This window comes from Rana temporaria, chromosome 5 (genome assembly GCF_905171775.1).
Source record: "Rana temporaria chromosome 5, aRanTem1.1, whole genome shotgun sequence".
Classification (NCBI taxonomy): Eukaryota; Metazoa; Chordata; class Amphibia; order Anura; family Ranidae; genus Rana; species Rana temporaria.
Window position 1 is genome coordinate 417,694,779 of NC_053493.1, and position 72,089 is coordinate 417,766,867.

Here is a 72,089-nt window from a genome sequence, read left to right on the forward strand (position 1 = left end):
CATACGGCTGTGTGTGTAATCTGAGCTTCATACGGCTGTGTGTGTAATATGAGCTTCATACAGCTGTGTGTGTAATCTGAGCTTCATACGGCTGTGTGTGTAATCTGAGCTTCATACAGCTGTGTGTGTAATCTCAGCTTCATACAGCTGTGTGTGTAATCTCAGCTTCATACAGCTGTGTGTGTAATCTGAGCTTCATACAGCTGTGTGTGTAATCTGAGCTCCATACAGCTGTGTGTGTAATCTGAGCTCCATACAGCTGTGTGTGTGTAATCTGAGCTTCTTACGGCTGTGTGTGTGTAATCTGAGCTTTAGCTATTGAGCCCTGTATACAGTAGTCGTTTTTCAGCAAAGCAGCTAAGAGCCGGGTACACACAGTGAGGGGCGGTAATCACTGAAATATTGCCTGAGCTCAGCCAGCAATTCTCTCCCCTTCACACCGCTGACAGGCGGAACTAATGTCTCCACTCACTGTTCCCGGACGGAGAAGGATCGATGGCGAACAGGGAGGGGCGGAGAGAACATGTAAAATATAGTCAAAGTGGGAGGGGCTAAGAACACTAGGACGAGTAGAGTAAACAGAGAGGCGGAGTACATTTTGACAAGGGGCGGGACGGTCTCCATGGTGACGGTGCGGCCTGTCCTAGCGATGTCCTGCTGGCCTGTACTGCGGGCTCTCCGCCTGCCCCGTCTCCCCGCCCCCCGCTGGGTGAGCTATGTGCAGGGACAGAGCCCGGGGCCACGACTGAGGGAATATTTCTATTACATCGACCACCAGGGCCAGGTGAGAGGCCGGAGACGATATTAGGGGCCACTTTGTGATTGGAGGAGATCAGGGGCCCCTCTGTGATTGGAGGAGATCAGGGGCTCCTCTGTGATTGGAGGAGATCAGGGGCTCCTCTGTGATTGGAGAGGATCAGGGGCCCCTATGTGATTGGAGAGGATCAGGGGCCACTTTGTGATTGGAGGAGCTTGGGGGTCCCTCTGTTAATCGAGAAGCTCAGGGGCCCCTCTGGTATTAAAGAAAATTAGGGGCCCCTGTGTGGTTAAAAGTTCTCAGAAGCCCTCATTATTCTTTAAAGAGAACCCGTCACGTGTGCAGCTCTTCTGCATTTTGCTCGCTGTGTTCGTCCAATGAGCGGCGAGCGGGACGCACGGTCTTCGCGGGATTCTTGAAGCCCCCAAGTTGTGATGTAACCTTTCCAACTTCCTGGTTTTCAGAGACTTTGGGGGTATAACCAGCGCCTTCCAGGGGGCTTTTTCTGTAACCTTCCAGACTTCCTGTTTTTCTGAGGCTCTGGTGATGTAACCAGGACCTCCCAGCTGCCCCCTGGGAAGGCTACAGAACCAGCACCAGTCCATCACCAGTGCCTTCCTTTTGTGTAACCCTGTTCACTTCCTGGCTTTTTCGGAGGCTCTGGTGATGGAGCCAGGGCCTTCCGGCACCCCCCCCCCCTGGAAGGTTACATCCCCAGTACTCGTCTGTCACCAGTACCTTCCAACCCCCCCCCCCCCCGAACGTAATATCACAAGTATCTTTTTCACTTCCTGTTTTTCTGAGGCTCTGGTGATGGAGCCAGGACCTTCCAGCGCACCCCCCATGGGAAGGCCACAGCACCAGTCTGTCACCAGTACCTTCCTTTTCTGTAACCTTCTTCACTTCCTGGTTTTCTGAGGCTCTGGTGACATAGCCAGGATCTTCCAGCTGCCTCCTGGGAAGGTTACATCCCCAGTACCTTCCAGGAAGTTCTCTCGGTAACCTTTCTGACTTCCTGGTTTTCTGAGGTTCTGGTGATGTAGCCTGGACTCTCAAGCTACCCCCCTGGGGCGGCTCCATCACCATTATCAATAGATCACCAGTACCAGTTTAATGGAGTTCTGTAAACTTCCTGGTTTTCTTAATTCTCTGGACCTTCCAGCTGTCTACTGGGAAGGTTACAACACCAGTACCTTCCAGGGAGCTTTTTCAGTAACCTTTCGGACCTTCCAACCCCCCCTCAAACGTAATATCACAAGTATCTCCCAAGGATCCTTTCCTGTAACCTTTTTCACTTCCTGTTTTTCTGAGGCTCTGGTGATGGAGCCAGGACCTTCCAGCGCACCCCCCCCCCCCCTGGGAATGTTACGTCCCCAAAACTCTTCAGGAAGCTCTTTCTATAACATTTCAGACTTCCTGGTTTTCTGAGGTTCAGGACTTCCTGGTTTTCTGGTACTCTCTAGCTGCCCCCTGGGAAGGCCACATCACCAGTACCAATAGATCACCAGTACCTTCCAATGAGTACATCCATTCTATAACCTTTCTAGTTTTCTTAATTCTCTGGTGGTGAAGCCAGGACCCTCCAGCTGCCTACTGGAAAGGTTACAACACCAGAACTAGTCCGTCACCAGTACCTTCCAGGGAGCTTTTTCTGTAATCTTTCAGACCTTCCATCCCCCGCCCGGAAGGTAATATCACCAGTATCTCCCAACAATCCTTTTCTGTAACCTTTTGGACTTCCTGTTTTTTTTTTTTGGAGGCTCTGGGGATGAAGCCAGGACCTTCTAACTGCTCTCTGGGAAGGCTACATAACCAGCACCAGTCTGCCAATAGTACCTTTTTTTTTGTAACCTTTCTAACTTCCTGGTTTTCCGAGGCTCTGGGGATGTAGCCAGGACCTTCCAGCTGCCCCACGAGAGGGTTACATGACTAGTTCTTTGCAGGGAGCTCTTTCTATAACCTTTCAGACTTCCTGGTTTTCCAAGGCTCTGGGGATGTAGCCAGGACCTTCCTGCTGTCCACTGGGAAATTTACTTCACCAGTACAGTACCTTCCTGGGAGTTCTTTCTGTAACCTTTTTACATTTCTGGTTTTCTGAGCTTCTGGTGATGTATCCAAGACTCTCAAGCTACCACCCTGGGGAGGCTTCATCACCAGTATCAATAGATCACCAGTACCTTCCATGGAGTTCTGTGAACTTTCTGTTTTTCTTAATTCTCTGGTGATGAAGCCAGGACCTTCCAGCCCCTCCGGAAAGGTTGCTTCACTAGTATCTCTAAAGGAACCCTTTCTGTAAGCTTTTGGGCTTCCAGTTTTTGGAGGCTCTGGTGATGAAGCCAGGACCCTCCAGTGGCCCCCTGGGAAGGCCACAGAACCAGCACCAGTCTTTCACTAGTACCTTCCTTACCTGTAACCTTCCTCACTTCCTGGTTTTCGGAGGCTCTGGTGATGAAGCCAGGACCTTCCAGTGACCCCCCTGGGAAGGCCACAGCACCAGTCTGTCACCAGTACCTTCCTTTTCTGTAACCTTCTTCACTTCCTGGTTTTCTGAGGTTCTGGTGATGTAGCCAGGATCTTTCAGCTGCCTCCTGGGAAGGTTACGTCCCCAGTACCTTCCAGGAATTTCTTTCTGTAACCTTTCTGACTTCCTGGTTTTCTAAAGTTCTGGTGATGTAGCCAGGACCTTCCAGCTGCACCCTGGGAAGGTTATGTCCCCAGTACCTTCCAGGGAGTTCTTTCCGTAACCTTTCTGACTTCCTGTTTTTTTGAGGCTCTGGTGATGTAGCCAGGACCTTCCAGTGACCCCCCTGGGAAGGCCACAGCACCAGTCTGTCACCAGTACCTTCCTTTTCTGTAACCTTCTTCACTTCCTGGTTTTCTGAGGTTCTGGTGATGTAGCCAGGACCTTCCAGCTGCCTCCTGTGAAGGTTACGTCCCCAGTACCTTCCAGGGAGTTATTTCTGTAACCTTTCTGACTTCCTGGTTTTCTGAGGTTCTGGTGATGTAGCCAGGACCTTCCAGCTGCCTCCTGTGAAGGTTACGTCCCCAGTACCTTCCAGGGAGTTCTTTCTGTAACCTTTCTGACTTCCTGGATTTCTGAGGTTCTGGTGATGTAGCCTGGACTCTCAAGCTACCACCCTGGGGAGGCTCTATCACCAGTATCAATAGATCACCAGTACCTTCCATGGAGTTCTGTAAACTTTCTGGTTTTCTTAATTCTCTGGTGATGAAGCCAGGACCTTCCAGCCCCTCCGGAAAGGTTACTTCACTAGTATCTCCAAAGGAACCCTTTCTGTAAGCTTTTGGACTTCCAGTTTTTGGAGGCTCTGGTGATGAAGCCAGGACCTTCCAGTGGCCCCCTGGGAAGGCCACAGAACCAGCACCAGTCTGTCACTAGTACCTTCCTTATCTGTAACCTTCTTCACTTCCTGGTTTTCTGAGGTTCTGGTGATGTAGCCAGGACCTTCCAGTGACACCCCTGGGAAGGCCACAGCACCAGTCTGTCACCAGTACCTTCCTTTTCTGTAACCTTCTTCACTTCCTGGTTTTCTGAAGTTCTGGTGGTGTAGCCAGGACCTTCCAGCTGCCTCCTGGGAAGGTTACGTCCCCAGTACCTTCCAGGGAGTTCTTTCTGTAACCTTTCTGACTTCCTGGTTTTCTGAGGTTCTGGTGGTGTAGCCAGGACCTTCCAGCTGCCTCCTGGGAAGGTTACGTCCCCAGTACCTTCCAGGGAGTTCTTTCCGTAACCTTTCTGACTTCTTCCTGGTTTTCTGAGGCTCTGGTGATGTAGCCAGGACCTTCCAGTGACCCCCCTGGGAAGGCCACAGCACCAGTCTGTCATCAGTACCTTCCTTTTCTGTAACCTTCTTCACTTTCTGGTTTTCTGAGGTTCTGGTGATGTAGCCAGGACTGTCCAGCTGCCTCCTGGGAAGGTTACGTCCCCAGTACCTTCCAGGGAGTTATTTCTGTAACCCTTCTGACTTCCTGGTTTTCTGAGGTTCTGGTGATGTAGCCTGGACTCTCAAGCTACCCCCCTGGGGAGGCTCCATCACCAGTATCAATAGATCACCAGTACTTTTTAATGGAGTTCTGTAAACTTCCTGGTTTTCCTAATTCTCTGGTGATGAAGCCAGGACCTTCCAGCTGTCTACTGGGAAGGTTACAACACGAGTACCTTCCAGGGAGCTTGTCATTGTGTCCATAGGCCTCCCCTCCCCCATAGTCCAGTCAAGTTTCCCACCTGCCATTCCTTCGCGTATCTCCCCCTAGCTTGCAAGAACCCAGAAGCAGCAAGGATTTTGCGACTTCTATTATTTGCTGTCGCTTTCTCCAAGGTGCGATCTGCACTTTTTTTAGCTTCAGTGGAGTGCAGGAAACCTCAGGGGTCTACTTAAAGAGAACCTGTAACAGTAAAAATGCTATCGCATGGGGGCTGTTTGTCTGCTATGTGGTGGCAATAAAGTTAAGTGAAAAGTGTAAAAAAATTAATAAAAATGACCGGTACACCCAAGCACTTAAGACCTCCCATAACATTTTGAGCCCCCCCATCCCCAACATACATCCAGCATGAATATAAATTCACATCGGGGGCGACCTAAAAAAAAATTGTTGCTTGCGACGTGCATGTTACATAGGCCGCACATGCTGGCGTCAGAACAAAAATGCAGGCCCCACTATTCGTGGGTCACTCTAATCCTATGGAGAATATAGAGGGCTGAACAGAGGCGTAACTAGAACCTTCAGGGCCCTGGTTCAAGAAAGCATGAAGGGCCCCCCTGACCCCCAGCCAAGAAGGGCCCCCCCTCTGGACCCGGGGGCCTTAATTCCTGTTGCAAGGCCCTTTATTGCTGTCCCATAGCGGGACCCTTTCACATGTTCTGCAGTGGGCCCCCTTTCTGCTGTCCTGGGGCCGCCCCACTGTGGGAGAACGCTAGGGCCCAGGTGCAAGGGCGACCTTTTCTACCCTGACAGTTTCAGTAGTTATCATTTTTATTTTATCTAGGGACAGCAGGACCTAGGCTAGTCATAGTAGGTGGTCGGGTGTTATACTTTGCTGACCCTCATGGGTTCCTCTGCCCCCCCCTCTTCTGGGACTTGTAGTTTGTCCTTCTCTGGATCCCCTTCCCCAGGATCCCAGCAGCTCCTATAGATGACATGATGTAGGAAACCCCCGGTCACACAGGATCCTGGCAGCTCCTATAGATGACATGATGTAGGAAATCCCCGGTCACACAGGATCCCGGCAGCTTTTATAGATGACATAATAATGTAGGAAATCCCCGGTCACACAGGTTCCCGGCAGCTCCTATAAATTACATAATCATGTAGGAAATCCCCAGTCACACAGGATCCCGGCAGCTCCTATAAATTACATAATTATGTAGGAAATCCCCGGTCATACAGGATCCCGGCAGCTCCTATAAATTACATAATGTAGGAAATCCCCGGTCACACAGGATCCCGGCAGCTCCTATAGATGACATAATGATGTAGGAATTTCCCAGTCACACAGGATCCCGGCAGCTCCTATAGATGACATAATGATGTAGGAATTTCCCGGTCACACAGGATCCCGGCAGCTCCTATAGATGACATAATAATAATGATCAGGTCAGGGTCTGCTCTGTCTGATTTCTGCCATTTTCTTTTTCAGCTTTTCCTGGATGACACCAAAGTGAAGAATTTCATCACCTGCTTCAAAGGTAAGTTACAAACTCAACGTCACTCTGGGGTATCAGTAGGAGAGCTCCGCCCATATCACTCTGGGGTTTCGGTAAGAGAACTCCGCCCATATCACTCTGGGGTTTCGGTAAGAGAGCTCCACCCATATCACTCTGATGGATTAATAAGAGAGCTCCGCCCATATCCCTCTGAAAGATTAGTACAAGAGCTCCACCCATATCACTCGGGTTTCAGTAAGAGAGCTCCGCCCATATCACTCTGGTGGATTAGTAAGAGAGCTCCGCCCATATCCCTCTGATAGATTAGCACAAGAGCTCCACCCATATCACTCTGATAGATAAGTAGGAAAGCTCTGCCCATATCAGTCTGATGAATTAATAAGAGGGCTCCACCCATATCACTCTGATAGATTAGTACAATAGCTCCACCAATATCGCTCTGGGGTATCGATAAGAGAGCTCCACCCATATCACTCTGATGGCTCAGTAGGAGAGCTCCGCCCATTTCCCTCTGATAGATTGGTACAAGAGCTCCGCCCATATCACTCTGGGGTATCGATAAGAGAGCTCCACCCATATCACTCTGCTAGATAAGTAGAAGAGCTCCGCCCATATCAGTCTGATGAATTAATAATAGAGCTCCGCCCATATCCCTCTGGGGTATCGATAAGAGAGCTCCACCAATATCGCTCTGGGGTATCGATAAGAGAGCTCCACCCATATCCCTCTGGGGTATCGATAAGAGAGCTCCGCCCATATCCCTCTGGGGTATCGATAAGAGAGCTCCGCCCATATCCCTCTGAAAGATTAGTACAAGAGCTCCGCCCATATCCCTCTGGGGTATCGATAAGAGAGCTCCACCCATATCACTCTGATGGCTCAGTAGGAGAGCTCCGCCCATTTCCCTCTGATAGATTAGTACGAGAGCTCCGCCCATATCACTCTGGGGTATCGATAAGAGAGCTCCGCCCATATCACTCTGGGGTATCGATAAGAGAGCTCCGCCCATATCACTCTGGGGTATCGATAAGAGAGCTCCGCCCATATCACTCTGGGGTATCGATAAGAGAGCTCCACCCATATCACTCTGATGGCTCAGTAGGAGAGCTCCGCCCATTTCCCTCTGATAGATTAGTACGAGAGCTCCACCCATATCACTCTGGGGTTTCGGTAAGAGAGCTCCGCCCCTATCACCTAATGTAAAAATGGAAGTTTCAAATAAAAACGTAATTGGCGTGTTGCTGAGAACAGAATGGAGGAACCAAAATTTAAGCGTCACCTATGGAGATTTTAAGTACCATAGTTTGGCGCCATTCCACGAGTGTGCACTATTTTAAAGCGTGACATGTTCGGTGTCTATTTGCTCGGCGTAACATCATCTTTTCACATTGGTGTCAGTGGGAGGAATAGTGTCCCAAAAACATTGGGTAATATGTTGTGCTTTTCTCCTACCTCTCATCCAAAAAAAATACGGACAGTTTTAAAAAAAATATATATATATATATTTTTTTTTTTTACTTTCTGCTATAAAACATTTCCAATAAAAAAATGTAAAAAAAAAACAAATTTCTTCATCGGTTTAGCCCAATATGTATTCTACTACATATTTTTGGTAAAAAAAAATCCCAAAAAGCGTATAATGTTGTTATTATTATACATGATATATATATATTTAACCACTTCCATACCAGGTACTTACGCAGCTTCCCGCCCAAGCCAATTTTCAGCTTTCAGCACTGTCGCACTTTGAATGGCAATTGCGCGGTCATGCTACACTGTACCCAAACAAAATTGGCGTCCTTTTTTCCCCACAAATAGAGCTTTCTTTTGGGGGTATCTGATCACCTCTGCGATTTTTTTTTTTTTGCGCAACAACTAAAAAAAGGCTGAAAATTTGGAAAAAAAATTACGTTTTTATTTTTTTCTGTTAATTTTTTTGTAAATAAGTTTTCTCTTTCAATTACGGGCACTGATATGGCGGCACTAATGGGCACCGATGAGATGGCACTGATGGACATCGATGAGGTAGTACTAACGGGCACAGATGAGGTGGCACTGATTGGCGGCGCTGGTATGCGGCACTGATGGGCACACATAGGCGGCACTGATGGGCACACATAGGCGGCACTGATGGGCACACATAGGCGGCACTGATGGGCACACATAGGCGGCTTTGATGGGCACACATAGGCGGCACTGATGGGCACTCATGGGCGGCACTGGGCACTCATAGGCCGCACAGATGGGCACTCATGGGCGGCACTGATGGATACTTATGGGTGGCACAGATGGGCACTGCTAGGTGGGCACTGGGCATGGATGGGCACTGTGGGGTGGCGCTGATGGACACTGGGGTGGCGCTGATGGACACTGGGGTGGCGCTGATGGACACTGGGGTGGCGCTGATGGACACTGGGGTGGCAGCACTGATTGTTGCCAGTCAGTGCCCATTTGTGGGCACTGACTGGCATCTTTTTTCTTTATGTTTTTTTTTTTATTTATTTTTTAGACTTTTTTTTTTTTTTTCTGGCTTTTTTTTTTTTTTTGCCCACCCTGGTGCTCCAGGGTGGGCATCCCTGGTGGTCCAGTGTGGCGATCCGAGGGGGGGCTGCGCTGTTAAACAATCAGCGCTAACCCCCCCTGTCAGGAGAGCCGCCGATCGGCTATCCTCTACTCGCGTCTGTCAGACGCGAGTGAGGAAGAGCCATCGGCGGCTCTTCCTGTTTACATCGTGATCAGCCGTGATTGGACACGGCTGATCACGTGGTAAAGAGTCTCCGCCGGAGGCTCTTTACCGAGATCGGAGATGCAGGGTGTCAGACTGACACCCCGCATCACCGATCGCCGCGATGCGCGCCCCCACGGGCGCGCGCGGCATGAAATCCTGCAGGACGTTCTAGAACGTCCTGTCAGGATTTCATAACCACTTCCCGGACGTAAATCGGCCATAGGCCGGGCGGGAAGTGTGTGTGTGTATATATATATATATGTATATGTATATATATATATATATATATATATATATATATATATATATATATATATATATATATATATATATATATATATATATACAATATGGGCCAGATTCAGGTAGGGAGCGCGTATTTGTGTGCGGGCGTAGTGTATCCTATTTACTCTACGCCTCCGCAACTTGGACAGGCAAGTGCCGTATTCGCAAAGGAAAGTTGCGGCGGCGTAGCGTAAATAGGCCGGCGTAAGCCCGCCTAATTCAAATGTGGAAGATGTGGGCGTATTTTATGTAAATTTATTGTGACCCCACATAAATAACGCTTTTTCCGAATGGCGCATGCGCCGTCCGTGAAAGTATCCCAGTGCGCATGCTTCAAATTAACCCGCAAAAAGCCAATGCTTTCGACGACGTGAACGTAAATTACGCACAGCCCTATTCGTGAACGACTTACGCAAACAACGTAATCGACGAAAAATTTGACGCTGGCCCGACGTCCATACTTAACATTGGCTGCGCCTCATATAGCAGGGGTAACTTTACGCCGGAAAAAGCCTTACGTAAACGGCGTATCTGTACTGCGACGGCCGGGCGTACATTCGTGAATAGGCGTATCTTGCTGATTTACATATTCTAGGCGTAAATCGGCGTACACGCCCCTAGCGGCCAGCGTAAATATGCAGTTAAGATACGACGGCGTAGGAGACTTACGCTGGTCGTATCTTAGCAACATTTAAGCGTATCTCAGTTTGAGCATACGATTAAAGTTGCGACGGCGCAGATTCGGACTTACGATGGCGTATCTACTGATACGCCCGTCGTAAGTCTTTCTGAATCTGGGCCTATATATTTTTTTTATATTGATTTGCGCAAAAGTTATAGCGTGTTCAAACCATTGGATAGATTTAGGGACTTTTTTTATTTTTTTTGCTAGTAATGGCAGCGATCAGTTTTTTTTTTTTCTTTGCGGGACTGCGACATTGCGGTGAACAAATCAGACACTAAATGACACATTTTGGGGACCAGTGCTAACAAAAAATGCACTGTCACTGTATAAATGACACTGGCAGAGAAGGGATAACATCAGGGGCAATCAAAAGGTTAACCGTGTTCCCTGGGGGGGTGTTTTCTTACCGTGTGGGGGATGGACTGACTCGAGGAAGAGGCACATCTGTGTTCCTGATTAGCAGAACGACGGTCTGCCTTGTTTACATTGCGTCCGCCGGACCCGCTGTGTCCAATCACAGGGGGAGCGCAGCCCCGGCGATTAAAGACGGCCCTGCGTTAAAGACGGTCCTGATGGACTTTATATATAAAGGAGAAACTTTCTGCTTCTAGATTAGATGCAGTACTAGATAATGGCCACTAGATGTCAGCACAATACTACTATAGAGCTGTGAGTGTTTGCAGAGTCTCGTGTGATGTTCCAGATAAATAATACAGAATATCTTCTCCTCTCTGTCATTAAAGCGGTAATAAACCCATTGGCATTGTCCCCTTTTGTCCTACTTTTTTTTATTTTTATGTAGAAATAAAGATTAAACCAAAAACAAACGGAAGCAAACATTTTTTATATTACACCTTACCAATTCTTATTTTTTTTTTATAAATTCTTTATTTTTTTCCCATTTTTTTTTTTTCCAACACTTCACATTGCCTCAAACAAAGGTTAGTATCACATCCTACACATCAGTCAACTTCATAGTTTACATAGGACATTTTTCAATCTCTTGTCAAAACCAACTCTTAAAGGAGTTCTCTGACCTAAAAGTTTTAACCCCCGCTGTGCCCGGGCTGTAAAAAAATAGAAAATAAACTGTCACTTACCTGCCTACGATCCCCCGTTGTTCCGATATCGCCGTCCCGTTGTCCGGTCCCGGGCCCCTTCCGCTTCCTGTGTGTCGGTGACTCATAGTGCGCTCAGCCTATCAGCGGCCGCAGCAATGTCCCGTCGCGGCCACTGATAGGCTGAGCGCACTATGAGTCACCGACACACAGGAAGCGGAAGAGACCGGGACCGGAGAACGGGACGGCGATATCGGAACAACGGGGGATCGTAGGCAGGTAAGTGACAGTTTATTTTCTATTTTTTTACAGCCCGGGCACAGCGGGGGTTAAAACTTTTAGGTCAGAGAACTCCTTTAATCCTATACATCTTTACCTTTATTTACAGTCCTCAGAGTCAATGCTAATGGATCTAGACTTTCTTCCTTTTTAAATCCCACGAAATGGACGTGTGCTCTTTTCCTTTGAGACATTAATACCCCAGTTATTCCTCAAATCCCTCTCTTTCATTCCCACCCTCCCAACTTTCCATCCTGCTATTAAAAACAGCATCCAAAAAAAAAAACTTACCAATTCTTAGATGTAAAGGTTGCATTATTATTATTTTTTTTTTTTTAAGGCCCCCTTTTCACACGGGCGTCTGAAACGGAATCCGCTTGCTCAGAGGGGGTCGCTCCGCTGAGCAGCAGAATGACGGGTCCTGTCTGCTCCACTATGCAGAACAGACACGGACACAGTCCTGTTTCCTCTATGGCAAGGGTCTCCAAACTTTCTAAACAAGGGGCCGGTTTACTGTCCTTCGGACTTTAGGGGGGCCGGACTGAGTAGAAATTGTCGTGGTGGCAGTAAACAGTATTATATTAGGGGGAGGAATAGCACCCCGTCATTGGTGTCAGTGAGAGGAATAGTGTCCCATCATTGGTGTCAGTGGGAGGAATAGTGTCCCATCATTGGTGTCAGTGGGAGGAATAGTGTCCCATCATTGGTGTCAGTGGGAGGAATAGTGTCCCATCATTGGTGTCAGTGGGAGGAATAGTGTCCCATCATTGGTGTCAGTGGGAGGAATAGTGTCCCATCATTGGTGTCAGTGGGAGGAATAGTGTCCCATCATTGGTGTCAGTGGGAGGAATAGTGTCCCATCATTGGTGTCAGTGGGAGGAATAGTGTCCCATCATTGGTGTCAGTGGGAGAAATAGTGTTCCATCATTGGTATCAGTGGAAGGAATAGTGTCCCATCACTGGTGTCAGTGGAAGGAATAGTGTCCCATCATTGGTGTCAGTGGGAGAAATAGTGTTCCATCATTGGTATCAGTGGAAGGAATAGTGTCCCATCATTGGTATCAGTGGAAGCAATAGTGTCCCATCATTGGTATCAGTGGGAGGAATAGTGTCCCATCATTGGTGTCAGTGGAAGGAATAGTGTCCCATCATTGGTATCAGTGGGAGGAATAGTGTCCCATCATTGGTATCAGTGGGAAGAATAGTGTCCCATCATTGGTGTCAGTGGAAGGAATAGTGTCCCATCGTTGGTATCAGTGGGAGGAATAGTGTCCCATCATTGGTATCAGTGGGAGGAATAGTGTCCCATCATTTGGTATCAGTAGGAGGAATAGTGTCCCATCATTGGTGTCAGTGGAAGGAATAGTGTCCCATCATTGGTATCAGTGGGAGGAATAGTGTCCCATCATTGGTATCAGTAGGAGGAATAGTGTCTCATCATTGGTGTCACTGGGAGGAATAGTGTCTCATCATTGGTGTCAGTGGAAGGAATAGTGTCCCCTCATTGGTGTCAGTAGGAGAAATAGTACCCCATCATTTTTATCAATAGGGGGAATAGTGCGCCATAATTGATATCAATGAAAGGAATGGTGTCCCATTGTTGATGTCGGTGGCAGTCATCAGGAACAGTGGAAGTTAAAGCAAGATCTGGAAGACCAAGAAAAATATCAGACAGAACAGCTCGCAGGATTGTGAGAAAAGCAATTCAAAACCCACGTGTGACTGCACGATTCCTCCAGAAAGATCTGGCAGACACTGGAGTTGTGGTACACTATTCCACTATAAAGAGATACTTGTACAAATATGGTCTTCATGGAAGAGTCATCAGAAGAAAACCTCTTCTACGTCCTCACCACAAAAATCAGCGTTTGAACTTTGCAAATGAACATATAGACAAGCCTGATGCATTTTGGAAACAAGTTCTGTGGACCGATGAGGTTAAATTATATATTTTTGGCCGGAATGAGCAAAGGTACGTTTGGAGAAGAAAGGGCACAGAATTTAATGAAAAGAACCTCTGTCCAACTGTGAAGCATGGGGGTGGATCAATCATGCTTTGGGGTTGTATTGCAGCCAGTGGCACAGGGAACATTTCACGAGTAGAAGGAAAAATGGATTCAATAAAATTTCAAATACAAATTTTTACCTGGGGTTCCAAAACTTTCGATCCCCACTGTAGATAGCCGCAGAATCTGCGGGTATCTACGCCACTTCCCGATCCAACCCCCCCCCCCCCCAGCTGTGTTCTGGGAAACACACAGTTCCCATAACACAGCGGACCAGTAAAGATGTGCAGCGCGACTCGCGCATGCGCAGTAGGGAACGGGGCAGTGAGGCCGCAACGCTTCACTTCCCGATTCCCTCATGAGGTTGGCGGCCGAGAAACGAGCGATTGCTGCCGATATCATGGGCACCCTGGACAGGTAAGTGTCCATGTTTTCGTACAACTCTGCGGGTTGCTCGGAAAAAAACTGACCGCTTATGTCGGGAGCCGCTGTACTAACCATGCACGGTTAGTTCAGTGATCTCCCACGCTGAGCTCTTATGCACATGGGCAGAATGTAAGCCGCGAATCTCTCCCGACATTCTGCCCGTGTGTACGGGGCTTTACTATGTGATCTCTGTTTGGCAACACGACACGCTTAGGGTGACCACGTGTCCCGGATTGCCCGGGACAGTCCCGCATTATGTGGGTCTGTCCCGGGCACCTTCATTCCAGGACAATACAGTGTCCCAGAATGAAACTGACACAGCCACCCCCGAGGCCAATCTGATGCCCCCAAAAAAGGCCTCCACAGGTCTCGACCGGCCAGGACAAGTGCTGTCAGTGAGTGAAGTGGTGATGCGGCGGCCTTCTTCGGGGGGCGTGATCAGTGTATTTGTGTAGAGCGTGCGCACCCGCCGCACCAGCTGCGCTGTGATTTGGCACATCACAAGATGATTTTTGGGAGGGGGGGTCCCTGAATAGCAGTTTGGTCACCCTGCACCCTTCTCATACAGTGACCTCCAGGATTTTGGGGTGAGAGATCTCGGTAGGACGGGCGTGCTCTCTGGTACCTTCCATCGTCCTTTATCTCCCATTTATTTCAGTCTTTTTCTGTATTTTCTCCTGCAATGTTCCCTTTTTAATCATCCGCAGTATTTGATTTGCTTGAATCCTAGCGGCTCGGAGATTACAATCGCGTCCTCCCGCTGTCAGTGTCAGTACAATGTACTGGAGTCTATTAGCCGGGCTCCGTGTTCCGGCTTTGTACGCCTTTGCGTTCTTGACATTTCAGCTGGAGATGATAGACTATGAGGACAATGGCAGCTGTCATTGTGAGATCTGTAAGTGCCCGCAGCCTCCATAGAGCACATATCCCTCTTATACAATCACCAGGCGTCTTCCATCGACCCCTCATGTGTAATGAGAGATGAAACGCAGGATCTGCCCTATACCCGCCTGCAGAGGGTCAGGACTGCTGACCTACGAGGACTGTGAGGACTGACCTATCATACGCACTGAGGATGTCTCTGGAATAAAGAGTCCGAGCCAATCATTGTCAACTTATGAGCTAAACGGGGGCTCGGATGTGGCCCCTGCCCCCGAGACAATCATGTCACACTTGCTTGCTCTGTTTTTTTTTTTTTTTGGGCTTTTTTAAACCTGTTTGCTGTGCCTGCGGTTGGCTGCCGCGTCTCTCTCTCACATCACCCGATCAGCGGTGCTGCCGCCGAAAGAGAGAGACTCGTCTTGTAGTTTCTCGGCGGCAGCGCACTGTCAATGATGATACCAGGAGCGGACGAGGAGGTGGGTGGAGCCTCTTCCCTTCCCTGCACTCGTTGCTAACGCCTGGGCCGCGTGTCATCTAGCATCGAGTGACGTCACGGTCAGTGAGTCCAGTCGGACTCAGTCTCAGGAAGGAAACCGGGAAATCGCCCCTCCCCCCTAGAAATTTGTTGCGGTGAGTGTGCCGGCGGGCAAGTGACTGTGTGGGCGGCGCGGTTGATGAGCCGTCGAGCTGCTCGTCCGGTTGGCGCTCGCCTCACACTGACTGTGCGAGTGGATGCAGCTAGGCGGCTTGGCGGGCGAGTGAGAGATAGGAAGCTGGGAGACTTGATGGATGGACTGGCCAATCAGCGGGTGGCGGAGCAGAGAGATGACATCTCTCACCGCCCAGTGCCCGCCCTGCATCCCAGCAGTTCCTCCCTCACTCACTGTGCAGGCAGCAGAGAGATTACATCATCTCTCTGCTGCCTGACTACGGGACACAGGAAGTGACAATCCCCATTCTGCACCTAAGCAGGAAAGTGACAATCCGCAAGGTGTGGCAGGTATTGACGTCCTTTTTTCCCCACAAATAGATCTTTCTTTTGGTGGTATTTGATCACCTCTGCGGTTTTTATTTTTTGCGCTATAAACAAAAATAGAGCGACAATTTTGAAAAAAATTCTATATTTTTTACGTTTTGCTATAATAAATATCCCCCAAAAACATATATAAATTTTTTTTCCCACAGTTTAGGCCGATACGTATTCTTCTACCTATTTTTGGTTAAAAAAAAATCGCAATAATCGTTATCGGTTGGTTTGCGCAAAATTTATAGCGTTTACAAAATAGGGGATAGTTGTATTGCATTTTTATTAATTTTTTTTTTTTACTACTAATGGCGGCGATCAGCGATTTTTTTTCGTGACTGCGACATTATGGCGGACACTTCGGACAATTTTTACACATTTTTGGGACCATTGTAATTTTCACAGCAAAAAATGCATTTAAATTGCATTGTTTGTTGTGAAAATGACAGTTGCAGTTTGGGAGTTAACCACAGGGGGCGCTGTAGGAGTTAGTGTTCACCTAGTGTGTGTTTACAACTGTAGGGGGGTGTGGCTGTAGGAATGACGTCATCGATCGAGTCTCCCTATATAAGGAATGACTCGATCGATGCAGCGCCATAGTGAAGCACGGGGAAGCCGTGTTTACATACGGCTCTCCCCGTTCTTCAGCTCCGGGGAGCGATCGCGACGGAGCGGCTATAAACAAATAGCCGCGCCGTCGTTCCGGATCGCTCCCCGAGGGAACCCGACCGCCGCATGTAGCGGGGTGGGGGTCCCGATCGGACCCCTGACCCACGTCTAGGCAGGCACGTACAGGTACACCAATGTGCCTGTACGTGCCATTCTGCCGACGTATATGTACATGTGGCGGTCGGGAAGTGGTTAAAAAAAGTGTATTTTTCCCCCAAAAAGTGCGCTTGTAAGACCGCTGCGCAAATACGGTGTGGCAGCGACCGCCATTTTATTCTCTAGGGCAGTGATGGCGAACCTTGGCACCCCACATGTTTGGAACTACATTTCCCATGATGCTCATGCACTCTGCAGTGTAGGTGAGCATCATGGGAAATGTAGTTCCAAAACATCTGGGGTGCCAAGTTTCGCCATCACTGTGTTAGAATAAAAAAATATATATAATGTTTGGGGGTTCTAATTAGAGGGAAGGAGATGGCAGTGAAAACAGACAGGGGAAGTTCCATTAGCATTGCTGGTTGTCTTGTCATACCAACGGCCACCACAAGATGGCGCCAGATCACAGAAGGAAGCATAGGCCTGCAGAAGCTGCAAAGCCGCAGCCTCAATTACCGGCCAGCCTGACGCAATCGCGTGGTGGGGGAGGTGGGGACGCACGGAGACACAGGATACCCCAGGTGTGCCACGCCAGGTCGCTAATTCTAGTAGCAATTGCGACCTGGCGCCCGGGGTTTGTCGAACCCTGCAATATAATGTATGTAATGCTGGAGAGGACTGTCAGAGACTACAGACCTAATAGAGAAAATGAGGGTCAGAGAGTGAGGACAGGATACATTTGGTGGCGGGGGATATGCTTCAGAAGACAATACATAATTGGGAACATGTTACATAGTAGAGATCAGTGTTATTGCCCTAATCAATGTTTCATAGTTGCTGACATTCTCAAAAATATTTTAGGGAATCTCTTTTCTTTAGGTGGAGTATTATTTTAATTAGGAGTGTGGCATTTATTTGTAGGCGTGGCCTAGTAGGAGCGGAAAAATGTTATACAGCGGCAGGTCGGCGCGAGTCGTCGTAGCTGTATGTCGGCTCCTTTAAGCGGGATAGTGGGCGCACATAGCAGGGGTGCTGATGCTCGTGACCGGCGGTCGCGATGACCGCCGGCCATGAGCGATCGTGGGCACGAGAAGAAGTCTGCTCTGAGAGCAGAGGAAATGAGGATCGTGAGTTCCTACAAGCCGGGAACCACGATCTCTCATCTCCATAGGGGGAGGCCTACCCCCCTTCGGTTAGAACACCCTATACTATTAGGGAATACAGTTAACCCCTTGATCGCCCCCTAGTGTTAACCCTTTCCCTGCCAGTGACATTTTTACAGTAATCTGTGCATTCTTATAGCACTAATCACTGTATAAATGACAATGGTCCCAAAAATGTGTCAAAAGTGTCTGCCGCAATGTCGCAGTCATGATAAAAATCGCAGATTGCCATTACTAGTAAAAAATAAAATCAAAATGCCATGAATCTATCCCCTATTTTGTAGACGCTATAACTTTTGTTCCCGCTCCCAATAGTCCCAAATCTCTAACCCTAAACCTTAAACTATTGGGTGCGGGATTAGGGTTAGAGATTTGGGACTATTGGGAGCGGGGTTAGGGATTTGGGACAAGTGGGAGTGGGGTTAGAGTTAGTCATTTGGGACTAATGGAAGTGGGATTAGGGTTAGGGATTTGGGACTATTGGGAGCGGGGTTAGGGTTATGGATTTGGGACTAGTGGAAATGGGATTAGGGACTATTGGGAGCAGGGTTATGGTTAGGGATTTGGGACTAGTGGAAATGGGATTAGGGACTATTGGGAGCAGGGTTATGGTTTTGGGACTAGTGGAATTGGGATTAGGGTTAGGGATTTGGGACTTGTGGGATTAGGGTTAGGATTTGGGACTATTGGGAGTGATATTAGGGTTAGGGATTTGGAACTAGTGGAAGTGGGGTTAGGGACTATTGGGAGCGGGATTAGGGTATAGATACTTACATTGCAATGCTCATCGGAGTGTAATTTCTGAACTTGTCTGGATGGTCTCAAGTCCTCAATTGTCCACTTGAGGTGTGTGCTCGGGGGATGGGATGAACCCGATAGCGACGTTGCTGCCTCTCGATATTCTCCCAATAGAGGAGCACAAACCACAAAAAAATCTCCATAAACTCCTCCTCCTCCTCTTCTTTCTGTACCTTCTTCTCCCCTCCACGAGATAACAGGAAGTGATGTAGGGGGGCGGGGTTGTTCTTTGACGCCCATGCTTCAATAACGCTTCTAAAACACTGTTTAAAGGCCTGCAGCGTTGCGGTAATTTTACCACTATTTTAGCGCTCCGCTATCGGCGTTACCAGTGTGAAAGGGCTCTAAATAATGGCTAAATATTGTGCGTGTCTTAAAGGGGGTGTGGTTAAATAAATTCTGAGATGATTTGCATAGTGGAGATTGTGGTAATATAATATTAGGAAAGAAAAGAGAGCGAGAAAAAGAGGGAGGGAGAGAGAAATAAACATGAAGGAAAAGAGAAAGCGAGAAGAAAAGAAAAAGAAGGAAAGAAAGAGGGATGAAGGGAGAGAGAACTTAAAAGAGAAAGAGGGAAAGAAAAAGAGAAGGAAAGAAAGAGGGACGGGGGGCGAGAAAGGAAAAAGGAGGGATGGAGAAAAAGGGATGAAGGCAGAGAGAAGGAAAGAGGGATGCAGGGAGAGAGAGAGAGGGATGGAGGAAGAAAGAAAGTGAGAGAAAAAGAAAGGGATAAAAAGGATGGAGGGAGAGAGAAAAAGGGATGAAGAGAGAAAGAAAGAGGAATGGAGAGAGAGAGAGAAAAGGGGATGCAGGGAGGTAGAGAGAAAGAAAAATAAGACTGATGTAGGAAGAGAGAAAAAGGAAGGAGAGACTTTTCCCAGGACATCCTAGTTTCCGGGATTCTGCCCAGGACAGGCTCATAATGGGACACCAGTCTGATTTCTGTGAATGTGCAAATTGGGACTGATGGCAACTATAAAGTTCCCACTACAGACTGCTGAGGGCCAAAGGGCCACATGCAGCCCCAGAACCCGCTCCCGTCTGGCACCAGAACCCGCTCCCGCTGGGCACCAGAACCCACTCCCGCTGGGCACCAAAACCCGCTCCCGCCTGGCACCAGAACCCACTCCCGCTGGGCACCAGAACCCACTCCCGCCGGGCACCAGAACCCACTCCCGCTGGGCACCAGAACCCGCTCCCGTCTGGCACCAGAACCCGCTTCCGCTAGAACATGCTCTCGCCTGGCAGCAGAAACGCTCCCGCTCTGCACCAAAAACGCTCCTGCTGGGCTCTAGAACCCGCTCCCGCTGGGCACCAGAACCCGCTCCCGCTGGGCACCAGAACCCGCTCCCGCTGGGCACCAGAACCTGCTCCTGCTGGGCACCAGAACCTGCTCCTGCTGGGCACCAAAACCCACTCCTGCTGGGCACCAGAACCCGCTCCCGTCTGGCACCAGAACCCGCTTCCGCTAGAACATGCTCTCGCCTGGCAGCAGAAACGCTCCTGCTGGGCCCTAGAACGCTCCTGCTGGGCCCTAGAACCCACTCTCGCTGGTCCCTAGAACCCGCTCCCGCTGGGCCCTAGAACCCGCTCTCGCCTGGCACCAGAACCCGCTCCCGCTGGGCACCAGAACCCGCTCCCGCTGGGCACCAGAACCCGCTCCCGCTGGGCACCAGAACCCGCTTCCGCTAGAACATGCTCTCGCCTGGCAGCAGAAACGCTCCCGCTCTGCACCAAAAACGCTCCTGCTGGGCCCTAGAACCCGCTCCCGCTGGGTCCTAGAACCCGCTCTCGCCTGGCACCAGAACACGCTCTCGCCTGGCCCCAAAACATGCTCCCGCTGGGCCCTAGAACACGCTCTCCGCTGGGCACCAGAACACGCTCTCGCCTGGGACCAGAACACGCTCTCGCCTGGGACCAGAACACGCTCTCGCCTGGCACCAGAACACGCTCTCGCCTGGCACCAGAACACGCTCCCGCCTGGCACCAGAACACGCTTCCACTGGGCTCTAGAACACGCTCCCACTGGGCCCTAGAACATGCTCTCCGCTGGGCATGAGGAACGTTCCCGCTGTGCACCAGAACACGCTCTCGCCTGGCACCAGAACACGCTCTCCGCTGGGCACTAGGAACACTCCCGCTGGGCACCAGAACACGCTCTCGCCTGGCACCAGAACACGCTCTCCGCTGGGCACTAGGAACGCTCCCGCTGGGCACCAGAACACGCTCTCCGCTGGGCACTAGGAACGCTCCCGCTGGGCACCAGAACACGCTCTCGTCTGGCACCAGAACACGCTCTCCGCTGGGCACTAGAACACGCTCTCCGCTGGGCACTAGAACACGGTCTCCCGCTGGGCACCAGAACATGCTCTCCGCTGGGCACCAGGAACGCTCCCGCTGGGCACTAGAACACGCTCTCTGCTGGGCACGAGGAACGCTCCCGCTGGGCACCAGAACATGCTCTTGCCTGGCACCAGAACACGCTCTCCGCTGGGCACTAGAACACGCTCTCCGCTGGGCACTAGAACACGGTCTCCCGCTGGGCACCAGAACATGCTCTCCGCTGGGCACCAGGAACGCTCCCGCTGGGCACCAGAACACGCTCTCTGCTGGGCACGAGGAACGCTCCCGCTGGGCACCAGAACACGCTCTCGCTTGGCACTAGAACACGGTCTCCCGCTGGGCACCTCAATCATTTTTATTGAGTAACATATTTAATTCTGAGATACGTGGAGCAGCTGACTGTCTCCTTCATGAAAATCATAAGTATGCTCAGCGATCCGCGGCAGATGAAAAAACAAAATCCTTTTTTATTGCCAAGCATCTGGAGATGGATGAGGGATGAAAGAGGAAAAGAATTGTCAGGGGAAGGAGGGGGAGGGGAATAAACTCCACAGACACAGAAAATAGGAGCTGCAACATAATACAAAATCTCATTCAAGATTTTCACTTGTTTTTGTGATTTTTAAATCTTTTTCGGGGCCATTCACTCTGCAAAGTGTACTTTAACCCCTTGCTGACCAGCCGCCGTCATTATACAGCGACAAGGTGGCTCGTTCTCGCAAATCGCCGTAGGTGTACGTCGGCTCGGGAACTTGCTTTTGTGGGCGCGCTCCCATTGGCCAGCGGGGGAGCCAATTGAGCGGGTCTGGTGGACTTGATGTCCACCAGCCACCCGCGATCGTTCCCTGCAGTGACAGAACGGGGATCTGCCTTTGTAAACAAGGCAGATCTCCGTTCTGACGGGAGAGATCACACAGATCCTGTCTGTGTTTTTCCCCAGTTAGGAGGAGTTTAGGCGTGTTCAGAACCCGTCAGGAAGTCGGCATTGCGCTGCGCTAATCACAGGCAGTGAGACATTTCCCAATCTCTGCAGCAACAGATCGGGACCGTGGGGTGGATTCAGCAAGCAATTACGCCTGCGTATCCATAGATACGCAGCGTAATTGCTAAGTAGCGCCGGCGTATCGACTTTTCTGTATTCAGAAAGCTCGATACGCCGACTGTAGCCTAAGATATGACTGGCATAAGGCTCTTATGCCGTCGTATCTTAGGCTGCATTTTTACACTGGCCGCTAGGTGGCGTTCCCGTAGTGGTCAGCGTAGAGTATGCAAATTGCATACTCACGCCGATTCACAAACGTACGCGCGCCCGGCGTTTGAGTTTTACGTTGTTTGCGTACGGCGCTTTCTGCGTAAGGCTGCTCCTGCTATTAGGAGGCGCAGCCAATGGTAGGTATACACGTTGTTCCCGCGTCGCGATTTTCGAAATTTACGTCGTTTGCGTAAGTGAATTGCGCTGGACGCCATTTACGTTCACGTCGAAGCAAATGACGTCCTTGCGACGTCATTTACCGCAATGCACGTCGGGAAATTTTCCCGACGGAGCATGCGCAGTACGTTCGGCGCTGGAACGCCGGCCACTTTTACGAAACGCCGCCGCAAATTACGGAGCAAATGCTTCGTGAATGAAGCGTAGCTCAAGTAATTTACGGAGGCGTAGCGTAAAAATGGTACGCTGCGCCGCCGTAGTAGTGCGCTCCCCTACTTGAATCTACCCCAATGTCTCCCTGCCTGTGATTAGCGCAGCACAGTGCCAACTTCCTGGCGGGCTCTGCACGTGCGGGTTCCGAACAAGCCTGAGCTCATCCTTATTCCCCAGTCACACAGTCCCCCATATAGTTAGAAAACACCTGCATGGAACCCAGTTAACCTCTGATCACCCCTGATGTTAACCCCTTCCCTGTCAGTGTCATTAGTACAGTGACAGTGCATATTTTTAGCACTGGTCACTTTAAAGCGGAGTTCCAGCTTTTTACTGTTTATTAAAAGACAAAAAGTGTAGCTGCTGACTTTTAATAAACAGACACGAACGCCTCCGCGGTTGGGGGGGGCCCTCTCCCACCACAGATAAAAGTGATCTAGCGGCGACTCCGCTGCAGAGACCACTATTATCAGAAACCGGACCGCCCGCTGAAGAAGAGGACACCGGGGTTATGGCAGCTAGCTGCTGCCATAACAAAGATATACTTCTTCATAATGTCCCGGTATATCGGCGTGCGGCGCTCCGGCAGTGGTAAATGCTTTATTTACCCCCAATAGGTCCAGACTGCAGCTAATTGGACTAGATCAGTGATGGAGAACCTCGGCACCCCAGATGTTTTGGAACTACATTTCCCATGATGCCCCATGCACTTTGCGGTGTAGTTGAGCATCATGGGAAATGTAGTTCCAAAACATCTGGGGGTGCCGAGGTTCACCATCACTGGACTAGGTCATTGATTGCTCAGCAGCCTCTCAGGACCGTACTCTGGCAGAACATTTACAAATACTGCCCTGATTTTCTGTGCCGATGCCCTAGAACAGTGGTCCTGGACCACGAAAAAATGTTGGCAGTCCCCAGGGGTTCTGCCACAAATCAACATTGTGGCAAATTTGGAACTAGTGGCTTTAAAGCGGAGCTCCACCCACAGGGAAAAGCTCCGCTTATCTGTCTCCCCCCCCCCCCCCCCCATTGGTACTGACTGGAGAACAATATTGGAAACAACATTGGGCGGTAACACTTCCCCCGACTTGTTCATTCCCTGACTTAGTTGGGGTAGGCGGCACACTTTGGTGGAGGTGGGTCAGCCATGCTCCCTTGACCTTTGACCTCTTGAAAACCCGCCCCCTGACCTTTGACCTCTGGGGGGAGGTCCCTGTTCTAGTTCCTGAGTCTTAGCCTTATTCTTCAATGGGAAACCCTAACCCTAGCCCTAACACTAACCCCTACCGGTGGGGTGGAGGAGCAGATACGTGGAGCTTTCCCTTTGTGGGTGGAGCTCCGCTTTAAGACCACTAGTTGGAGATGAGAATCTTAGGAAATAAATAGAGTTTAGGAGGAATAGGTACAATGCAACATTTCAGGAGAATGTTAGAGGAGCTCTACAACCCTCAGTGCCATCTAGTGGCCATTCTAAGGTATTTTCCTGATTTGCTTTATGTTTAGTATGCATGAACCTATCTTTGCTCCTGCCCAAAATATTTGCAGAACATTTAACAAGAAAAGAAAATGGCCTGAGAACAGTCTCTTTTTTTTTTTTTGCACATTCTCTCAACATCTGGTCGGTGCGCACAGAATGAATGTACATGGATGTTTTCTTTATAAATAGACCCTTGTTAGGGCTCTAAGGAAAAATATAACCATTGTCAGATATCAGAGCCGCATAATACTTCAAAGGCTGATATCCAAGTGATGTGCCCGGAGGGAGAAGAGAGGAGCGGGAAGGCTGTATTAATTGCTCAACGCGTTTCATAGACCAAAGATCCACGTCTTCAGGAGATAGAAGTACGTCTGAAATTGGACAAATAAATCCATTACTAGGTTATAAAATCATATAAAAAGGAAGTTCTCTAATACATTCACTGAAGTACTTACCTATGTTACCATGGTTACCAGAGTGCATTAGACTCAACACATGTCCATTGCAAAGCCACCACACCGCGCTCAGAGCAGTCTACTATCCCTTAAAGAGCAACTCCACTGTTATTGAGAGAAAACCTCTCCCCCTCTGGGTGATCTATGTACATTGCAGGGAGTTTAACCCCCTCAATACCAGACACTTTCACCCCCTTCCTGCCCAGGCCGAATTTCAGCTTTCAGCGCTGTCAGGCTTTGAATGACAATAACGCGGTCGTGTAACGCTGTACCCAAATGAATTCTTGATAATTTTCTTCACACAATCAGAGCTTTCTTTTGGTGGTATTTAACCGCTTAAGGACCGCCTCCTGCACATATACGTCGGCAGAATGGCACGGCTGGGCACAAGCACGTACAGGTACGTCCTCTTTAAGTGCCCAGAGCTTCCCGTTCTTCACTGTGGCGCCGTCATCGTTCGTGTGTTCCCTTATATAGGGATCAATGACGTCACACCTACAGCCACACCCCCCTACAGTTAGGAACACAGATGAGGTCATACATAACCCCTTCAGCGCCCCCTTGTGGTTAACTCCCATACTGCAATTGTCATTTTCACAGTAAACAGTGCATTTTAAATGCATTTTTTGCTGTGAAAATGACAATGGTCCCAAAAATGTGTCAAAATTGTCCGCCGTAATGTCGCAGTCACGAAAAAAATCGCTGATCGCCGCCATTAGTAGTAAAAAAAATAAAATAATAAAAACGCAATAAAACTATCCCCTATTTTGTAAACGCTATAAATTTTGCGCAAACCATCCGATAAACGCTTATTGCGATTTTTTTTTTTTTTTTTTTCTTTTTTTTTTTTTTTTTACCAACAATATGTAAAAGAATACGTATCGGCCTAAACTGAGGGAAAACATTTTTTTTATATATTTTTGGGGATATTTATTATAGCAAAAAGTAAAAAATATTGAATTTTTTTCAAAATTGTTGCTCTATTTTTGTTTATAGCGCAAAAAATAAAAACCGCAGAGGTGATCAAATACCACCAAAATAAAGCTCTATTTGTGGGGAAAAAAGGATGCCAATTTTGTTTGGGAGCCACGTCGCACGACCGCGCAATTGTCAGTTAAAGCGACGCAGTGCTGAATCGCAAAAACTGTCCGGGTCCTTTAGCTGCCTAAAGGTCCGGATCTTAAGTGGTTTATCACTGCTGGGGTTTTTATTTTATTTATAAAACAAAAAAAAAAGGGGGAAAAAACTTTTTTCTGGCAGTAAATTTGGTACATTTTTCTCCTTCACTGATGTGCTCTGATGGGGTGGCCCTGATGGGCACTGATGAGACTGCACTTTATGGGCACCGATTAGGTGGCAGTGATGAGGAGGCACTAATATGCCGCACTTATGGGCACTGATAGGCGGCATTGATAGACGGCACTGATGGACATTGATGGGGAGCACTGATAAGCAGGCAATGATGGCCACTGAAAGGCAGCACTGACTGGCATTACTAATGGGCACTGATTGGTGTCACTGATGCTTTACTGTAATCAGGGCACTTGTGATCAGATGAACTGGGGTGAAGATGAACTTCACCCCAGTCTGAGGTCCAGAGTGATCTGGAGCAGGTTTTCATCAACAATGTCTCTGTACATTGCTGCGTTCATCTTTCCCTCGATCCTGACTAGTCTCCCAGCTCCTGCCACTGAAAAACATCTCCACATCATGATGCTGCCACCATCATGCTTCACAGTAGGGATGGTATTGGCCAGGTGATGAGATGTGCCTGGTTTCCTCCAGATATGACGCTTGCCATTCATTTTGTTTCTCATGGTGCCTTTTCGTAAACTCCAGGCGGCTGTCATGTGCCTTTTGCTGAGGAGTGCCTTCCGTCTGGCCACTCCCCCATACAGGCCTGATTGGTGGAGTGCTGCAGAGATGGTTGTTCTTCTGGAAGGTTCTCCTCTCTCCATAGAGAAATGCTGGAGATCTGTCAGAGTGACCATCGGGTACTTGGGTCACCTCCCTGACAAAGGCCCCTCTCCTCGATCACTCAGTTTGGCTGGGCGGCCCGCTCTACAAAGAGTCCTGGTGGTTACAAACTTCTTCCATTCACGGATGATGGAGGCCACTGTGCTCATTGGGACCTTCAATGCTGCAGAAAGTTTTCTGTAACCTTCCCTCGATTTTTGCCTCCATACAATCCTGTCTCGGAGATCTACAGACAATTCCTTGGACTTCATGGCTTGGTTTGTGCTCTGACATGCACTGTTACCCGTGGGACCTTCTATAGACAGGTGTGTGCCTTTCCAAATCATGTCCATTCAACTGAATTTACCACAGGTGGACTCCAATCAAGTTGTAGAAACATCTGAAGGATGATCAGTGGAAACAGGAGGCACCTGAGCTCAATTGTGAGTGTCATGGCAAAGACTGTGATACCTATGTACATGGGAGGAGCCTGTGATACTTATGTACATGGGAGGAGCCTGTGATACTTATGTACATGGGAGGAGCCTGTGATACTTATGTACATGGGAGGAGCGTGTGATACTTATGTATATGGGAGGAGCCTGTGATACCTATGTACATGGGAGGAGCCTGTGATGCTTATGTATAGGGGAGGAGCCTGTGATGCTTATGTACATGGGAGGAGCCTGTGATACTTATGTACATGGGAGGAGCCTGTGATACTTATGTACATGGAAGGAGCCTGTGATACTTATGTACATGGGAGGAGACTGTGATGCTTATGTATATGGGAGGAGCCTGTGATGCTTATGTATATGGGAGGAGCCTGTGATGCTTATGTACATGGGAGGAGCCTGTGATACTTATGTACATGGAAGGAGCCTGTGATGCTTATGTACATGGGAGGAGCCTGTGATACTTATGTACATGGGAGGAGCCTGTGATGCTTATGTATATGGGAGGAGCCTGTGATGCTTATGTATATGGGAGGAGCCTGTGATGCTTATGTATATGGGAGGAGCCTGTGATACTTATGTACATGGGAGGAGCCTGTGATACTTGTACATGGGATTTTTTTTCATTTTTTATTTTTAATACATTTGTAAAGATTTCAAACAAAATTCTTTCACGTTGTCATTATGGGGGATTGTTTGTAGAATTTTGGAGGAAAATCATGAATTGAATCCATTTTGGAAAAAGGCCGTAACAACAAAATGTGGAAAAAGTGAAGTGCTGTGAATACTTTCCCATAAGCACTGTATGTTTTCAGTCAAATCTTATGTGGTAGCTGAGTTAAATAAGCAAGTAACCAATAGATTTAGCCTTCTGTAGCCTTACATATACTAAATGTGTCTGGACTTTTGATGTCTAAGTACCTCTTTACTTCATTAGTTGACCACCGCTATTCTACACCAAGGTTGGTGAATGTAGGACAAATGGCGGCTGGTGCACCAAATTTTTTTTTGGGGGGCGCAAATTCTGAAAAAAAAAACCACCCATGAATTGCAGCCTCACTGTACCATCAAACGCAGCCACTGTGCCCATCAAACGCAGCCTCTGCGCAATCAAACGCAGCCACTGTACCCATAAATTGCCACTGTAACAGCACCCCAAATGTGAAAGGGGTTAAAGCCGTTTAGGATATTCCCTTTCCGAACACAAGGCAGCTACCGACACTCCACAGTCAGGCGAACGAGACCCATAAGAATAATTCCCCCCATTTAACGAGACACAGCTCTGTTTGAGGTTCAAGCAGGACTGACAATCTTTATTGAGAAAGCAGCCTCTTATATACACCAAAAGAATACTGCAGTACCCAAATGAACAATGACCCAACTCCACCCACATCATCACACAATGGTTACATAACGAGCCCCCCAATACACATCATCCTCAAAGCATCTCTTAGCAGACACACTGACTCCGGGACCTGACCTAATTTACATGAGCTAATTAACTACAGCTGATGACTCATACACATGACCTTTAGACTAGCCTTGCTGTCTCCTAAACTACAATACACATTATCACAGGACTCCTTCACACAATTACAGGGTCAATTAGCACAAGCCATAATTAGATGCAGAGCAGTCGCACTAGAATGAGTCACTCCTGGGAGATATTGGGGATTACAGACCCATGTTAAAGCAATCCAAGACATATTCTGAATGTCCATTATTTTCTGGCTCATACTTTCGAAGAGCTTCTGGGTTCCACGGGCTCTCCCGTTACAGCCACCACTGTGCCAAACGCAGCTACTGTGCCCCATCAATTACCGCCAATTTTCCCCTATCAATTGCCGCCAGTTTGCCCCATCAATTGCCGCCAGTTTGCCCCATCAATTGCCGCCAGTTTGCCCCATCAATTGCCGCCAGTTTGCCCCATCAATTGCTGCCAGTTTGCCCCATCAAATGCTGCCAGTGTGCCCCCCCTGCCCGGCACTTACCTGTCTCGGGTCAGCAATGTCCTCCACGCTCCCTCCGAGTCCTCGATGTCTTCTTCCGTCCTCTTCTGCTATGATTGGACGCCTGACAAGACCCGGTGCACCTGATTGGCTGAGAGGCGGGTCAGTGTTAGGGAAGAGATTTATTCGATTCCCCAACACAGCACTGTGTAAACAGCGAACGCACAGCAGTGTGCCCGCTGTTTAACAATTTGGAAGCATGTTAGAGCCCATGGGTTTTAAGCAGGATGCCTATTAGAGCCGACGGCTCTAATCGGGCACTTCAAAATACACCTCCGCCGCTGTAATTCAGATGCCCAGCACCCGACAAGGGGCCGGACACATTAATAGGGAGCGACAGCGGCGACAATAGATAGATTATATCTATTGCTGATTGACGGGTGCAGGAAAGAGGGGACGGCACTCCTGCGCCCTCTTTAGACGCACCACCATTGCCCATGAGATGGAGATTGAAGATCCAGGCAACCCAAGAATGATTCTCTATATTGTCCAGCCTGTTTGATGAAGAATCTAATATCGCGCCCTTCATCTCCCGCTCCTCCTCTGGGTATTGCAGCCTTTTTCAATTTGTAATTGCAGATCCACAGTGAGAATAATGTCATCATTCATCATTTCTGGGAACCAAAACCTTAGTGCTGTATGTGATAATTTGTTCATATTTTAGCTTTATGATATTGGTTTGTTTTAAACCTGATTAAGGTCCTTAGGCTGGTCATATATTGTCCGTGTTCTGGATCGGGGGACAGTTGGTAGTACATGTATAATCACTGCTCATTACTTTCTGCTCCACCAGACAGCAAGGAAGCAATACACGGGCCTGTAAAATCCAAGCAGAGAAATGTAGCTTGTCCTGGATACTCGGCATGGATTAAATCGCACTCGGGAGCCCGCCATGTGCTGGACACCGCTGGGATTCCAATATATTGATGTTCTAATTCTACACAACTGGTTCATTTTCTTTCCAGTAAATCAATTGTGTTAGGTCCCAGCAGTTTAGATGGCAATTTTCCTTTCATGATGTAGAACATTTGTGTTAAAGCTTTCAAAAATCCGGGCAATTCCAACTGCCAAAGCCATATGCAAGTTTTGACAAAGTCCAGTCCTATCCCCCCTCCATCTCTCAATCTTTCCTGTTGATTATTTATTGTGATTGTAGACTCTCATGAAGATGAATGAAGTGAACTCATATGAGCGGGTAACATGGCGTCCCCCAGGGAGTGGAGTCTAAGGGATAACCGGTGTTTCGCCAGGGAATCTCTGATGGAGGTTCAGCCTTTAGCCTGATGGAGGTTTGGACTTGGCTGCATGCTGTCCAGAGACCCCTGATGAAGGTTTGGACTTGGCTGCATGCTGGCCCTGGGTCACGACCAGAGACCCCCTGATGGAGATTTGGACTTGGCTGTATGCTGTTCCCAGGTCACAACCAGAGACCCCCTGATGGAGGTTTGGACTTGGCTGCATGCTGGCCCTGGTTCACGACCGGAGACCCCCTAATGGCGGTTTGGACTTAGCTACATGTTGGGTTGGCCCCAGGTCACAACCAGTGACCCCCTGATGGGGTTTTAGACTTATCTGCATGCTGGCCCTGGGTCGTAACCAGAGACCCCCCCTAATGGTGGTTTGGACTTGGCTACATGTTGGGTTTGCCCCAGTTCACGACCAGGGACCCCCTGATGGAGGTTTGGACTTGGCTGCATGCTGACCCTGGGTCACGACCAGAGACCCCCTGATAGAGGTTTGGACTTGGCTGCATGCTGGCCCTGGGTCACGACCAGAGACCCCCTGATAGAGGTTTGGACTTGGCTGAATGCTGTCCCCAGGTCACAACCAGCGACCCCCTGATGGAGGTTTGGACTTGGCTGCATGCTGGCCCTGGGTCACAACCAGAGACCCCTTGATGGAGGTTTGGAATTGGCTGCATGCTGGCCCTGGGTCACAACCGGAGACCCCCTAATGGCGGTTTGGACTCGGCTGAATGTTGTCCCCAGGTCACAACCAGAGACCCCCTGATGGAGGTTTGGACTTGGCTGTATGCTGGCCCTGGGTCACGACCGGGGACTACCTGATGGAGGTTTGGACATGGCTGCATGCTGGCCCTGGGTCACGACCAGAGACCCCCTGATGGAGATTTGGACTTTGCTAAATGTCGTCCCCAGGTCACAACCGGAGACCCCCTAATGGCGGTTTGGACTTGGCTGAATGTCGTCCCCAGGTCACAACCGGAGACCCCCTAATGGCGGTTTGGACTTGGCTACATGTTGGGTTGGCCCCAGGTCACAACCAGTGACCCCCTGATGGGGCTTTAGACTGAGCTGCATGCTGGCCCTGGGTCGTAACCAGAGACCCCCCTAATGGTGGTTTGGACTTAGCTACATGTTGGGTTTTCCCCAGTTCACGACTAGGGACCCCCTGATGGAGGTTTGGACTTAGCTGCATGCTGACTCTGGGTCACAACAGGGGACCCCCTGATGGAGGTTTATACTTAGCTGCATGCTGGTACCAGGTCACGACTCCTAAGCTGCACACCGGAGCAGGCTGGGACATGGAACAGTAGCGTACAGGGGGAAAGAGCTAATCAGGCCAGGCAGCAAGACAGCAGACACCAGCACAGGAGCGTATTGGATGAGCAGAAGATCCTGCTAGGCGGCAGGACCATGGACCTCAGTGAAACATGACTGAGACAAAGAAGAGCCAGAATACAGCCCAGGGGTTACAGCAGGTGGCAGAATTGCACATCTAAGAGACATCCAATGTCATTTCATCCACTAAAGAAACGGGCAAGAAAAAAATGGACAGGGAGGAGCTTGGAAGGGAAGGGCAAGCATTGCTCTGGCACTAGACATGTGGAGGCTAATGCTTTAAATTGGTGAGGTCAATTTATTGATATGTGCCTATGACAGGGGAAACCCAAAAATGCCACTGGGTGCTGGAGAGGGGGAGCCTTGGCAGGGTGGGAATTGGGAAGGTGGCACAGACCATTAAACAACATTGAAGATCGGGCAGGAGGAGACCAACGTCAGCTTTTCAAGGACGTGCTTTGCAAATGGCATCAGCGGCCTTTTATCTCTGGATCTGCTGAATCGTGGCATATGGTTTCTAAGATTTGTTGTTCTTTTTAAACCTGCATGAAGCGTAGCTGCTGATATTTTTATTTATGTTGCTATATTTTCTCCAATCTGCTCAGCTTAACATCAAACCCGTCCAACTTTCGATCGATGCTTTCGTAAATTAGAGCCACAACAACATGGTGTCTTGATGTCCCAATAGCTTAAAGGGGCGGTAAAGCTTTGTGTTTTTTCCCCTTAATGCAACCTTTGCATTAAGGTGAAAAAACACCTTCAGTCACCAGCCCCCCGTTTTACTTACCTGAGCCCCGAATCTCCGTGGGCACGTTGCTTTCCCCCAAGTCTTAACGGCTCTTCATTGGATGATTGATAGCAGCACAGCCATTGGCTCCCGCTGCTGTCAATTAAATTCAATGACGCGTCCGCTGGGGGGGCGGGGCCAAGTCATACAATTGGTGTCTATGGACGCCGATTGTATGGCATGGGCATGGGAGCGCGCCCGCAAGGTAACCCCCTCTGGAGAGAGCTTTCCAGAGGGGGTTAGCTCCTTTCCTGGAGGAGCCGCCGTGAGACCCCAGAAGAGGACGATCAGGGCCACTCGCAAAACGAACTGCACAGTAATGGAAAGTATGGTATGTTTGTTGTGTTTTGTTGTTTTTTAACCTTTACAACCCCTTTAAACCACCAGATGTCCGGTCATCAGCAAGGCATTGAAAGGTAGAGAACGTCCTCCCATAGTGAAATAGGTAGTGTTTATTTAAAAAAAATAGCACTACAATAGCACTTGGATCAAGTACAATGTTAAAATGGGTAAAAGTGGAATCAGGGACACTGGCTGCTTTCCACTGGGTGGAAGTGACGTATCGCGCTCGATCATACACAACACGTTTCGTCAGCACGTCTGACGTCCTCAGGGGTCACGTGACCGGACACGTTGCTTCCATACATATATACCACCGTCCATCGGATTGGAGAATATCCAATCCGATTGAATCCTGCAGACATCCCATCACTGCTTGACCAGGGTGACACTTGGGCCTTCTGCAATGGGTGAGCCTGCATTACCTGCCAGTACTGTCGCCTATTCCAGGGCCCACTCTAACCTGTAACAGACTACTGGCATGCATGTTGTACCTGACATTGACAATACAGGCTGGTATCCTGTCCTCACACTCCGCACATTACCTTGACCTAGAACATTCAGCAACTTTGGAAATGTCGCCAGCAATCTCCCGGCGTATAATATACAATCTGCAAGCTCCAAGCCGGAGCTGAAAACAGCTGCTCTCCATTAGGAAGACATTAGCTGTGAGTATTAGGCAGGAACGGTTTATGAGGACACATTAACAGAGCGGTTTCATGACTGCTGGGAGGAACGCTCTAAATTGTGTTTACTAAGGTGGTAACTGCTAATCACACAAGTCATGCTTCCCCACAACTCTCCCCATTATACCGGCCTAATGAGCGCAAACACAGCAAAATCTGTCGGCCTGCCAGATACATCGACGATCTAATGTTATCATTGATTTGTCTGAATACGGCAGAGGAGGGGGCCGAACCCCCGCGCTGGGTGAGTACAAGGACCTGCATCATCGTTCAGATCACGGCTGGTGGCACAGGCAGGAGAAGAACGGCAGAAGAGTCTTGTAGGCGAAATTGATTTTACGAGATATACTAAACCAATTTCAGATTTTTTTCACTGCATTCGTAAAATAGAAACTCAATGGGGTAGATTCACAGAGGAGATACGACGGTGTATCTCCAGATACGCCGTCGTATCTCTGAGCCTGGACGGTCGTATCTATGCGCCTGATTCTTAGAATCAGTTACGCATAGATTTCTATTAGATCCGACCGGCGTAAGTCTGTTACGCCATCGGATCTTAACTGCATATTTACGCTGGCCGCTAGGGGCGTGTACGCTGATTTACGCCTAGAATATGTAAATCAGCTAGATACGCAAATTCACGAACGTACGCCCGGCCTACGCAGTACATTTAAGCCGTTTACGTTAGGCTTTTCCCGGCGTAAAGTTACCCCTGCTATATGAGGCGTATATGCGGCGCACCAATGTTAATTATGGCCGTCGTTCCCGCGACGAAATTTGAAAAATGTACGTTGTTTGCGTAAGTCATCCGTGAATGGGGCTGGACGTCATTTACGTTCACGTCGAAACCAATGACGTCCTTGCGGCGTACTTTGGAGCAATGCACACTAGGAAATTGCACGGACAGCGCATGCGACGTTCGTGTAAAACGTCAATCACGTCGGGTCAGGGTTCATTTACAAAACACGCCCACCTCTTCACAATTTGAATTAGGCGGGATTACGGCGGCCTATTTACGCTACGCGGCCGCAACTTTCTTTTAATAATACGACACTTGCCTGTAAAAGTTGCGGAGGCGTTACGTAAATAGGATACGTTACGCCCGCACAAACATACGCCATTCTACGTGAATCTACCCCAAAGTGTACATTGCAAAAAAAAGCTTTTTGCTATATCTGGTTTTCCATTTTTGTAAAAGCGGTTTACTGTATAATCATAAAAGACATAAGAGATAAATCAGACCCAGAGGAATAAGAGGCAGGTGATGGAACACAATCTACATAGCTGAAAAGGGTGGATAAAAAACAATGATTACATTTTTTTTTTTTTTCTAAACATTTTAATCCGATTTTTTTTTTTCATTTTAATTTGGCTTTTTTTTTTTTTTTTTATCAAATTTATTTTAATAAAATGCTTTTGGAGTAAAAATCTATCTTAACCATTTCAGCCCCGGACCATTTCGCTGGCCAAAGACCAGAGCATTTTTTGTGATTCAGCTTTAACTAAAATTGCACGGTCATGTGACGTGGCTCCCAAACAAAATTGGCGTTCTTTTTTTTTCCCCACAAATAGAGCTTTCTTTTGGTGGTATTTGATCACCTCGGTGGTTTTTGTTTGCTCTATAAATAAAAATAGAGCGACCAATTAAAAAAAAAAAAAAAGCAATATTTTTTACTTTTTGCTATAATAAATATCCCCAAAAATATATAAAAAAGCCTTTTTTTTCCTCAGTTTAGGCCGATACGTATTCTTCTACATATTTTTGGTAAAAAAAAATCGCAAAAGGCATTTTTTGATTAGTTGGCACAAAAGTTATAGCGTCTACAAAATAGGGAATAGATTTATTGCAATTTTATAAAAAATGTTTTTACTAGTAATGGCGGCGATCAGCGTTTTTTTTTTTTTTTCTTTATGACTGCGACATTATGGCGGACACATCGGACACTTTTGTCACATTTTTGGGACCATTGTCATTTTTACAGCGAACAGTGCTAAAAAATGCACAGTTACTGTGAAAATGACACTGGCAGTGAAGGGGTTACCCACTAGGTGGCGCTGAAGGGGTTACGTGTGCCCTAGGGAGAGATTCTTACTGTTGGGGAGCGTGGCTACATGTGACACGTCACTGATTTCTGTTCCTGATCACAGGGAACAGACAATCAGTGACAGTGTCACTAGGAAGAACGGGGAGATGTTGGGCCAGATCCACAACGAACTTACGGCGGCGTATCTATTGATACGCCGCGTAAGTTCTACGATGCGCCGTGGTATCTTTGTTTTGTATCCACAAAACAAGATACGCCTGAATGTGGGGTAGATCCGACCGACGTACGTCTTAGTACGCCGTCGGATCATAGGTGCATATTTACGCTGGCCGCTAGGTGGCGCTTCCGTTGATTTCCGCGTAGAGTATGCAAATTAGCTAGATACGCCGATTCTCAAACGTACCGCGGACCCGATCGCCGCCGGAGTCCCGCGATCGGTCCTCCGGAGCTGAAGAACGGCGAGAGCTGTGTGTAAACACAGCTTCCCCGTTCTTCGCAGTGGCAGCTTCATTGATCGTGTGTTCCCTGATGTAGGGTGTGATACATTTGCCTATATGTCTCAGTTTACTGCTCCCTGCTAGCCAGGTTATTGATGTGCTAATGTCCCCTCACTATTTCTAAAGGTTAATTGATCTATTGTGTTGTGTGAAGGAGAGCTGGGTTTAAGTGGCTTGTGTTAATTATTCTGATTGCTTCATTGTGGTAATTATCTCTCTATATGCGGGGTCGAGCGGTCTGGTTGATGTATTCAGTACAGCTAGTGCTCAGCGTCATTGATGTCATTGTCTAAAGAAAATGTGTTTCAGCATCGGCCCCGTCGTGTCTACCTAGTCATCTGTATGGAAGCCCCAGTGTGAGGGGGGCGGAGATTTGTCATTGTAACAGTTTTGGAAATGACATATAAGCTGTGTGTTATAACATTAAAGTCTGTGTTGTTCAAGCAGTAAGCTGGTCTCATGTGTGGCTTTCTGGGCGATTCCAGGGATATCCCTCCTCGTGGAATATTGGGTGATTTTCGTTATGGGAAGAAGGGAACGTTGACGGGGATATCATACCGATACCGTCACAATTGGTTGGTAGCAGTGGGATTTTTCCCTTCTATTCCCCTTCACACCCGGATTCCAAGCAGACACTGGAAGAACTACTGGAAGTTCGTGGAAGGATTGCTAGCAACAAAACCAAGCGGGTCATCATAGCAGAATCAATGGAGCTAGACCAGGAGGACGGGATTGCAGCAACGCCAGCAGTACAAGAGATGGAGACACCAGTGATTCAGGAGGAGGAATCGCCAGCCAACAAGCTAATGAGAGAGAAGCTAGCGTGGTTCGGCCCGAACCCAACGCCAGATGTGGTACTGAAAGTGATGGACCTGTTAGCGAAGGAGGCTAAAGAAATAAGAGACGCGGAGCTACAGAAGGATAAACAAATAAGGGACGCAGAACTACAGTTAAAACTGGCAGCAGTCCAACAAGCAGCCGCACCTTCTCCGAACAGTGAGTACAGCACAGCAGACACAAGGAAGATTCCGTTTAGCGCTTTTAAAGCTTTTGATGAAAAGGACTGTGAGATTGATAACTTCCTGGCGGATTTTGAGCGACAATGTAACCTGCACCGAATAGCTAGAGGAGACTGGGTTGCAATATTGTCAGGCAAAGCTTCTGATGCTTTCCGGACCGTGCCAGATCAGGATATTCATAGCTACGCCCGGGTTAAAGAAGTGCTCCTGGCTCGTTATGCAGTAACCCCAGAGTCCCACCGACAGAAGTTCAGGGACTCACGCAAAACCACGAAAGACTCTTATGCGGAATGGGCATGCCAATTGTCCCGGTCGGCCTCTAACTGGGCTAACAGCAGCCAGGCCACCACCGCAGAGGACATTTTGCAACTAATGCTCCTGGAGCAATTTTACAATCACATCCAGACGGACGTCAAAGATTGGGTGAGAGATCGCAGGCCCATGACTCTACCAGAGGCCGCGAAGTTGGCGGATGAATATGCAGATACTCGCAAGACGAACCAGGTCACACCACAGGAACAACCTCCACCACAAACGGTGCCCTCACACCCACCAACCGCTAGATACCAACCTCCTAACAGACCGGTGACATCTAGCCCTCGCTATCATCGCCAGGAGGGCAACGAACAACGCTGCTTCCGGTGCAAACAGCTGGGTCACTTCAAGCAGAATTGCCCCATGAATGACAACACCAGGTCAAATTGGTCTCAACCTGGGTACCGCCCACCAGCAGCAGCCCATTGTGTAGACTCGGCTTGGGATCCAAAGGAGCTGGGTCAGGAAGAACCATTGGGCACCCCTTACGAAGCCCTCATGGTACAATCTGTTATTACGGACAACAGGGAACACCATTGTCAGCTGGTCATGGGCGACAGCCCTGAGCCGGAGGGGCCCTGGAGGGAGCTGGGCAGAAAGAGGCACCGCCGGCCACCCTTCAAGAAGAAGAGGTCCTGGAAGCCGTATAACAAGCTGACCTGGGAGGAGAAGAAGCGACTGGAGGAGAGGGAGTCGCAGCGGGCGTCCCAGATGCGTGCCGAGATGTTCGCCAAGGGCCCACCGGTGGCCCCTTACACCACCACCCAGTTCCTGATGATGAAGGACCACGTGGAGAGCCTGCAGGACATGAGCAAGCAGGAGCTGATCCGTGAGTACTTAGAGCTGGAGGAGTGCATAAGCCGCATGGAGGAGGAGAACAACCACCTGAGGTCACAGCAGCATGAACTGGAGATGGAGCTGGAGAAGCTCCAAGAGGAGAACCGGCGGCTGCGGAGGGAGCAGGGGGTGGCTGACCTTATGGGGCTCTGATTCCCCCCCCCCCCCCCGGACTCTGAGCACCAGTGCTACAGCATTTCAACAAATATAACTTTTTCTTTTTATGAATCTCCTGGGATTGTCACTTCAGAGCCATAACCTGCCCCCTCCCATAGCGGGACACCTAGACGGCGGCGCACAGACCCATTCGCTGTCTTCACACTGACTTCTGGTGACTTTGCAGATCGCACAAAGACTTGGGGACTGACCGGAGTGTGATCCGACGACCCGGTGACATACCTGAGTCTGAAGCAGTTGCCAAGGGAGGTCAGTCATGCCAAACGGAGTTAACCTCTGACTAATAGCTCTGAACCCGTCAACCCTACTGGACCAGGGAAGGTCCAACCGGGTTTGCCGGAGCAGGGAGCAAAAGGGGGGCCATTGTGATACATTTGCCTATATGTCTCAGTTTACTGCTCCCTGCTAGCCAGGTTATTGATGTGCTAATGTCCCCCTCACTATTTCTAAAGGTTAATTGATCTATTGTGTTGTGTGAAGGAGAGCTGGGTTTAAGTGGCTTGTGTTAATTATTCTGATTGCTTCATTGTGGTAATTATCTCTCTATATGCGGGGTCGAGCGGTCTGGTTGATGTATTCAGTACAGCTAGTGCTCAGCGTCATTGATGTCATTGTCTAAAGAAAATGTGTTTCAGCATCGGCCCCGTCGTGTCTACCTAGTCATCTGTATGGAAGCCCCAGTGTGAGGGGGGCAGAGATTTGTCATTGTAACAGTTTTGGAAATGACATATAAGCTGTGTGTTATAACATTAAAGTCTGTGTTGTTCAAGCAGTAAGCTGGTCTCATGTGTGGCTTTCTGGGCGATTCCAGGGATATCCCTCCTCGTGGAATATTGGGTGATTTTCGTTATGGGAAGAAGGGAACGTTGACGGGGATATCATACCGATACCGTCACATAGGGAAACACGATCAATGACACCACGCGTCCAGCCCCGCCCCCCTACAGTTAGAAAAACATATGAGGTCACACATAACCCCTTCAGCGCCCCCTAGTGGTTAACTCCCAAACTGCAATTGTCATTTTCACAGTAAACAATGCATTTCTATAGCATTTTTTGTTGTGAAAATGACAATGGTCCCAAAAATGTGTCAAAATTGTCCGAAGTGTCCGCCATAATGTTGCAGTCACGAAAAAAATCGCTGATTGCCGCCATTAGTAGTAAAAAAAAACTTTTTTTATAAGAATGCAATAAATTTTGCGCAAACCAATCGATAATCGCTTCTTGCGATTTTTTTTTTTTACCAAAAATAGGTAGAAGAATATGTATCGGCCTAAACTGAGGATTTTTTTTTTTATATATTTTTGGGGGATATTTATTATAGCAAAAAGTAAAAAATATTTAATTTTTTTCAATATTGTCACTCTATTTTTGTTTATAGCGCAAAAAATTAAAACCGCAAAGGTGATCAAATACCACCAAAAGAAAGCTCTATTTGTGGGAAAAAACAGACGCCAATTTTGTTTGGGAGCCACGTCGCACGACCGCGCAATTGTCAGTTAAAGCAACGCAGTGCCGAATCGCAAAAACTGGCCGGGTCCTTTTAGCTGCCTAAAGGTCCGGGTCTTAACTCTAATCACGTGCATCTAAAAAAACAAACAAAAAAAAAAAACATTTGAATCCACGTGTCCCCTGCATTAAGATTAGGGGCCAGGCGCATTAATTAGGGTAGGAAGGCTGCCGCTCCAGGTGAGCACACTAGAACAATCAATGTCCACTCAGGAACCAATGGGTGCAGGCAATGCACGGGATATGCAAAAGAGGAAAGATATGGACAGCCGCACTCCAATTTCTTAAAAAGACGTGCCCTTTATTGGGAGTGGGAAAAACAGCTGACGCGTTTCGCATTGGATATCAATGCTTAGTCGTAGCTATGACTAAGCATTGATATCCAATGCAAAACGCGTCAGCTGTTTTTCCCACTGTGTGCTGATACCTGTAGTGCATTTTTCCTTTACCCAATAAAGGGCACGTCTTTTTAAGAAATTGGAGTGCGGCTGTCCATATCTTTCCTCTTTTGCGCATTAATTAGGGGGGCGGCGCCCCATATGGCCATGCCCCCACTGTTCAGGACTTTATCTGTATTTTTTTTAATCGGAAGTATTTGAACATTAATCCTGAAGAAGTCTCCAGAAAATGAGTCCCAATATGTTTAAAACCTCAACTTTTTTTTAGAACTATAACTCTGCAGCGCCTCCACCAGGTCAGAATTTCTTCCTCCCTCGTATGAAGACTTTCTTTTCACATTTACCATCCCGCCAGGGACGATTGCCATGAATTGCAGAGCGGAGTGTACCTAGATCTGTCCTAGTTTTAAAATGATTCCCACTATTGAGGTTTTACTGCTAGAATATTCTGGCTTCATGAAACCTAAAAGGTTTACTAATGGAAGACGTTTCCTGAAATACTGGAAACTCTGTACAGTGGAACCTCGGATCGCGAGTAACGCGGTTTCGCAAAACCAGCACTGTGGGCCAGATTCACAAAGGAGATACGCCGTCGTATCTCTGTTTCTATCTATGCGGCTCATTCATAGAATCAGTTACGCATAGATATCCCTAAGATCCGACAGGTGTAATTGTTTTACACTGTCGGATCTTAGGATGCAGTACCGCGGCCGCCGCTGGGGGGAGTTCGCGTCGTAAACCAGCGTCGGGTATGCAAATTAGGAGTTACGGCGATCCACGACGGATTTTCGCGTTCGCTACGTCGCCGCTAGTCTAGTTTCCCGTCGCAAAGTTAGTCGTAGTTTTTGGTGCCTTAACTTTACACAGCAATCGTATTGCTGTATAAAGTATGGCCGTCGTTCCCGCGTCGAAATTTAAAAATTAACGTCGTTTGCGTAAGCCATCCAGGAATACGGAATTACGCTACGCGCGTGTCGCCGTTCGAAAAAATGACGTCACTGCGCGCAAAGCACGGCGGGAATTCCGAAACAGAGCATGCGCAGTAGGTCCGGCGCGGGAGCGCGCCTAATTTAAATGGCACACGCCCATTTAAATTACGCGGGCTTACGCCGGCGTAGTTTTCATCGCAAGTGCTTTGTGAATCAGGCACTTGCGATGAAAACTTGCGGCGGTGTAACGTATCTACGATACGTTACGCCGCCGCAATTCTACGTGAATCTGGCCCTGTATTCCTAAAAATCCTAACTCGGTTTGCGAGTGTTGTCTCACGAAACGAGCAGGATTCAGGCCAAAGCAGTGTGCAGTACCACGTTTGGCCTGAGGTGGGGGGGGCGCTGGAGCCGAGGAGAGCCGGTTGCCGCCGTTCTAAAATACACAGAAAGACCCGAGGACGGCTTGGCTGACCTCGGAAAGGCTCGTGAACAGAGTCTTTCCGAGGTCAGCCGAGCTGTCCTCGGGCCTTTCCTGACTTTTCCGAGGCTCTCCAGCGCCTCTGGCCGCAGTGGTAATGCATGCCATTAAAGTCAATGCGGAACAAATTATTTTCGTTTCCATTGACTAAAATGTGGAAATTCGATTTGATCTGCAAGTACTTTGGATTACGAGCATTCTCCTGGAACGGAATATACTCGTAATACAAGGTTCCACTGTATGTGAACGTCTCCCAGAAACAGAGATGTGAGTGGTGGTGACAACTGGTGTATTCCCTCCATGGGATTAGCGGTCAGTGCGGCGGGGATCAGGACATGGACGCAGGCCGGAGGGCTGGAATCCTTAACCACTTGAGACCTGCGCTATTGACAAAAGACGTCAACAGCGCAGCTCTCAAGTGCCAAGTGGACGTCTTTGGACATCCTTTTAAAGTGCATTACCCGCGCGCGCCTCTGGGGGGGCGCACAGCGGGTAAACACTGTCCCGGCGCATCGCTGAAGAGCCGATGCGTGTACCTAGCGGCCGCGATGTCCGCCGGGTACACGCGATCGTCGGTAAGACAGCAGGGACGTGGAGCTCTGTGTGTAAACACAGAGCTCCACGTGCTGTCAGGGAGAGGAGACTGATCTGTGTCTCTTGTACATAGAGACACAGCATCGGTCACCTCCCCCAGTCACCCCCCCCCCCACACAGTTAGAACACACCCAGGATACACCTTTAACCCCTTCCTCACCCCCTAGTGTTAACCCCTTCCCTGCCAGTCACATTTATACAGTAATTAGTGCCTTTTTTTAGCGCTGATCGCTGTATAAATGTGAATGGTCCCAAATTTGTGTCAAAAATGTCCGATACGTCCGCCGCAATATCGCAGTCCCAATAAAAATTGCAGATCGCCGCCATTACTAGTAAAAAAAAGAAATCATAAAAAAAATCGTAATTCTGTTCCCCATTTTGTAGGCGCTATAACTTTTGCGCAAACCAGTCGCTTATTGCGATTTTTTTTTTTTTTTACAAAAATACGTCGAAAAATACGTATCGGCCTTAACTGAGAAAAAAAAATTGTTTTTTTGTTTTTTAATTGGGATATTTATTATAGCAACCAATCGATAAACGCTTATTGCGATTTTTTTTCCCCCCAAAAATATGTAGAAGAATACGTATCGGCCCAAACTGAGGAAAAAAATGTTTTATATATTTTTGGGGGATATTTATTATAGCAAAAAGTAAAAAATATTTATTTATTTTTCAAAATTGTCGCTCTTTTTTTGTTTATAGCGCAAAAAATAACCGCAGAGGTGATCAAATACCACCAAAAGAAAGCTCTATTTGTGGGGGAAAAAGGACGTCAATTTTGTTTGGGAGCCACGTCGCACGCCCGCGCAAATGTCAGTTAAAGCGACGCAGTGCCAGAAGCTGAAATTTCGCCTGGGCACGAAGGGGGTTTATGTGCCCAGTAAGCAAGTGGTTAACCAGTTCCCGACCCCCGCATGTACATATACGTCCACAATATGGCACGTACAGGCACATGGGCGTACAGGTACGTCCTCGCCTATTAGCGGGTGGGGGGTCCGATCGGGACCCCCCCCCGCTACATGCGGAGGTCGGGTCCGCTCGGGGAGCGATCCGGGACCACGGCGCGGCTATTGGTTTATAGCCGCTCCGTCGCGATCGCTCCCCGGAGCTGAAGAACGGGGAGAGCCGTGTGTAAACACGGCTTCCCCGTCCTTCACTATGGCGGCGCATCGATCGCGTCATTCCCTTTATAGGGAAGACACGATCGATGACGTCATTCCTACAGCCACACCCCCAAACAGTTGTAAACACATACTAGGTGCACCCTAACTCCTACAGCGCCCCCTGTGGTTAACTCCCAAACTGCAACTGTCATTTTCACAATAAAGAATGCAATTTAAATGCATTTTTTGCTGTGAAAATGACAATGGTCCCAAAAATGTGTCAAAATTGTCCGAAGTGTCCGCCATAATGTCGCAGTCACGAAAAAAATTGCTGATCGCCGCCATTAGTAGTAAAAAAAAATAAAAAAATAAAAATGCAATAAAACTATCCCCTATTTTGTAAACACTATAAATTTTGCGCAAACCAATCGATAAACGCTTATTGCGATTTTTTTTACTAAAAATAGGTAGAAGAATACGTATCGGCCTAAACTGAGGAAAAAAAATGTTTTTATATATGTTTTTGGGGGATATTTATTACAGCAAAAAGTAAAAAATATTGCTTTTTTTTCAAAATTGTCGCTCTATTTTTGTTTATAGCGCAAAAACTAAAAACCGCAGATGTGATCAAATACCACCAAAAGAAAGCTCTATTTGTGGGGAAAAAAGGACGCCAATTTTGTTTGGGAGCCACGTCGCACGACCGCGCAATTGTCTGTTAAAGCGACGCAGTCCCGAACTGTAAAAACACCTTGGGTCTTTAGGCTGCATATTGGTCCGGGGCTTAAGTGGTTAAAGCAGCTTTATTTCTGCAGGCGGTTGACAGTGTGAGCCTCTACTACAGCCAAAGTCCCAGCTAAGAACAGGAGAGCGGGGCCCTCAAATAGCAATCTGACATTGGACAATAAATCTGATGTCTAGGATATGCCATTATTTTACATTGGTTTGTCCTGCTGGATCGTGAATGTAGGGGGTCTCTTTCTCAGCATGGGCACCATTCAAGGAGCATGTTGGATTTCCTCAATTGATAAAAAGTGTTCTCTGGACGATGTGGAGAGGGGGCAAAGAGCGTGTGTAAATCTGACAAGCCAACTGGTGGCTGTCAGGTGGAACCGATTGCTTCCAGGGACACCCAGTAATGGGACTACTGCTGCTCCAACTGCGAGCCCTGGGACGCCCAACAGTTTGCTGATCTCCCGAGGCACTAGCTGACCGGTCACGTACCTTTTACATCATCGTTCTACAAGGATGATGGGTGCAGGTATCACCACCAGCACTATTTTTTAGAGCCAAGGGTCAGCTCTCTTGTAATAGCAATCGGAGTGGCTAACTAGCCGCTTAATTGCTATTATAAGCAGCGGGAGGGGACTTCCCCATCCCCTGTGGCCTTCCGTGGCTTGCTCGGGCTCTCCAGTCCCACCAGCAGCTCTGAACCAAGTCCTTCTGTCAGGACCTGGACTTGAACCTGGGACCTCGTCTGTGTCTGCCATTGTCTCTTCCCTCTGAGCTATCTGGGATGCTGGACAGCTCCCTGTCTGATCTGCTGGACAAACCTACCTGATCCATTGGAATACTTTGCCTTGTGTCTTGATTGCCTTGAACCCCTTGCTCTTCCCATGAACTTCCTATATAAGCCTGATCTCAGCACTTCTTCTTTGCCAGGTTATTGTGCCTTCCCAGCCAGTGCCTTGCGATTTATCTGCAACCACCTGTGTTTGACCCTCGGCCTGTTCCTGGACTTCTCTATTGCCTGATCCCAATCTGCAACCACCTGTGTTTGACCCTCGGCCTGTTCCTGAACTTCTCTATTGCCTGATCCCAATTTGGAACCACCTGTGTTTGACCCTCGGCCTGTTCCTGGACTACTCTATTGCCTGATCCCAACCTGCAACCACCCGTATTAGACCCTCGGCCTGCTCCTGGACTACTCTACTGCCTGTATACCTGTTCTGCCACTGCTATAGCAATTGGCCTCTGAGCCTGACTCCAGACCGTGACACCTTCATTATAACTCAGGTGGCTCATTTGCAAGACCCAGACACTGAATTCGAGATTTCTTCCCTCCCAAAACTCTTTGAAATCTCCAAATTTCAGAATCCAGTCTGGGAATTCCAAAACCCGGTGAAAGAACCATCTTTCTCCATTCAGAATCGATGTTCTGGAGCCCAGAACTCTGCATAAGTGTGAACCTTGGGCTAGATTCAGTAAGAATCGCCTATCTTTAGGCGGGCGTAGCGTATCTCATATACGCTACGCCGCCGTAACTTTGAGAGGTGAGTCCCGTATTCTGAAAGAATTTGCGCCCGAAGTTACAGCGGCGTAACGTAAATGTGCCGGCGTAAGCGCGCCTAATTCAAATTGTGAAGAGGTGGGCGTGTTTTATGTAAATAAAGCATGACCCCACGTAAATGACGTTTCTAACGAACGGCGCATGCGCCGTCCGTGAACGTATCCCAGTGTGCATGCTCCTAGTCACGTCGCAAATGCTTTTCGACGTGAACGTAACTTGCGCAAAGCCCTATTCGCGAACGACTTACGCAAACGACGTAAACGATGGAAAATTTTACGCTGTCCCGACGTCCATACTTAACATTGGCTACGCCTCATATAGCAGGGGTAACTTTACGCCAAAAAAGGCCTTACGTAAACGACGTAAAAAAATCCGCTGGGCGCACGTACGTTTCTGAATCGGCGTATCTAGCCATTTGCATATTCTACGCGGAAATCAACGGAAGCGCCACCTAGCGGCCAGCGTAAATATGTACCCTAAGATACGACGGCGTAGGAGACTTACGCCGGTCGTATGTTAGCGACATTTAAGCGTATCTCAATTTGAGCATACGCTTAAAGATACGACGGCGCGGATTTGGACTCTAGACGGGCGTATCTACTGATACGCCCGTCGTAAATCTTACTGAATCTAGGCCCTTGTTTCTTATCTAGTTCCCTGTTCCCAGTGGCGGTGTCCATTCGGCACTTTGAGGACGTCAAGAGACGAAACGCAAAGGGGAGTGACTTTGAAAGTGACTTCACCACGCTAGCCGGGTTGGTGCTTACCGTCAGGAAGTGCAGCTAGAGCCGGCTGGTCTAAGGAGATTACGCTGTTTACTACTGTCAGTAGCGGAAGTAGTTGATGAATAAGCTACAGTATATGGCGGTTTTACACTTTGAAGGATTTCCTTTTTCTTTATTTCGATGGGTTCCTTCCTGGTGTAAGCTGTATTTTGTGAGTGATGTCATCACCTTGTGTCATATCTAGTTCCCTTTCCGCAATGGAAGGACCTCACACTGTCATAATCCTTATTTTAGGACCATACATGAACTTTTCAATGGTACTATTTCATTCCGTGCCACAAACATTTTGTCACTTCCTCTTCCCTTCCTCACCTATTTTGGAACATGGGGTTATTTGATAGGTGGCGGGGGGTGGAATACCGACACATTTTCCCATGTTTGCCCCAAGCAATGGTTTCCCTTGTCTCAGAACTGCTCACCTAAGTCTTGTGTCCAGGTCCCGTGCCATTTCCAGGTGCGGGCACAGTGCTGCAGAAGTGCCCATGGTGGCCACTCCTCAACAGTCCCATCACATTAATGTCACCACTGCAGACTTCTCTTCTGTATCCTGAGAATAGGGTTGCCACCTTTTCTTCAAGTCAAACCCAAACACTTTAGCAGCACACAGTATAGTATAAAGTATACACAGAGTTCCCCATTTACATCTGAACTTGCAGAGTTCACTTTCACTGTAAGAGGGGACTCTGCAGACTCTGATGTAAGGGAGAACTCTGGGGCCTCTAACATAAAGGATGCTCTGAAAACCATGATTAAGGGGGAACTCTGATATACAGAGAGGACTCTGATGTAACGGGAAACACTGCGGCCTCTGGTATAAAGGGGAACTCTGATTTAAGGGGTGCTCTGAGAACCCTGATTTAACTTGGTATATTCACTTAGAGGCAGGGAGGGGGGAGACTTCAGGGATGGATGGTGAGCTTACTCACCCCTTGGCAGTCGGCACCTCACATCTGGATGTATCTGAGGCTGCTGGACGTCAAATTTCCCCCGAGCCCTCTCTCCTCTCCCGTCTGTGTGTGTGTGGGGGGGGGGGGGGGGATTATAGTGCTGGCTTTGGGTAGTGTGAAGGAGTGTAACAGCCACTCTCAGCTTAGACAACTGCAGCCAGCAACCCTGCTGGGAAGCCATAGTCCAGTCTGAAACCCGGACACATGATTCCAAACCTGAACTGTCCAGGTGAATCCCGTACAGGTGGCAACCCTACCTGAGGAGATCGTTCTGCCGGACAGCCAATGGGAAGAGTCCATGTCAAGCCGAAGACTGGACTTTTTTGGCTGGAGTACGGAACGTCAATGGGGTGGATTCAGAGAGAATTTACGCCGGTGTATCCATAGATACGCCGCGTAAATTCAAATCTGCGCCGGCGTATCGACTTTCTGTATTCAGAAAGCTAGATACGCCGACATTAGCCTAAGATACGACTGGCATAAGTCTTTTACGCCGTCGTATCTTAGGGTGCATTCTCACGCTGGCCGCTAGGTGGCGCTCCCGTAGTTTTCAGCGTAGAGTATGCAAATTACCTACTTACGCCGATTCACAAACGTACGTGCGCCCGGCGGTAGTTTTTTACGTCATTTGCGTAAGTCGTTTTCGTCATAACGTTGCTCCTGCTATTAGGAGGCGCAGCCAATGTTAAGTATGGACGTCGTTCCCGCGTCGAAATTTGAAAATTTTACGCCGTTTGCGTAACTCGTCCGTAAATGGGGCTGGACGCCATTTACGTTCACGTCGAAACCAATGACGTCCTTGCCACGTCATTTAGCGGTATGCACGTCGGGAAATTTTAGGGACGGCGCATGCGCAGTACGTTCGGGGCGGGAACGCGCCTAATTTAAATGATCCACGCCCCCTACCCGGATCATTTGAATTAGGCGGGCTTGCGCCGGGGGATTTACGCTACGCTGCCGCAACTTTACAGGCAAGTGCTTTGTGAATCAAGCACTTGCCCGTAAAACTTGCAGCGGCGTAACGTAAATGTGAAGGAGTGGGTATTACCGCGCTACCAAAGGGGGGGGGGTAATGTAAATGTCATACGTTACGCCGCCGCAGATTTGCCCGATTCTACGTGAATCTGGGCCAATGTGTCCTGCTGGAGAGGGTCACCCTCCATATTTGTCCTGGTGATAGGAAATCCACCAGAACAGAAAGAATCCGGTGAAGGTTGTCTACAAGAGGATTTACCTTTCACTTCCTGTTGTGTCTCCAGGACAGGAAGTGAAGGGAAATCTCCCAGATGAGGCACTGGCAGGGGTTTTAACCCTTCTCTACTCCACAAAAAAAAAAGACAAACACAGTTCCTTGGTTAATGTCCGAGTAGATCGGAATTTTCAGATTGTGGGTGCAAAGGGTTAAAGAATTGCCTGTTTTAGGTTTATTGATGCTTGAAACTGCTGATCCCCCATCATGTAATGCGTACTCGCTGATTGTCCTCACAGCTCCCCCCAACCATCTCCTTTTATTATCCACTAATGTGTTCAATCAGCAACATATTAATATAACACATTTCCTAATGTGCGGAAATATAATTACCACTCCGCCTGCTGGGGGGCCGGGGCTGCAGTCTGTTCTGCTGCGCCGTTATGTCAGCTGAAGACGGAATCTATACGGCGTGTTATTCTGGTCACACACACGGGCTGATTTCAATCTGGTAGATCAACAGAATCCTGCCAAAATATGAGGTGACTTCCATTCAAGAGGCGAGCCCCCGGTGATCAATATTTGCCCAAAATTATGTTGTGCCACCCCTCTTCTGCACATTGTGGTCGAGGTGCCACCCCTCTTCTGCATGTTGTATCGAGGTGCCACCCCTCTTCTGCACATTGTGGTTGAGGTGCCAACCCTCTTCGACACGTTGTGTTGAGGTGCCACCCCTTTTCTGCACTTTGAGTTGAGTTGCTATCCCTCTTGTTTACGTTGTGTTAAGGGTGCCACCCCTCTTCTGCATGTTGTGTTGAGGTGCCACCCCTCTTCTGCACGTTGTATTGAGGTGCCACCCCTCTTCTGCACATTGTGGTTGAGGTGCCACCCCTCTTCTGCACGTTGTATTGAGGTGCCACCCCTCTTCTGCACGCTGTGTTGAGGTGCCACCCCTCTTCTGCATGTTGTGTTGAGGTGCCACCCCTCTTCTTCAAGTTGTTTTGAGGAGCCAACCCTCTTCGACACGTTGTGTTGAGGTGCCACCCCTTTTCTGCACTTTGAGTTGAGTTGCTATCCCTCTTGTTTACGTTGTGTTAAGGGTGCCACCCCTCTTCTGCACTTTGTGTTGAGGTGCCACCCCTCTTCTGCACGCTGTGTTGAGGTGCCACCCCTCTTCTGCACGCTGTGTTGAGGTGCCACCCCTCTTCTGCACGCTGTGTTGAGGTGCCACCCCTCTTCTGCACGCTGTGTTGAGGTGCCACCCCTCTTCTGCACGCTGTGTTGAGGTGCCACCCCTCTTCTGCACGCTGTGTTGAGGTGCCACCCCTCTTCTGCACGCTGTGTTGAGAAGCCACCCCTCTTCTGCACGCTGTGTTGAGAAGCCACCCCCCCTCTGCACGCTGTGTTGAGGTGCCACCCCTCTTCTGCAAGCTGTGTTGAGGTGCCACCCCTCTTCTGCACTTTGTGTTGAGTTTCCATCCCTCTTGTTCACGTTGTGTTAAGGGTGCCACCCCTCTTCTGCACACTGTGTTGAGGTGCCACCCCTCTTCTGCACACTGTGTTGAGGTGCCACCCCTCTTCTGCATGTTGTGCTGAGGTGTTATCCCTCTTCTGCAAGTTGTTTTGAGGTGCCAACCCTCTTCGACACGTTGTGTTGAGGTGCCACCCCTTTTCTGCACTTTGTGTTGAGTTTCCATCCCTCTTCTGCAAATTGTGCTGAGGGTGCCACCCCTCTTCTGCATGTTGTGTTGAGGTGCCACCCCTCTTTTGCACTTTGTGTTGAGGTGCCACCCCTCTTCTGCACGCTGTGTTGAGGTGCCACCCCTCTTTTGCACGCTGTGTTGAGGTGCCACCCCTCTTCTGCACGCTGTGTTGAGGTGCCACCCCTCTTCTGCACGCTGTGTTGAGGTGCCACCCCTCTTTTGCACGCTGTGTTGAGGTGCCACCCCTCTTTTGCACGCTGTGTTGAGGTGCCACCCCTCTTCTGCACACTGTGTTGAGGTGCCACCCCTCTTCTGCACGTTGTGTTGAGGTGCCACCCCTCTTCTGCACGTTGTGTTGAGGTGCCACCCCTCTTCTGCACGTTGTGTTGAGGTGCCACCCCCTTTCTGCACGTTGTGTTGAGGTGCCGCCCCTCTTCTGCACGCTGTGTTGAGGTGCCACCCCTCTTATGCACGTTGTGTTGAGGTGCCACCCCTCCTCTGCATGTTGTGTTGAGGTGCCACCCCTCTTCTGCATGTTGTGTTGAGGTGCCACCCCTCTTCTGCACGTTGTGCTGAGGTGCTGCCCCTCTTCGACGCGTTTGTGTTGAGGTGCCACCCCTCTTCTGCACGTTGTGCTGAGGTGCTGCCCCTCTTCGACGCGTTTGTGTTGAGGTGCCACCCCTCTACTGTGCGTTGAAGCTTTATTTTTTTTTCATTGTAATTCCATGTGGAATGACAAACTACAGCGTTACAACAAGCCCTGACTGACCTCTGTACCTGCAGGGGCTGTGGAGTAATTCAACTTCAAAGTACACTGTAGAAGCAGGGATTTTTTTTTCAGCACAATGTTCTTTCCTCTCCTGATAGCTTTTTTTTTTTTTTTTTGCTTAAAGAGGATCTTCAGTCTTAATTATTATTATTTTTTTTTTTAAAGTGGAGCTGAGCTGCTGTGTCACTGTTGAGAACAGAAGCTGAGCTGCTGAGAGGGGGAGCTGAGCTGCTGAGAGGGGGAGCTGAGCTGCTGAGAGGGGGAGCTGAGCTACTGTGTCACTGCTGGGAGGGGGGAGGAGACTTGGCTGAGCTAATGCTGGATGGGAGGAGAATGGTGAGCTGCGCTGCTCACCCTTACATGCACCAAAAAAGGTGCCCCTCAATGTATGTTACCATGGGTTGGCAAGGTGCTTTGTGGTCATTAACCACTTCCATACAGGGCACTTATACACCTTCCCGCCCAGACCAATTTTTAGCTTTCATCGCTGTTGCACTTTGAATGACAATTGCGCGGTCGTGCTACACTGTACCCAAACGAAATTTTTATCATTTTGTACCCACAAATAGAGATTTCTTTTGGTGGTATTTGATCACCTCTGGGATATTTATTTTCTGCAAAAAAAAAAAAAAAAATGACCGGAAAAAAAAAAAACGTTTTTTTTTGTTTCTGTTATAAAACATTGTAAATAAGTATGTTTTCTCCTGCACGGATGGTACTGCACTGACGGGCACTGATAAGGCGGCACTCATGAGGTGGCATTGATGGGCACTAATATTTTGTCACTGATGGGCGGCACGGATGGGCACAGATAGGCGGCATGGATGGGCTAGGATAGGCGGCACGCATGGGCACAGATAGGTGGCACAGATGGGCACAGATAGGCGGCGTGGCTGGGCACGGATAGGCGGCACGGACGGGCACGGATAGGCAGCCACGTATAGGCAGCACAGATGGGCACTGATTGGCGGCATGGATGGGCACTGATAGGCGGCATGGATGGGCACTGATAGGTGGTACGGATGGGCATAGATGGGCACTATTGTATGTGTTGTACTAATGGATGCCAATCAGTGCCAAACAATGCCTGCCAATCAGTGATGCCCATTGTCGGGCACTGATTGGCATCCATTTTTTTGTGTCCTCCTCATCCCTGGTGGTCTAGGGTGGCATCCTTTTTTTTTTTTTTATTTCTGGTGGTCTATATGGCCATCCCTGGTGGTCCAGTGGGCATCCCTGGTGGTCCAGTGGGCATCCTCGGGGGGCTGTGCTGATAATCGATTAGCACAAACCCCCCCCCCTGTCACAGGAGCAGCCGATCGGCTCTCCTCTACTCGCGTCTGACAGACGCGAGTGAGTAAAAGCCGATTACCGGCTTTTCCTATTTACATCGTGATCAGCCGTGATTGGACACGGCTGATCACGTGGTAAAGAGTCTCCGTGAGAGACTCTTTACCTTGATCGGTGTTGCGGGGTGTCAGACTGATACCCTGCAACAACGATCGCCGCGATGCGCGCCCCCGGGGGCGCGCAGTGGCTCAGAATCCTGAGGACGCCATATGACGTCCAGTCAGGATTCTACAACCACTTTGCCGACGTCAATATGTCATTGGCGGGCGGCAAGTGGTTAACATTGAATGACACCACAATGCGCAACATGCAAATTTATGTCTATAGCAGTAATGCTCATAATATCAATATCTCTTTAAGCCTTCTGTTCTGTCTGTCCTGCCCCCCAATATCTCTTCTTGCCCTCTGCTCTCCGGCATCTCTCTCTTACCCCAGTATCTCTCTTCATGCCCCCGCCCCCCTGGCTGTCTCTCTGATTACAGCGCTGTGTTGAATGGCACTCTCTCCATTCTCAGGAAAATGAAGCGGGTTTTAATTTGTTATAATTTGGATTTGGTTGGAATTTTCTGTATCATTAGGCAGCTGATTGCGGCTCCCCATCTGTCTGTGAGAAGAGATCTCCTCCTCCGTTCATCATATAATACATTGTTAGATTTCCTCCCATCAGCTGCACACGTCTCTGCTGTCTGTGCTGCATTGTGCACGTGTGGTCCGGGGTGCCCTGTGTGTACTTATTGTACCGCCTTCTCTCCTGGACTGAAGCGGCTTCCTCTGCACACTGTGAGCTTCTCACAATGTACATCAGAAGCTACAAGTCAGCGGGAGCTCCGCCTCATTTCTTGGCTGGGGGACACCCACCATCATCTAGCCCTTTCCTCCCCAGCTGTGTCCCTGGCCCACACCCTTTTACTTCAGTTCTTTCAATTACAGAGGCTCAGCATCACATGTGGGCGTTACAATACAAATACAGCCTGCTTCAAGTGTTTGTGTTTTTTACCTTAAAGCGGAGTTCCACCCAAAAGTGGAACTTCGGCTTAATCCACTCCTCGCCCCCTTACATGCCATATTTGGCATGTCATTTTCTTGGGGGGGGGGGGGGAGTGGGGGCTTCAGGAGGAGTGCGACTTCCTGTCCCACTTCCTCCTTCCGCCCAGGGACCACTAAGGCGATACGTCATATGGCCTTTTAGCGCCCCCTCCCTGTAGGCGGTCGCCTGTCCAATCGGGGAGCGATGCGGCGTTTGCGCATGCTCCGTTGGCGCATGCGCGGTAAGTGCCCGGCCGTGAAGCCGAAAGCTGTCGCGGCCGGGTGCACACAGTTGCAGTGGAGGTGCAGGCGGTGAAGGGGAGGACCTGAACAAAGCTCCCAGCGGCACGTCGCTGGCCCGGGGAACAGGTAAGTGTATGTTTATTAACCACTTAAGGACCGCCTCCTGCAGATATACGTTAGCAGAATGGCACGGCTGGGCACAAGCACGTACCTGTACGTCCTCTTTAAGTGCCCAGCCGTGGGGCACGTGCCCGCCGCGCACACTTGCGACCCAGTCCGAAGCTCCGCTGGACCCGATCGATGCCGGAGTCCCGCGATCGGTCCCCGGAGCTGAAGTACGGGGAGATGTGAGTGTAAACACGGCTTCCCCGTTCTTCACTGTGGCGCTGTCATTGATCGTGTGTTCCCTGATAAAGGGAAACACGATCAATGACGTAACGCGTCCAGCCCCGCCCCCCTACAGTTAGAAAAACATATGAGGTCACACATAACCCCTACAGCGCCCCCTTGTGGTTAACTCCCAAACTGCAATTGTCATTTTCACAATAAACAATGCATTTTTATAGCATTTTTTGCTGTGAAAATGACAATGGTCCCAAAAATGTGTCAAAATTGTCCGAAGTGTCCGCCATAATGTCGCAGTCACGAAAAAAATCGCTGATCGCCGCCATTAGTAGTGAAAAAAAAATAATTAATAAAAATACAATAAAACTATCTCCTATTTTGTAAACACTATAAATGTTGCGCAAACCAACCGATAAACGCTTATTACGATTTTTTTTTTTACCAAAAATAAGTAGAAGAATTTGTATCGGCCTAAACTGAGGAGAAAATTGTTTTATATATTTTTGGGGGATATTTATTATAGCAAAAAGTAAAATTTAGCATTTTTTTCAAAATTGTCGCTCTATTTTTGTTTATAGCGCAAAAAATAAAAACTGCAGAGGTGATCAAATACCACCAAAAGAAAGCTCTATTTGTGGGAAAAAAGGACGCCAATTTTGTTAGGGAGCCACGTCGCACGACCGCGCAATTGTCTGTTAAAGCGACGCAGTGCCGAATCGCAAAAACTGGCCAGGTCCTTTACCTGCATAAAGGTCCGGGTCTTAAGTGGTTAAAAGACAACAGCTACACTTTTTGTAGCTGCTGACTTTTAATAAACATAAAAAAAAGGCTGGAACTCCCCTTTAATGCATTCTATACGTTTATGGTAAAAAAACTTTTGTCAGCCCCCCAGATACTTACCTGAGCCCGATCTCAATCCAGCAAAGTGCCATAGAGCAACTGCAACTTTCTCTCTCTCTCTCTCTCTCTCTCTCTCTCTCTCTCTCTCCCTCTCTCCTTCCTCACTGGATTCAGTGAGAGCAGCGGGAGCCATTGACTCCTGCTGCTGTCAATCTCATATTGTGATGGGGAAGCGAACCACACTAAGTGTGTCCATAGATGCACGCAGTGGGGCTTGGGAGCGAGTTGGCTTGCACACAGTGGCTTGCTAGGGTTTTTTTTTTCTATCCCACATGTAAATTATCGCCATAAATGTCAGATGATGGGCAGGAATTCCAGCACTGGACCCCCTCTGTACATATAAAGTGGTAACCTGTAAAGGCTTTTAACCACTTAAGGACCGGGCCTATTTTCAAACCCAAACATTCCAGGGGTATGTAAACTTTTGATCAGGGTCATTTTGGGTGATTTTGGTTATTCTCGGGGAAAAATGGCCAACAAATCATAAATTCTGCCAGGGTATGTAAACTTATGAGCACAACTGTAGATTGATTTACTAAAGACAAATAGGCCCGGATTCACAAAGCACTTGCGCCAACGTATCTCCAGATATGCCGCGTAAGTGCAAATATGCACCGTTGTATCTATGCGCCGGACTCACAAACTAAGATACGCCTGAAAATAGGCTTCATCCCACCGACGTAACTTGCCTACGCCGGCGTAGGGTGGGCGTATATTTACGCTGGACGCATCTGGCGCTCCCATTGATTTTCTATTCAAATATGCAAATGAGGGAGATACGCCGATTCACGAACGTACGCGCGCCCGACGCAGTGCGCGTAAAGTCATACTTCCGGCGTAAAGTTATGCCCTATAAAGGAGGTGTAACTCGGCAGCATCCATGCAAAGGGAACACAAGCCGGCGTATTTTACGTCGTTTACGTGAATATGACTGGGCGTAGGTTACGTTCACGCCGTAGGCAGTGATCCGGCGTATCTTAGGGAGTAGTTCTGACGTGATTCTGAGCATGCGCACTGGGATGTGTTCACGGGACGGTGCATGCGCCGTTTGTTATACGTATCTGTCTGGTGCTCGGCCCATCATTTGCATGGGGTCACGCCTCATTTGCATGGCTCACGCCCACTTCCACCTACGCCGGCTTACGCCTAGGTAACCCAACGCAGTTTTGGGAGCAAGTCCTTTGTGAATTCCATACTTGCCTCTCTGCGCTACGTCGGCGTAGCGTACAGGAGATACGCTACGGCGGCATAAATGTGCGCCGCTGTCTGTGAATCCGGGCCATAGACTGTGCACTTTGCAAGTGCAGTTTCTCCCGAGCTTAGTAAGTCAGGGGAAGCTCTGCTGACTTCCATCATCCAATCCCGTGCAAGCAAAAATTCAGTTTTTTTTTTGTTTTTTTGTTTTTGTTTTCACGTGATTGGGTATTCTTTACAGCTTCATCGCCTCTACTAGTCTCTGAGCTAAAGGAGTGCAATTTCACTTGCAAAGTGCACAGTCTATTTGCCTGTAGTAAATCAATCCCTTTGTATAACTGCTTATGGCAGTGCCATCACCAATCAGAAGGGGGCGGTGCCATCACCAATCAGAAGGGGGCAGTGCCATCACCAATCAGAAGGGGGCAGTGGTGATTGGTGATGGCACCATTGTGTGCAGAACTCCCCCCCCATTGTGTGCAGAACTCCGGGGGACGGATTGTCTGGAAAGCTCCATCAAATTTCTACTAAAGGAGAACTCCGCTGAGAATGATCTCCTTCCACACCGTCCACAACCAATCCTATTATCCTTCAAGGAAAAACCGCGCTCCTTCCGAGGAGGAGCAACGCTTTGATGGTTTCCCCGAGTCTCTTATCACCATCAGTCAGGTGGAAGAGGGAAAACCTTCCCATAATGCAATGCAAGATTCCACCGAGTCCCTCCATGTATACCGCGCTGTCATAAATCATTTATTGTATTTATTTCTATAGCTCTGACATATACTGCAGTGCTGTACAAAGATCACCAAGCCAGTCACATCAGTCTCTGTACAGAGGAGCTTACACTCTAATGTCCCCTCCCCCACACAGTCACATCAGTCTCTGTACCAGAGGAGCTTACACTCTAATGTCCCCTCCCCCACAGTCACATCAGTCTCTGTACCAGAGGAGCTTACATTCTAATGTCCCCCCCCCCCCCACAGTCACACACTATTATTATTATATAGCTCTGACATATACTGTAGTGTTGTACTCTGTTATTATTATTATTATTATACATTTATATATCTCTGACATATACCGTAGTGTTGTACACCATTATTATTAGACATGGATATATCTCTGACATATACTGTAGTGTTGTACACCATTATTATTAGACATGTATACATATCTCTGACACATTCCTCCTGTTTTTCAGATAAACAGTTTCTGGTTTTCTTCTTCAAACAAGTGCGGAGGAATCGGAGCGGACGCTATGAGGAGGAGTTCCCGTACATCTCGCCGTGCGGCAGGGAGCACAACTACATCCGCTGCGATGACCGCCCCGTCGTCTTCACACACCTCCTGCGGGAGGAGAGCTCGGGGCTCCAGAAGTTGTCGTACTGCGGTGGAGGGGACCAGCTGGCGGTGGGTTTTGAACCGGAGAGACTCGTGATGCTTCCAGAAAACGGGCGGGTGTATCACCCTGCGCCGGAGAAGAGCGGCGGAGTGGGCCTTGTGAAGTCTTCGCTGGCTTTCGAGCTCAGCTCTTGTTTTGAATTCCCCGGTGGGTCTACTTCTGGGACCCCCAGCCATTTTCATTGGGAAGGCAAGCGGTATATCCTCACCAATGAGCTGAGGCCGCTCATCTGAGGCTGTTCACCCGAGACCCTTCACCCGAGACCCTTCACCCGAGACCCTTCACCCGAGACCCTTCACCCGAGACCCTTCACCCGAGACCCTTCACCCGAGGTTCTTCACCCGAGGTTCTTCACCCGAGGCCCTTCAACCGAGACCCTTCAACCGAGACCCTTCACCCGAGACCCTTCACCCGAGACCCTTCACCCGAGACCCTTCACCCGAGGTCCTTCACCCGAGGTCCTTCACCCAAAGTCCTTCACCCAAAGTCCTTCACCCGAGGCCGTTCACCCGAGGCCCTTCACCCAAAGCCGTTCACCCGAAGCCCTTCAACCTAGACCTTTCACCCGAGACCCTTCACCCGAGACCCTTCACCCGAGACCCTTCACCCGAGACCCTTCACCCGAGACCCTTCACCCGAGGCCCTTCACCCGAGGCCGTTCACCCGAGGCCCTTCACCCAAAGCCGTTCACCCGAGGCCCTTCAACCTAGACCTTTCACCCGAGAGCCTTCACCCGAGGCCCTTCAACCTAGACCTTTCACCCAAAGCCGTTCACCCGAGGCCCTTCAACCTAGACCTTTCACCCGAGACCCTTCACCCGAGACCCTTTACCCGAGACCCTTTACCCGAGACCCTTCACCCGAGGCTGTTCACCCGAGGCCCTTCAACCGAGACCCTTCACCCGAGGCCATTCACCCGAGGCCCTTCACCCGAGGCCGTTCACCCAAGGCCCTTCACCCAAAGCCGTTCACCCGAGGCCCTTCACCCAAAGTCCTTCACCCGAGACCGTTCACCCGAGACTGTTCACCCGAGACCATTCACCCGAGACCGTTCACCCGAGACCGTTCACCCGAGGTCCTTCACCCGAGGCCCTTCACCCGAGGCCCTTCACCTGAATATGGTTCATCCTAGGCCACTCACCTGAGACTGCTCATCTGAGGCCCTTCATCTGAGGACACTGATTGCTGATATTTTAAAGTGGAACTCCAGGTGATGTACAGGAAGGGAGTGAGTGACACAGCCTGCTACGAAAACAGCCATATTTTACACACCGGGGGCACCTGGAAGAAAGGCTTACATGGTGTAGGCTCAGGAGGTAAATTTGAAAGTTCAGAATTGTAGTCGCAGAAAATGTTTGTCTCGGTCTTCAGGAACTCCGATGGAGAGCAGTACAGAAGAAAACCTCCGGAGCGCGGTCATTATAGACTTTTTTGTTGCTTCCAGAGTTTCACTTTAACCTCCATACAGACTGTGCACTTCTTCCTCAATATGGGTGATGTGTGAGTGTGATGACCCCCCGGCTGTAAAAATAAAAGTAAAGTAAATAAGAAAACGTAAGTCTCACCTGCATATGTAAACGGTGTTCAAACCACACAAGTGAGGTATCGCCGCGATCGTTAGAGCGAGAGCAATAATTCTAGCCTACTCTGTAGCTCAAAACATGCAACCTGTAGATATTTCTAAACGTCGCCTATGGAGATTTCCAAGGGTTTGTCGCCATTCCACGAGCGGGCGCAATTTTGAAGCGTGACATGTTGGGTATCAATTTACTCGGCGTAACATTATCTTTCACAATATAATAAAAAATGGGCAAACTTTACTGTTGTCTTATTTAAAAAAAAAAGTGTATTTTGTCCCCAAAAAAATTGCGCTTGCGAGACCGCTGCACAAATACAGTGTGACAAAGTATTGCAACGACCGCCATTTTATTCTCTAGGGTGTCTGAAAAAAAATTATGTTTTAAGTAATTTTCTAGCAAAAATAAAATGATTTTAACCACTTAAGCCCCGGACCAAAATGCAGCTAAAGGACCAGGCCCCTTTTTGCGATTCGGCACTGCGTCGCTTTAACTGACAATCGCGCGGTCGTGCGACGTGGCTCCCAAACAAAATTGGCGTCCTTTTTTCCCACAAATAGAGATTTCTTTTGGTGGTATTTGATCACCTCTGTGGTTTTTATTTTTTGCGCTATAAACAAAAATAGAGCGACAATTTTGAAAAAAATGCAATATTTTTTACTTTTTGCTGTAATAAATATCCCCAAAATTATATAAAAAAAAATGTAGGCCGATACGTATTCTTCTACCTATTTTTGGTAAAAAAAATCGCAATAAGCGTTTATCGATTGGTTTGCGCAAAATTTATAGCGTTTACAAAATAGGGGATAGTTTTATTGCATTTTTATTAATTTTTATTTTTTTTACTACTAATGGCGGCGATCATCGATTTTTTCCCATGACTGCGACATTATGGCGGACACTTCGGACAATTTTGACACATTTTTGGGACCATTGTCATTTTCACAGCAAAAAATGCATTTAAATTGCATTGTTTATTGTGAAAATGACAGTTGCCGTTTGGGAGTTAACCTCTTCAGCGCCCCCTTGTGGTTATGTGTGACCTGAAGTGTGTTTACAACTGTAGGGGGGTGTGGCTGTAGGTGTGACGTCATCGATTGTGTCTCCCTATAAAAGGGATGACACGATCGATGCAGCCGCCACAGTGAATAACGGGGAAGCTGTGTTTACATACGGCTCTCCCCGTTCTTCAGCTCCGGGGGCCGATCGCGGGACTCCAGCGGCGATCGGGTCCGCTGGTCCCACGGTCCCGGAGCTTCGGACCAGGTCGCGGGAGCGCGCCACGACCCACGGCTGGGTACTACGTACCTGTACCCAGCCGTGCCATTCTGCCGACGTATATGTGCAGGAGGCGGTCCTTAAGGAGGCTCTGTCTTTAAAGCGGGGTTCCACCCAATAGTGGAAATTCCACTTTAAGCACTCCTCTATGTAATTTTTTTTTTTTGGGGGGGGTCTCTAGTTTCGAGTGGACTTCCTGCCCCGCTTGCGAGTTTGGGCACCTAGTCGACTCCTCCTCTCCACATAGGCAGCCCCTCTTGGCAATCTTCTGGGATATGTCACAGGTCCCAGAAGGTTGCCTGTCCACTCGGGCATGTGCAGTGTGCGCCCACCTCTAAAGCCGCAAGCTGTCACGGCCGGGTGCCCACAGTTTCAGTGGCAATAGAGGCACCGTGGAGAGGAGCGAGGGCTCTGGGCCGCCGCATCGCTGGACCGTGAGAAGGCGAGTGTCTATTTGTTAAAAATCACCAGATACACTTTTTTTGTAGCTGCCGACTTTTAATAAACTAAAAAAATCCTGGAACTTTGCCTTAAAGCGGTAGTTCACCCTCAGTGACACAATTTTACCATCGAGACAGGCATTGTAGCGCGAGCTACAGTATGCCTGTCCCGATTTTTTTACCCCCGTACTCACTGTGTAATCGTACATTATAGATTTCGGCTCCCGCGGGGAATGGGCGTGCCTATGGAGAGGGAGGATGATTGACGGCCGGCCCTGGCATGTCACTCTCCCCGAAGACAGCCGGAGTAGGTCTCGGCTCTTTACGGCGCCTGCGCACAGGCTATGCGCAGGCGCCGTGAAGAGCCAAGCCTATTTCGGCTATTTCCGGAGAAGCGTGACGCGCCAGAGCCGGCCGTCAATCATCCTCCTCCATCTCCATAGGCACGCCCATTCCCCGAGGGGAGTCGGTATCTTCGATGTACGAGTACACGGTGAGTACGGGGATAAAAAAATCGGGACAGGCATACTGTAGCTCGCGCTACAATGCCTGATTTTATGGTAGAAGAAAAACATTTTTTTTTTGGGGGTTTATAGGGTTAACCCCCGCTTTAAAGCGGTGGTTCCCCCTAAAACTAATTTCTAACAATAGATTCGTAAGACCCGTTACACTGCGGGTAGGCTGGCTTTTTTTTTTTTTTATTCGTACATACCGAGATCTCCCCGTCTCGTCCCTAGGCGGTGGGCGGAACTAGTTGATTGACGTTCCTCGGACGGGCGCGTACGTGACGTCACGACTTTCCGAAAGAAGCCGAACGTCGCTGCGCATGCGCCGTATAGAGGCGGCTCTATACGGCGCATGCGCAGCGACGTTCGGCTTCTTTCGGAAAGTCGTGACGTCACGTACGCGCCCGTCCGAGGAACGTCAATCAACTAGGAACGCCCACCGACAAGAAACGAGACGGGGAGATATCGGTATGTACTAAAAAAAAAAAAAAAGCCAGCCTACCCGCAGTGTAACGGGTCTTACGAATCTATTGTTAGCAATGTGTTTTAGGGGGAACCACCCCTTTAAGTGATTAATCTACAACTGCCATGTTGCTGCACATGTGATCAGTTACGACACCAGCCATTGGACGGTTTGACAGCACAACCAATGGGAGTGTTACATTGGCACATGCCAGAAATTACATGAATGGGTTTACTTCCGCTTTAAGTATTAGCTGGAGTTCTGCTTTAAAATCTCAGACAAAGCCAATCAAAAAAGGCAAGAAACACTCCCCGACTCATTCACTTGTGTGTGAAAAAAATTCACCTTGAGCTACTGAGCTCTGTAAACAAAAAGCTTAACGCAACAGGTAGTGAAAAGGCAAGAGGGAGAGATATAAAAGAGAAACTAGAGCTCCACCTACTGGCAAGATAACAGCTAACATAAAATTCATATGCAGCAGTTTATATTTACTTGTCTGATAAAGGAAAACATCTTTTTTTTTTAAATGTGTCATGCTTAGGACTGAGAATATTAACCACTTGGCGCTCTGGACTTTGTGCGGGGATATCTGAATGATGGGAGCAGCTACAGCAGTGGTTCTCAACCTGGGGGTCGAATAACGATTCCCCAGGGGTCACCATATCCTGGGCTGTTCCTGAAGCCCGCTCCGCTCTCCCAGCCTATTTGCGGGCGCCCAGCAGGGCTATCCCTGGAGCCTGTGGCCACCCAGCTTTGTACCAGTCATCTCTATGACCGTCGGAGGCCCGGGTGCGACATTATGACGTCACGCCCGGGTACCCGGAAGTAAACAAAGCCGCAATCGCAGCTGTCGGCATGAGATCGTGATTTTTTTTTTTCACCGGTTTCATGCTTGTATACCTGGAGGAGAGATATGGGGTCTTATTGACCCCGCCTCTCTCCATAAAGAGGACCTGTCACACTGATACCTATTACAAGGGATGTTTACATTCCTTGTAATAGGAATAAAAGTGATCAAAATTGTTTTTTTTTTTTTTTTTTAAAGTGTAAAAATAAAAATAAAATGAAAACATATTTTTTTTTTTCAAAACGCCCCTGTCCCCCTTATCTTGCGCGCAGAAGCGAACACGCATGCAAGTCCCACCCACATATGTAAACGCCGTTCAAACCCCACATGTAAGGTATCGCCGCGTGCGTTAGAGCGTGTGCAATAATTCTAGCACTAGACCTCCTCTGTAACTCGAAAATAGTAACCTGTAAAAAAATTTAAAGCGTCAACCTATGGAGATTTTTAAGTACCGAAGTTTGGCGCCATTCCATGAGTGTGCGCAATTTTAAAGCGTGACATGTTAGGTATCTATTTACTCGGCGTAACATCATCTTTCACATTATAAAAAAACTTGGGCTAACTTTACAGTTTTGTTATTTTTTAATTCATGAAACCGTTTTTTTCCCCTAAAAAAAAACGTTTGAAAAATTATTGCGCAAATACCGTGCGAGAAAAAAAGTTGCAATGACCGCCATTTTATTCCCTAGGGTGTCTGCTAAAAAAAAAAATACCTAATGTTTGGGGGTTCTGAATAATTTTCTAGCAAAAAAATTGTGATTTTTACATGAAGGAGAGAAGTGCCAGAATAGGCGCGGTGGACTAGTTGTTAAATGTCCTTATTTCTTCTGAGAAATCCTCACTTCCTGTTCTTCTGTCTGTAACTCCACACAGTAATGCGAGGCTTTCTCCCTGGTGTGGAGTGTCATGCTCGCCCCTCCCTTGGACTACAGGATAGTCAGGATGCTCTCTACGTTGCAGATAGAGAAAGGAGCTGTGTGTTAGTGGCCGTCCTGACTCTCCTGTAGTCCAAGGGAGGGGGGCAAGCACGACACTCGAAGAAAGCCTTGCATTACTGTGTGGAGTTACAGACAGAAGAACAGGAAGTGAGGATTTCTCAGAAGAAATAAGGACATTTAAAAGCAAAATGGAAGGATGAGGTAAGTGAAGGAGGACGGCACTAAGGTAAAGGAAGATATTTAGGGGGAAAATTGTACCTTTACAGCCCCTTTAATTGTGTTTGAGAGATTTCTGAATGTTCTGAAATCTGGGATGATTCATGTCGCCAAAGCCGCCCGTCATTGAGCCCTTCACTTACACGCCTTACATATAAAAATATCTTCTCGCCACAAGCCATGTCTCCTCTTGGAGGCCCTTATTAGCACGGTGTGTATGTGAATCCACTCCATGCCTCCCCCAGGGATCTGCCTGCTCAGGATTAAACATGATTAAAATAGAAATCGATGGATGACAGCGGGGAATGTCTGCAGAAGAGATTAGACACTTGTATCCGTGCGGCTGACGATTCCCGGAGTCCGGTCCTGATGGAGGAGCGGCAGCGGGAGACCGCGATGGACGCTCCGCTCCTCTGCCCTGAGAATACAAGGACTCCATCACGTTAGACGCCTCCCATCGTGTGTTCAGCGTGGCCCCCCCGCCTTGTACCCATCTCCTTCTATTACAGCTACACCGCCTTTCTCAATGTTTTTTTATCAGTCAAGAACCCTTGAAATAACTTTTACGTCTCCAGGAACCCCGGATTACTATTGTATCTCCAGGTTCTCTGGTCTATAGTGTGCACATCAATCTGGAGGTATAAGAAATGTGGCATTGTGAGTGTATTTCACACACAGGGCTGATCCACACAACCAATTTATTTGTAATAATTACAATAAAATAAAATAAATTACCGTATTTATCGGCGTATATCGCGCACTTTGATTGAAAATCGTGGGTGCGCGATATACGCCGATACCCGCTTTCCCGCGCCGAGTTTGAACACTGCGCCGGCATATACCGAGCGCAGTACACTCGTGTATAGTCGGGCAGGCTCGGCTCCTCTCGCGCTCACGTCCTGGACGTACAGGACGTGAGCGCGAGAGTAGCCGAGCCTGCCCGACTATACACGAGAGTACTGCGCTCGGTATATGCTGGCGCAGTATTCAAACTCGGCGCGGAAAAGCGGGGAGGACGCCGCAGAAGGACGCCGGACCCGACAAAGAGGACACCCGAACCCGCAGACGGACGCCGGACCCGACGAGGCCGCTGATGGACACCGCGCAAGACACCAAAACTGTAAGTACTAAAATGTTTTTTTTACAGGAATGTCGGGTCCACTTTAGGGGTGCGCGCTATACACCGGAGCGCGCAATACCCCGATAAATACGGTATAGTAATGGCCAGAAAATAAATGTCATAACAAATGTATTGCCCCACCAGAGGGTCAATGGAAAAGTGCCACCCTACATTGAAGGTCAGTAATAAAGTCAAAATCTATGATGGCGGTGAGTGACGTGTCTGTTAGATTGGTGGTCGGTTGAAAAGGGCCCCCTTAGATCAGTGAGAAGAATGTCTCTCTTCCATTGGTGATCAGTGAGAAGAATGTCCCTTACATTGGTGATCAGTGAGAAGAATGTTCCTTACATTGGTGATCAGTGAGAAGAATGATCCTTACATTGGTGATCAGTGAGAAGAATGCCCCTTACATTGGTGATCAGTGAGAAGAATGTCCCTTACATTGGGGGTCAGTGGGAAGAATGTTCCTTACATTGGTGATCAGTGAGAAGAATGATCCTTACATTGGTGATCAGTGAGAAGAATGTTCCTTACATTGGTGATCAGTGGGAAGAATGTTCCTTACATTGGTGATCAGTGGGAAGAATGTTCCTTACATTGGTGATCAGTGGGAAGAATGTCCCTTACATTGGTGATCAGTGGGAAGAATGTCCCTTACATTGGTGATCAGTGGGAAGAATGTCCCTTACATTGGTGATCAGTGGGAAGAATGTCCCTTACATTGGTGATCAGTGAGAAGAATGTCCCTTACATTGGTGATCAGTGAGAAGAATGTCCCTTACATTGGTGATCAATGGGAAGAATGTTCCTTACATTGGTGATCAGTGAGAAGAATGTTCCTTACATTGGTGATCAGTGGGAAGAATGTCCCTTACATTGGTGATCAGTGAGAAGAATGTCCCTTACATTGGTGATCAGTGGGAAGAATGTTCCTTACATTGGTGATCAGTGGGAAGAATGTTCCTTACATTGGTGATCAGTGGGAAGAATGTCCCTTACATTGGTGATCAGTGAGAAGAATGTCCCTTACATTGGTGATCAGTGGGAAGAATGTCCCTTACATTGGTGATCAGTGGGAAGAATGTCCCTTACATTGGTGATCAGTGGGAAGAATGTTCCTTACATTGGTGATCAGTGGGAAGAATGCCCCTTACATTGGTGATCAGTGGGAAGAATGTTCCTTACATTGGTGATCAGTGGGAAGAATGATCCTTACATTGGTGATCAGTGGGAAGAATGTTCCTTACATTGGTGATCAGTGGGAAGAATGTTCCTTACATTGGTGATCAGTGGGAAGAATGATCCTTACATTGGTGATCAGTGAGAAGAATGTTCCTTACATTGGTGATCAGTGAGAAGAATGTCCCTTACATTGGGGGTCAGTGGGAAGAATGTTCCTTACATTGGTGATCAGTGAGAAGAATGTTCCTTACATTGGTGATCAGTGGGAAGAATGTCCCTTACATTGGTGATCAGTGGGAAGAATGTTCCTTACATTGGTGATCAGTGAGAAGAATGTCCCTTACATTGGTGATCAGTGAGAAGAATGTCCCTTACATTGGTGATCAGTGAGAAGAATGTTCCTTACATTGGTGATCAGTGAGAAGAATGTTCCTTACATTGGTGATCAGTGGGAAGAATGTTCCTTACATTGGTGATCAGTGAGAAGAATGTCCCTTACATTGGTGATCAGTGGGAAGAATGTCTCTTACATTGGTGATCAGTGAGAAGAATGTCCCTTACATTGGTGATCAGTGGGAAGAATGTTCCTTACATTGGTGATCAGTGAGAAGAATGTCCCTTACATTGGTGATCAGTGGGAAGAATGTTCCTTACATTGGTGATCAGTGAGAAGAATGTCCCTTACATTGGTGATCAGTGAGAAGAATGTCCCTTACATTGGTGATCAGTGAGAAGAATGTTCTTTACATTGGTGATCAGTGGGAAGAATGTCCCTTACATTGGTGATCAGTGAGAAGAATGTTCCTTACATTGGTGATCAGTGAGAAGAATGTTCCTTACATTGGTGATCAGTGAGAAGAATGTCCCTTACATTGGTGATCAGTGAGAAGAATGTTCCTTACATTGGTGATCAGTGGGAAGAATGTTCCTTACATTGGTGATCAGTGGGAAGAATGTCCCTTACATTGGTGATCAGTGGGAAGAATGTCCCTTACATTGGTGATCAGTGAGAAGAAGGTTTCCAACAGTGATGGTCAGCCGGCTGGCATTCATCCTTGTATAGTAATGGATTGAGTTTTTTCCATTCAACCTGTAGGCGTTACAAAAAAATCAATCTCTCAGAGTATGGGCAGTTTTAGGCTGTAATAATGTCAATACAACCTAATAGCGGGAGACGGCCTCCCTCACAGTACACAGTGGGTACAGCGGCCTGGACACTTAGAGAAGGGTTATTATATTCTGGTGACGCTCCCACAGGCGACACACTGCGATATTCTCTCCTATGACATCTGTTTGAATTGCAAAAATTGTGCGAATTAAAATAATGAAAAGAAAAGAAGTAAGTCTGTCTGTCCTCCCGGGCCTCACACTGTGAGTGCAATTTGTGTTTCTCAACATAAGCCATTATATTAATGAGATTTGGTACAGTTGTGTTTCTTCTTGATGAGCCTTGTCAGAGTTTTGTGCTCTCAGAAACTCATTAAAAACGTTATTTTCAATTCAGAAATGAGGAGGAGGCGAGATTTCACCTTCTCTTCTCCGCTCACATTAAATGCGGCTCCATCCATTAATTAACAATGGAACTATTTATCTTTATTGGGGATAATTGATTGGCAAAGCTGACCTGAGAGCAAAAACACTCATTTATCTCTATTGCTGGGACAGTCTTTTACCCTCCGCTCTATATCGCCCTCTATCTTTTTTATTGCTTTTTTCCTATTCCTTCTATTATTCTCATTCCCCTTTCTTCACTATTTCCCCATCACATCTCCCTCCCTCCCCCCCCTCTCTCTCTCTCTCTCTCTCTCTCTCTCTCTCCCTCCCTCTCTCCCTCCCTCTCTCTCTCCCTCTGTCTCTCTCCGTCTCTCTCTCTCTCTCTCTCTCTCTCTCTCTCTCTCTCTCTCCCCCTCCTTCCCTCTCTCCCTCCCTCCCTCTCTCTCTCTCCCCCTCCCTTCCTCTCTCTCTGTCTCCTTCTCTCTCTCTCCTGCCTCTTTCCCTATCTGTCTCCTTTCTCCTATTCCTTTATCATCTTTTCTATCTCCTTCTCTCTCCTCCTTCTCTATCTCCTTCCCCCATTCTCTTTCACGCTCTCCTCCCTCTCTCTCTCTCTTCTTCCTCCTTCTCTCTTTATCTCTCTCTCTCTCCCCCTTCTCTCTCTGTCTCCCCCTTCTCTCTCTGTCTCCCCCTTCTCTCTCTCTCTATCCCCCTTCTCTCTCTCTCTATCCCCCTTCTCTCTCTGTCTCCCCCTTCTCTCTCTGTCTCCCCCTTCTCTCTCTCTCTATCCCCCTTCTCTCTCTCTATCCCCCTTCTCTCTCTCTCTCTCTCCTCCGCCTCTCTCTCCTCTCTGTGTCTCTCTCTCTCCTCTTCCTCCTCTCTGTCTCTCTCTCCTCTCTGTCTCTCTCTCCTCTTCCACCTCTCTACTATCTCCATCTCTCCTTTATCCTTGTGCTCCACTCTCTCTACTTCACTCCTCCATCTCTATCTCTATTCACCTTCTTTACTTTCTCCTCCACCTCCCTCTTCTCTCTCATTTCTCACCCCTTCTCTGTCTCTCTCCCCCCCCACTTCCTCCTATCTCTCTTCCCCCTTCTCTCTCTCCCCCCCTCTGTCTCTCTTCTCTCCTCTCCTCTCTCTCTCTCTCTCTCTCTCTCTCTCTCTCTCTCCCCCTCCTTCCCTCTCTCCCTCCCTCCCTCTCTCTCTCTCCCCCTCCCTTCCTCTCTCTCTGTCTCCTTCTCTCTCTCTCCTGCCTCTTTCCCTATCTGTCTCCTTTCTCCTATTCCTTTATCATCTTTTCTATCTCCTTCTCTCTCCTCCTTCTCTATCTCCTTCCCCCATTCTCTTTCACGCTCTCCTCCCTCTCTCTCTCTCTCTTCTTCCTCCTTCTCTCTTTATCTCTCTCTCTCTCCCCCTTCTCTCTCTGTCTCCCCCTTCTCTCTCTGTCTCCCCCTTCTCTCTCTGTCTCCCCCTTCTCTCTCTCTCTATCCCCCTTCTCTCTCTGTCTCCCCCTTCTCTCTCTCTCTATCCCCCTTCTCTCTCTCTCTCTCTCCTCCGCCTCTCTCTCCTCTCTGTGTCTCTCTCTCTCTCCTCTTCCTCCTCTCTGTCTCTCTCTCCTCTCTGTCTCTCTCTCCTCTTCCACCTCTCTACTATCTCCATCTCTCCTTTATCCTTGTGCTCCACTCTCTCTACTTCACTCCTCCATCTCTATCTCTATTCACCTTCTTTACTTTCTCCTCCACCTCCCTCTTCTCTCTCATTTCTCACCCCTTCTCTTTCTCTCTCCCCCCCCACTTCCTCCTATCTCTCTTCCCCCTTCTCTCTCTCCCCCCCTCTGTCTCTCTCCTCTCCTCTCTCTCTCTCTCTCTCTCTCTCTCTCTATTTCTTCCTCCTCTCCCCCTCCCCCTTCTCTCTCATTTCTCACCCCCTTCTCTTTCTCTCCCCCCTTCTCTCTCCCCCTCTTCCTCCTATCTCTTTCCCCCTTCTCTCTCTCTTGCCCCTTCGCCCTCCCTCCCCCTGTCTCTCTCTCTCTCTCTCTCTCTCTCTCTCTCTCTCTCTCTCTCTCTCTTCCTCCTCTCCCCCTCCCTCTTTTCTCTCATTTCTCACCCCCTTCTCTCTCTCTCTCTCTCTCTCTCTTTCTCCCCCCTCTTCCTCCTATCTCTCTTCCCCCTTCTCTCTCTCTCTTCCCCCCTCTCCCTCCCTCGTTCTCTCTCCCTCCCCTGTCTCTCTCCTTCTCTCTCTCTCTCTTCCTCCTCTCCCTCTCTCTCTGCTATCTCCGTCTCTCCTTTATCCTTGTGCTCCACTCTCTCTACTTCACTCCTCCATCTCTATCTCTATTCACCCTCTTTACTTTCTCCTCCCCCTTCCTCCTATCTCATTTCTCACCCCTTCTCTTTCTCACTCTCTCTTTCCTCCTCTCTCTGTCTCTGCAGTCTCTTTTCTCCCCCCAGAGCCACACCCCCCTCCTCTCTCCTTCTGTCTTATCCCCTCATTTCTTCTCAGCCATCTCTCTTTTCCACTTTCTGCTCCCTATTTCTATTTTTGCTATCTCTCTCCCCTCTTCTCCTCTCTCTTTTCTCTGCCTCTCTACCTCCCCTTTCTCTATCCCCCCCTGCCTCCTCTCTCTCCAACTTTCTTCCCTCCCCTTCTCTCTCCACCCCCCTTGCTTTCCCCCTCATCTTTCCCTCAGTCTATCCCATCTCCTCTCTACCTATCTCTATTCCCCTCTCCCTTTCTCCTCCCCCTTCCTTCTCCCCCTTCCTTCTCTCCCCTCTTTTTTCTCTCTATCACCCCTCTTTCTTTTCCTCCTCCCCACCTTCATTTTTTCTCCCTTGTTTCTCTCCTCTCTATCGCTCGCTCCCTCTCCCCTCTCCTCCATCTCTCCCCCCTTCTCCATCTCTCCCCCCTTCTCCATCTCTCCCCTCTCCTCCATCTCACCCCTCTCCTCCATCTCACCCCTCTCCTCCATCTCTCCATCTCTCCCCCCTTCTCCATCTCTCCCCCCTCCTCCATCTCTCCCCTCTCCTCCATCTCTCCCCCCTCCTCCATCTCTCCCCCCTCCTCCATCTCTCCCCCCTCCTCCATCTCTCCCCCCCTCCTCCATCTCTCCCCCCCTCCTCCATCTCTCCCCCCCTCCTCCATCTCTCCCCCCCTCCTCCATCTCTCCCCCCCTCCTCCATCTCTCCCCCCCTCCTCCATCTCTCCCCCCCTCCTCCATCTCTCCCCCCCTCCTCCATCTCTCCCCCCCTCCTCCCTCTCTCCCCCCCTCCTCCATCTCTCCCCCCCTCCTCCATCTCTCCCCCCCTCCCCCATCTCTCCCCCCCCCCTCCCTCTCTCCCCCCCTCCTCCATCTCTCCCCCCCTCCTCCATCTCTCCCCCCTCCTCCATCTCACCCCCCTCCTCCATCTCCCCCCCCACTTTCTCTCTCCTTTCTTCCTCTCTCTCTCCCTTTTGCCGTCTTTCCTCCCTCCCTTCCATCTCCCCCCCTGTCCCTCTAATGCAGGCCCCCATCTTTTCTTGAGTAGAATTTTCTCCTTCCATGTGATGAATCCAAAGAACAAAGCGAGAGGTGAAAAGCTTTTCTCACACCATTCTCATTACTGAAATGTGCGCTTTGTTTGGACTTCCATTAGGAAAAGAATGCTAAAGATTTGCAAAGAAAAACATGTCAGCGGTGTTATCCCGACGCATCCCGGGTTCTGGTGAAATCGGCATTTTTGCCTTGTGATAATTAGAGCGCATTGTTCCTTCTCCCCCTTCCTTCTCTCCCCTCTTTTTTCTCTCTATCACCCCTCTTTCTTTTCCTCCTCCCCACCTTCATTTTTTCTCCCTTGTTTCTCTCCTCTCTATCGCTCGCTCCCTCTCCCCTCTCCTCCATCTCTCCCCCCTTCTCCATCTCTCCCCCCTTCTCCATCTCTCCCCTCTCCTCCATCTCACCCCTCTCCTCCATCTCACCCCTCTCCTCCATCTCTCCATCTCTCCCCCCTTCTCCATCTCTCCCCCCTCCTCCATCTCTCCCCTCTCCTCCATCTCTCCCCCCTCCTCCATCTCTCCCCCCTCCTCCATCTCTCCCCCCTCCTCCATCTCTCCCCCCCTCCTCCATCTCTCCCCCCCTCCTCCATCTCTCCCCCCCTCCTCCATCTCTCCCCCCCTCCTCCATCTCTCCCCCCCTCCTCCATCTCTCCCCCCCTCCTCCATCTCTCCCCCCCTCCTCCATCTCTCCCCCCCTCCTCCATCTCTCCCCCCCTCCTCCATCTCTCCCCCCCTCCTCCATCTCTCCCCCCCTCCTCCATCTCTCCCCCCCTCCTCCATCTCTCCCCCCCTCCTCCATCTCTCCCCCCCTCCTCCATCTCTCCCCCCCTCCTCCATCTCTCCCCCCCTCCTCCATCTCTCCCCCCTCCTCCATCTCACCCCCCTCCTCCATCTCCCCCCCCACTTTCTCTCTCCTTTCTTCCTCTCTCTCTCCCTTTTGCCGTCTTTCCTCCCTCCCTTCCATCTCCCCCCCTGTCCCTCTAATGCAGGCCCCCATCTTTTCTTGAGTAGAATTTTCTCCTTCCATGTGATGAATCCAAAGAACAAAGCGAGAGGTGAAAAGCTTTTCTCACACCATTCTCATTACTGAAATGTGCGCTTTGTTTGGACTTCCATTAGGAAAAGAATGCTAAAGATTTGCAAAGAAAAACATGTCAGCGGTGTTATCCCGACGCATCCCGGGTTC

The 72,089-nt window shown here is 48.8% G+C and overlaps 1 protein-coding gene across 1 annotated transcript; it reads left to right on the forward strand.

Moving 5' to 3' along the window:
* Positions 1-565: 565 nt before the first annotated feature.
* C5H8orf82 (chromosome 5 C8orf82 homolog) lies at positions 566-57,563 on the forward strand. The gene is made up of 3 exons (XM_040355198.1): positions 566-784; positions 6,411-6,459; positions 57,112-57,563. Exons 1-3 carry the CDS (start codon positions 623-625, stop codon positions 57,543-57,545), a joined length of 645 nt encoding a protein of 214 aa, XP_040211132.1. The 5' UTR covers positions 566-622; the 3' UTR covers positions 57,546-57,563.
* The last annotated feature ends 14,526 nt before the right edge of the window (positions 57,564-72,089 follow it).

Excerpts from the sequence above, each read along its gene's own strand:
- C5H8orf82 (XM_040355198.1), top strand. The coding sequence starts at position 623 with ATGGTGACGGTGCGGCCTGTCCTAGCGATGTCCTGCTGGCCTGTACTG. Across the intron at positions 785-6,410 it reads ACATCGACCACCAGGGCCAG|CTTTTCCTGGATGACACCAA; the intron begins GTGAGAGGCCGG and ends TTTCTTTTTCAG. Across the intron at positions 6,460-57,111 it reads TTTCATCACCTGCTTCAAAG|ATAAACAGTTTCTGGTTTTC; the intron begins GTAAGTTACAAA and ends CCTGTTTTTCAG.